The 52,710-nt window shown below is 42.9% G+C and overlaps 2 protein-coding genes across 2 annotated transcripts; both read left to right on the top strand.

The window, feature by feature from the left end:
* Positions 1-13,149: 13,149 nt before the first annotated feature.
* On the top strand, positions 13,150-24,534 carry napba (N-ethylmaleimide-sensitive factor attachment protein, beta a; the record flags this gene model as incomplete). Its single annotated transcript, XM_079512556.1, has 10 exons — positions 13,150-13,289; positions 19,049-19,128; positions 19,564-19,680; positions 19,847-19,893; positions 20,610-20,687; positions 20,986-21,041; positions 21,762-21,846; positions 22,630-22,734; positions 23,112-23,180; positions 24,382-24,534. Exons 1-10 carry the CDS (start codon positions 13,192-13,194, stop codon positions 24,532-24,534), a joined length of 888 nt encoding a protein of 295 aa, XP_079368682.1. The 5' UTR covers positions 13,150-13,191.
* A 3,722-nt stretch (positions 24,535-28,256) lies between these two features.
* Positions 28,257-43,659, top strand: cdc5l (CDC5 cell division cycle 5-like (S. pombe)). The gene is made up of 19 exons (XM_079512205.1): positions 28,257-28,506; positions 30,011-30,114; positions 30,219-30,380; positions 30,507-30,634; positions 31,089-31,188; positions 31,927-32,053; positions 32,639-32,730; positions 33,009-33,153; positions 34,064-34,255; positions 35,132-35,280; positions 35,776-35,953; positions 36,503-36,667; positions 36,962-37,042; positions 38,534-38,785; positions 38,997-39,104; positions 39,944-40,033; positions 40,174-40,305; positions 41,000-41,080; positions 41,507-43,659. Exons 1-19 carry the CDS (start codon positions 28,462-28,464, stop codon positions 41,624-41,626), a joined length of 2,451 nt encoding a protein of 816 aa, XP_079368331.1. The 5' UTR covers positions 28,257-28,461; the 3' UTR covers positions 41,627-43,659.
* Positions 43,660-52,710: the final 9,051 nt, after the last annotated feature.

Raw genomic sequence — 52,710 nt, 5'->3', positions numbered from 1 at the left:
ATGTTTTGATCGGATCGAATCGTTAGCTGCAGCTCGTTAGCATAACAGTGTAAGTGGGACAGTGGCCGCGGCCATTTTGAAGATGCGCACGCATCCACTTGCACTCTATGTGCTGCTTTCAATGGCCTGTATCTCCAAATCGGCGCAATGAATGTCGTTTCTGGTGAAAACAAGGTTTTTCAACGCCCGACAGCAGGCGCTGTGATACTCGCGGTCGGCTTTTTTCTGCACCGAGCGTGAGAACAACGACCGGTCAAGACACCACACACAGCATTATGTCATCGTAACACCCGGTTAGGGATATTTGGCTCTTCAAAATAAGGGTTGCAAGCGGAAAACCTTGGCAATGCGTGATAAAAAGATTAATAGATCCTGGCGGCAATTGTGTTTTAAGTTGTATGCAGGGTTCAACTCGTACCCCCGAGTTATAGTCCACCCCGCCACCCACCCCTAAAAAAAACCCTGAAAGTTGAAATGATGTTGGATGCTATTTGCAACTGCATGACTGAACATGATTGTTCTGATGTGAACGCCATGGTGGCATCATTACAATTCAAAATATGTTATTTATATATTTAAATGTTAATTTATGATAATAATAATTAATAATGTCCAAGAGAGTTTATATAATGTTTGAATGTGCAAAGTCTACTTTTAGTAAAAAAAGAAAATATATATAATATGTACATACATTGTTAGCGACGTTGTTGTATAGGCTCTGCCTGAGCGTGCATTGTGCAGATGATGTTCATAGACCCTCCAGAAAAATGTGATTTGTTGTGATATTTCACAACTTTTCGCTCATTTTGCAACTTTTCGCATTTTTGTGCATGTTTCGCAACTTCCTGCATATTTCACCGCATAAAATCACATAAAACCGTGCGTATTTCGCATATTTCAGATATTCCGCAACTTTCCACATATTTCGTGACATCCCACAATTTCACTGGATAAAATCACATTAACCCCGCGCATATTTCATCACAAAATCAAGGATTTTAGCCCGCAAATTCAAGGATCTTTGTCCGCGGAGGGTCTAATTGGAGCATTTGTAATTGATCTGCTCGGGGGTCCCTCCTGCATTGGTTCCTACTTCCTACCTCCCATGACCGGCCAATCATAGCTCCCCCTTGCCAGTATAATACATAGAAATGATATACGTAGACAGCGCATTGGCTGTCTGGTGGATCATACATCAACATCACTGCCATGTTGCAGGGGCCCCTGGCCATGTTCCCACTGCAGGAAATATGCCTGAGTTAAGTAGCAAGCAAGCAGATCTGCTACTTTGTGTGACGCTGTAGTATGACCAAGTACAGTATTAACCCATTTTGGGTGGGAACCCCTTTTGGTGTTTTAAACATTATGTTGTAATTTAGCTATTGAAAAATAGCAGATCTACAAGCTCATAGCTACGAGCTTGTAGGTCTGCTATTTTTGAAAAATCGTGAAAATATTTATTTCAGTAAACTGGAGGATTTATTAGATTTTTTTTTTAATTTCGACGTCAGGCCTAAATGGGTTAAAACTAACCGACAGCAACGATATCTTCCAGAATGGATAGTGTCGCTCTCCGTATGAAAGGCCCTTTAGGAGGCATGGCTTACCACAGCCTTTAGGAGGCATGGCTTGCCCCTGCCTTTAGGAGGCATGGCTTGCCCCTGCCTTTAGGAGGCATGGCTTGCCCCTGCCTTTAGGAGGCATGGCTTGCCCCTGCCTTTAGGAGGCATGGCTTGCCCCTGCCTCCTGGCAACCACGTTGATGCATCACTCCAATGAACAGCTGCCCAAAATTATCATATTTGAACTACTGCATTTGGGGACCTCCCCTGGGTCCCGACATAGAGGTTGAGAAGCGCTGGTATATATAGCACGACGGTAGTTGCCAGTGTTTGTAGGCTATGGTGTTGTTATAGTTTATAGTAGAGCTTTAGTTATATTATGTTCTGTCCATTAGATGGACAAATTCAGGGTTTTATTTGGACTGATAGGGAGTCATATTGTTTTGGTTTCAACCCTTGTTTTGGCGCCACTCTCTGGTCCTGTTCATTTATGCACTTTTCATCACTGTAAATAGCTACACACTACACTAGCCTACTGTATATATTGCCTGCGTCATTTATTTTGTGTGTCGAGGTTTCTTTCTTCGCCTCAATAACCCTCACTTTTGCCTGACTCACTTGTAACATAATTATGTAAAATGAATGCAGCTTGTTGCTCTTTTTTACAATGCTCTTCCAGTTGATTGTGGTTCCAGTTGATTGAAGTTGTGGTTGACAGAATTTATTCCAAAGTGTTACGCCTGATTTATACTTTGTCGCCTGACAGCGCCCCCCTCTGGGTTTATGCAACATAACAAGGCGCGTGCTGCCGTGTGCAACAAGCCTTTAGCGAGGAACTCAATTTGCTTCCACTGAATGATAAGCCACTGAATGATCTTTAATACACACTGAATGCATCGATTTGTAGCTGACCTTTTAATGATGTGACTTTAAGACAATATTCTAAAATATAGCTAGTCGTCTATATTTATATTTGATGTCAAGTATTGGCATGTTGTTGTTTTTTTGGTTGTTTTTTTTTGTACATTTTATGTTGAAAATATCACTGTTACCATATAGAATATGCCACTTCCCTTCTCCTTTAGCGCAGTGATTCTCAACCACTGGTCCGGGGACCACCAGTGGACCTTGAGGGGGTTCCAGGTGGTCCCCGGCTAAATGATGGAGAGTTGGTAACCAAATGAACCCTTCTTTAACCCTTGAGAATGTAAAATGATTTAATTTGGTTCCATTTGGCGCTCGGCCTCTCAAGAGTTATATGATTGTTAAACATCTGCATTACTTAATTTACAAGAAAAGTCTACACAATTAGAGAACGTACAATAATTGTTATTTTGATCAACGTTTGCCTGTTATCTCTCCTAATGTTATCAACATCAATGCAGCATGGAATTGTGGACAACATTTTATCCAACGAGAACAAAACATTCTAAGTTTTGGGTCAAATGGTGGACCATGAAAATGGTTGAAAACCACTGCTTTAGCGAATGTTAGCATACAGTGGCATGTATTGTATTGACTTACGATCGTCCCCAACAAATTAACTTGTGAATCTGAGCATGATATGTTGTGGGTCTCTCCGCTACTTTAAGTAGATTACCCTTTGAAATGAATTGTTTTAATGAATGTCATTTTAAAACAATTAAACATTTCAACATTATTGGATAAACAATGTGATTAGTTGTCTTTCCTTGACCGTCTCAATAAGACAATGAGCATTCCTTTATTGCTGTGCACATATTTTCACACGTTTTCAAAGGTCCAAGGGGTCCCCAGAAAACAGAGTTAATAAAGAAAAGTCGGTTTAACCACTCTAACCCAGTAGTCCATGTTTGAGCTACAAGCTTACAATTAATTGCTTTGTGACGTGTTGTAAGCTTTAGTTTGGCTATTTTCAAAAGGATCTTGGAAAGATTGGTCAAAGTGTTGGAATATATTGTAAGAACTCAAATCTTGTATAAGCTTTAGGGGCTCCCTGGCCCAAAATATTGTCAGACAGTTGGCCAAATGAATACAGTACGATTTGGGGAATAAGTTTGAGAATCACTGATCTAAGTTATAGAGGTCCATTGACTGCCTGCTGCAGTTCAAAAGGTCCTTATACCAAGTACATTTACTCAAGTACTGTACTTACAATTTTGAGGTACTTTTACTTTACTGGAGTATTTCTAATTTTCAATACTTTTACTTCTACTCCACTACATATATTATATGTAAATTATTGTACTTTTGCAGTATTTTTTTCACTTTTGCAGTATTGATACTTTTACTTGAGTAAGTGTGTGAAGTGAGCGGCACCTCACCTCTTTAAACAAACATCGTACTCTAAACAGTCCATAGACTTGGCTACCACATGACGTCATGAGTGGTGCTGTTTTTCACATCATTAAAAGTCCATAGACTTGCGACGTAAGTAATTTTACTCTTTAAGTAGGCCTAAGTACTTGTACTCTTTAACCCATTAAGACCTGAGGGCCGTGAGCTTGTGTACATCTGCTATTTTTGAGAACCACTGTTCTAAACCATTGTTCTAAAAAACTTCTAAGATCTAAAATGACAACAGATGCTTTCCCATTTTGAATGGGTTAATCCTCCATGCCCGTGAGGATGTTTTGTGTTCATCCAAAATGCATAACTCTTGTCTGTTTTAGCAGTGGTAGGCCTACATTGGATGCAAGAAAAAAACGAAACAACATAGCGTGCTGTCCTTTCCCACAGGCTGTTGGCTGAGTGGGTTGTGTGTGTGTGAGTGGGTTGTGTGTGTGTGTGTGTGTGTGTGTGTGTGTGTGTGTGTGTGTGTGTGTGTGTGTGTGTGTGTGTGTGTGTGTGTGTGTGTGTGTGTGTGTGTGTGTGCGTGATTATGTAAGATACATTTGGATTAAAGAAATCTACTTATATGTGATGCACATCTTAAACCAGTGGTACTTAACTTCCCCAGCTAAATGATTCATAAGAAGGAACCGATTGGAATGAGTCCTTGTCCTTGACAGCCTAGATTGGAGATGGAGTCCCTGAGATTCAACAAATGGTATCATGGGGGTCCACGGCCTAATGCATATCTATCTCTAGGCTTGAATTATTAATCATCTGTAGCAGTCACCAATATTACCTCTTACACTGCCACTTGACCTTAAAAGGTGTTCTCTGGAACTATAGCGAAAGTAGCCTCGGAAACCACAGGTGTTTTGTTTTCAAAGGGCCAAGCAGGAAAAGTGGAATAGGAGTGGGAGTGAACCTTGTATTTTGCTAAACGAATAACTGCAGAGGGGCATCGCTCTAAATCTGGCAACATCAGTGTTCTCCACTGTATTCTACTGGGGAGGGGAGGGGAGCGGGGGGAGGGGAGGGGAGGCGTCAGGCGGCCTCATAGGTTGGTGAACCAATAGGAAGTCTGCGTCGGTTTCCAGCGCCAGTTTGTTCCGCCCCTCTATAGCGACCCACCCGCACAGGTCCATTTGGTTCCGCTGGTTCCATTAATCCATTAATTAATCACATATTCAACATATCGGTTAATATATCGGTTAATGTTCCCGTTGGAGTCTCTACAGCGGTGCCCGTTGGAACGATACAAGTTGGAAATGAATGCCCCACCCAGATATTATGTCTGTGCCCCTTTTATGCCCATATATGGAGTCAGAACAGGCCAGCTCCATACAGTATATGGACACTGGGCGTGGGTCTGACTGACTCGACACCGGGCACTGCACCCCCGAGGTGGGGAGGAATGTGTGTGTCGAAGTCGGTGGGGCGAACGGTCCTGGTAAGACGGTCCATCTTACTAAGCAGCTATATTCCGTGAATGTTCCCCCCGGAATAGGGATACTAGGGTTCAAGTGGTTACATGTCAAGATATTTTCAATCTGTCGTAATGGAAACTACTATTCTCTGAAGTTTTCTTCCTTCTTGTATCTTAGTGGGGAACATTTACATTTACGTATGTAGTTGCCTAATTTGACATAAATGTAAGGTTCTATAAAGTAACAAAGAAATTCAGGGTTGCCTTGGATGAAAAAGTTTGAGAACCGGTGCCTTAGACAGATAGAGTAGAGTTACCTATCAACCATTGTGCGTTTCATTTTCTCATCATCTCGTCTCCTGGACTCGGACAGGGTTTTGTGAGTTTCCGTGATGTCCTTCAGCTGCGCCTTCAGCTTCTCGATCTCTTCTTTGCACTGTTTTATCTGCTCATCCTTTAAATCCAGTTGTTGCCGGAGATCGTCCAAAACAGCGTTGTGCTCTTCCTTCATGGCTCTTTAATTGTTTGCCCAGAGCGTCTAAACTAGAGCACCAAATACGAATTACACATTTGTATTTTATCATCCAAATTACATGAGAAAATAGCTAATACTGTTTTAAATTCTGCCTAGGTTGTTTGATTATATATAGGCCTATGCCTTGAGCGTGATGTAAGCACAAACCATTGCCCATAATGGAACTTGCAATGAACTAACACTTCAAAAGTGTGACTGTGATTGTGAGTGGTTTTTTTGGAGGGGGTGTGGGGAGATGGGCCCTACATTTTGGTCACCCAGCAATCTACTTTAGTGCTCATCAATATGCCCGTACATGGACATAATGTATGTAATAATTGTCTGTGGGAAGTTTTTGATTTTCTTTTCTACATCATTATAATTTTCAGAATTATTACCCAATTAATGAATGTCAAGTCTTCAAGTATGACAATACTATGACACTATGGCATAATATGAGTCCACTAGTGCTAGCGGCTCTCTTTAATGTTTTATTTGCAAGGACCTTAAAGGTAGTGTAAGTGATTTGCTTTGGTTAAAATAAGTGTTAAAAAGCTCTATATTGTGATAGCGCTACACTGTTTGTTGACTTTGTTCAGTATATGTATTGTTCAGTATTCCATGTCTCCATAGCTTTTTATTAAACAGAAAATGCATTTTCATAAATTGAAACTGGGATACCGATTTTACGTATCCACAAAGGGAGTCTACCAACGCACCTCAAGCCTGGAACGGCTGGTCACAGGAACAAGGACATAAGTTGCAAAAGGAGGAGAGGACACTGGAGCAGCACAGACATTTAAAGCCTTTTATTAGGTGCTAGTATACATAACGACTAACGTTTCGACCTATATGTGGTCTTCATCAGAGTCATGACTCTGATGAAGACCACATAGGAGATGGAGAGAATAAATTCTTAGTTTTGTCTTTTTGCAGACAAAATCTTCTAGTCTTTCTAGCATAACAGACCGCTGCCGCTTGGATTGGAGCGGAACAAAAATGCTAGTCATAAAAAACAAGATGCTACTATAAATTACGCAGATCTTGTGTGGGGTTGTACCTGGACAACAGTATGCATGGAGCCAGTGTGGGGTTGTACCTGGACAACAGTATGCATGGAGCCAGTGTGGGGTTGTATCTGGACAACAGTATGCATGGAGCCAGTGTGGGGTTGTACCTGGACAACAGTATGCATGGAGCCAGTGTGGGGTTGTACCTGGACAACAGTATGCATGGAGCCAGTGTGGGGTTGTATCTGGACAACAGTATGCATGGAGCCAGTGTGGGGTTGTACCTGGACAACAGTATGCATGGAGCCAGTGTGGGGTTGTACCTGGACAACAGTATGCATGGAGCCAGTGTGGGGTTGTATCTGGACAACAGTATGCATGGAGCCAGTGTGGGGTTGTACCTGGACAACAGTATGCATGGAGCCAGTGTGGGGTTGTACCTGGACAACAGTATGCATGGAGCCAGTGTGGGGTTGTACCTGGACAACAGTATGCATGGAGCCAGTGTGGGGTTGTACCTGGACAACAGTATGCATGGAGCCAGTGTGGGGTTGTACCTGGACAACAGTATGCATGGAGCCAGTGTGGGGTTGTACCTGGACAACAGTATGCATGGAGCCAGTGTGGGGTTGTACCTGGACAACAGTATGCATGGAGCCAGTGTGGGGTTGTATCTGGACAACAGTATACATGGAGCCAGTGTGGGGTTGTACCTGGACAACAGTATGCATGGAGCCAGTGTGGGGTTGTACCTGGACAACAGTATGCATGGAGCCAGTGTGGGGTTGTACCTGGACAACAGTATGCATGGAGCCAGTGTGGGGTTGTATCTGGACAACAGTATGCATAGAGCCAGTGTGGGGTTGTACCTGGACAACAGTATGCATAGAGCCAGTGTGGGGTTGTACCTGGACAACAGTATGCATGGAGCCAGTGTGGGGTTGTATCTGGACAACAGTATGCATGGAGCCAGTGTGGGGTTGTACCTGGACGACAGTATGCATGGAGCCAGTGTGGGGTTGTACCTGGACGACAGTATGCATGGAGCCAGTGTGGGGTTGTACCTGGACGACAGTATGCATGGAGCCAGTGTGGGGTTGTACCTGGACAACAGTATGCATGGAGCCAGTGTGGGGTTGTACCTGGACAACAGTATGCATGGAGCCAGTGTGGGGTTGTACCTGGACAACAGTATGCATGGAGCCAGTGTGGGGTTGTACCTGGACAACAGTATGCATGGAGCCAGTGTGGGGTTGTATCTGGACAACAGTATGCATGGAGCCAGTGTGGGGTTGTACCTGGACAACAGTATGCATGGAGCCAGTGTGGGGTTGTACCTGGACAACAGTATGCATGGAGCCAGTGTGGGGTTGTATCTGGACAACAGTATGCATGGAGCCAGTGTGGGGTTGTACCTGGACAACAGTATGCATGGAGCCAGTGTGGGGTTGTACCTGGACAACAGTATGCATGGAGCCAGTGTGGGGTTGTACCTGGACAACAGTATGCATGGAGCCAGTGTGGGGTTGTACCTGGACAACAGTATGCATGGAGCCAGTGTGGGGTTGTACCTGGACAACAGTATGCATGGAGCCAGTGTGGGGTTGTACCTGGACAACAGTATGCATGGAGCCAGTGTGGGGTTGTATCTGGACAACAGTATACATGGAGCCAGTGTGGGGTTGTACCTGGACAACAGTATGCATGGAGCCAGTGTGGGGTTGTACCTGGACAACAGTATGCATGGAGCCAGTGTGGGGTTGTACCTGGACAACAGTATGCATGGAGCCAGTGTGGGGTTGTATCTGGACAACAGTATGCATAGAGCCAGTGTGGGGTTGTACCTGGACAACAGTATGCATAGAGCCAGTGTGGGGTTGTACCTGGACAACAGTATGCATGGAGCCAGTGTGGGGTTGTATCTGGACAACAGTATGCATGGAGCCAGTGTGGGGTTGTACCTGGACGACAGTATGCATGGAGCCAGTGTGGGGTTGTACCTGGACGACAGTATGCATGGAGCCAGTGTGGGGTTGTACCTGGACGACAGTATGCATGGAGCCAGTGTGGGGTTGTACCTGGACAACAGTATGCATGGAGCCAGTGTGGGGTTGTACCTGGACAACAGTATGCATGGAGCCAGTGTGGGGTTGTACCTGGACAACAGTATGCATGGAGCCAGTGTGGGGTTGTACCTGGACAACAGTATGCATGGAGCCAGTGTGGGGTTGTATCTGGACAACAGTATGCATGGAGCCAGTGTGGGGTTGTACCTGGACAACAGTATGCATGGAGCCAGTGTGGGGTTGTATCTGGACAACAGTATGCATAGAGCCAGTGTGGGGTTGTACCTGGACAACAGTATGCATGGAGCCAGTGTGGGGTGGTATCTGGACAACAGTATGCATGGAGCCAGTGTGGGGTTGTATCTGGACAACAGTATGCATGGAGCCAGTGTGGGGTTGTATCTGGACAACAGTATGCATGGAGCCAGTGTGGGGTTGTACCTGGACAACAGTATGCATGGAGCCAGTGTGGGGTTGTACCTGGACAACAGTATGCATGGAGCCAGTGTGGGGTTGTACCTGGACAACAGTATGCATGGAGCCAGTGTGGGGTTGTACCTGGACAACAGTATGCATGGAGCCAGTGTGGGGTTGTATCTGGACAACAGTATGCATGGAGCCAGTGTGGGGTTGTACCTGGACAACAGTATGCATGGAGCCAGTGTGGGGTTGTACCTGGACAACAGTATGCATGGAGCCAGTGTGGGGTTGTACCTGGACAACAGTATGCATGGAGCCAGTGTGGGGTTGTACCTGGACAACAGTATGCATGGAGCCAGTGTGGGGTTGTACCTGGACAACAGTATGCATGGAGCCAGTGTGGGGTTGTACCTGGACAACAGTATGCATGGAGCCAGTGTGGGGTTGTACCTGGACAACAGTATGCATGGAGCCAGTGTGGGGTTGTACCTGGACAACAGTATGCATGGAGCCAGTGTGGGGTTGTACCTGGACAACAGTATGGAGCCAGTGTGGGGTTGTACCTGGACAACAGTATGCATGGAGCCAGTGTGGGGTTGTACCTGGACAACAGTATACATGGAGCCAGTGTGGGGTTGTACCTGGACAACAGTATGCATGGAGCCAGTGTGGGGTTGTACCTGGACAACAGTATGCATGGAGCCAGTGTGGGGTTGTACCTGGACAACAAGTACAACGGGATGCCTATCAGTCTATAAATGTACTACAATTTTGTCTGTCCCCAGCATAACTCGAGACCCGTCCGACCAATCGATTTCAAACTTTCAAACAAAGATCCCGAAGGTGTGTTGTGTTGTGGGACTTTGGAGTCGAGAACCTAAAATCAAATTTCTGTCTGTATATTTAGATCTCTGTATCTTGTCAGTTTATGGAGATCCCTGTCATAGTACTGGCACTGGCCTCCAAGTACTGTGGGTACTGCAAGTATTCTGACATGGCATATCCGCCATGACAATAATTCACCTAATCTTCCTACACGAAACAGGCTCTAACAACCCCGCTGGCATTAATTGTGTTTGAAATTAAAGTAATACACCGATGCATATACAAATAATAATCTAGGATCACAGGTAAACCAAGAACCTATCATCAGTCCAAACAGTATAATCCCCAAAAAATCTATGATTTGTACATTGAAACTATAGGCCTACACACTACAGGATGGTTTACAAATGAACCTGGCATCTGTCTACATAACTATCTATCTATGCTATCAAAATACATTTATACATTACAATACATTTTAACCTTTGCATAAGCCTGCAAGGTCATCATGGGTAGAGCAAGTGCTACGTTCTAAGGTGGACTATGAAGAGGTGAGTCTGCAGCTGACTCCTAGCTATGGTGCAACGAGTAAAACTGGTATTTTATATGCAGAGGGTCATATACTATACGGCCTATACTGTAGTTGGATTTACATTCAGTTTCAATTCATAAAATTACAGCGGCGTCCCTATTTCGGTCTTGCTATTATTGTAAAAAGAAATCACACCCGTGTGAACTGAGTGGTGTAAGGTCTTATATAGACTGATCAACAGTGGTCTGACGTAATGTCTGACGTAATGAAATCACACCCGGGTGAACTGGGTGACCATAGCAACCATGCTCATTTTTCGGTACGAACAGACACGTAAACTAACAATGATGAAATCACACCCATGTGAACTGGATGACCATAGCAACCATGCTCATTTTTTTGGTACGGACAGACACGTAAACTAACAAAGCCAGTTGTAGGAGTGGTTTACACCACTCAAAAAAAAATATTCACAGATTTTCAAATGTGCTACTTTCGCTTTTGTTTCCTTTTAAACCAGGTGCAAATGGAGGGGGGGCAGCAGCCAGACGACACCGAGAACATGGCCCTCTGGATGTCCACGATCCGGAAGAGGTTGGGATTGTTAGAGTAGCGTATCATCTCCTGTACCTGGATGCGCAAGGCATTTGCTCATCCTCTAGTCTCCTGGACTTGGCCTGGGAAACGTGACATTCCTCCACGTCCCGCAGCTGTGACCTGAGGGTCTCGATCTCATCTTTGTACACCTCTATTAGATCGTCCTTTGTGACCATTTGTTTCTGGAGGTCTTCCACAGCACTTTGTAGGCCATGCTCTCTAGTGTCAGGTCCTCCATGGCTGTAGTCGTGCGATTCTTCTCCTCGTCCCCCATGGTTGTAAATTGTTATCTCAAAATACAGAACCTATAAACTGCTCTAACCTCTAAACTACCATAAGGCTGCACTAAAGGCTGCTGAGAATGTTGTGATTCTTGCTGTTGCAGGATTATGTCATGCCTTGGGGGCGTGAAGTAAGCACGTACGTATAGCACAAACCTTTGCCCAAATATGGATAGGTATCCATATTAAAAATCACGTACAACATTTTTTTTTGTACGTGTGATGTTTGTACGTGATTTTTGTACGTGATGTTCAATTGCTTCACAATGTAATTTATGACTTGGCTCACATTCAACACAAATGGCTTTTCCATGAAATATACTTGGGAAAATAAATAGACTTGAAAAATGTATCCTGTGGTCAGGTAGTCTGGTAGGACACCTACTGGTTGACAAGTGGTATTGCATGAAGGTCAAAGATTGATTAAAAACTTAATTAGACAGAAATGTAAACCAACATTTCCATTGTGATCCTGTGTATTCAATTAATCAGTATTTCATCAAAACAATTACACAATAGGCCTACAAACAAATCAACAAATACAAAACACTATAGGGCTCTATGTACAAAGGGCAAAGGCAAAACATTAAAAACAGTGGTAGTGAATGACATCAAGTCTTATAGTGCTTTTTGTGGTTTTATCCTCTTAGCAGATTTTGTATTGACCTGTAGCCTATAGGCTACTCTCATTGTATACCCATTCTTTTTTTTCTTCTACATTTTTATCCTATGATTTTGCAACCCATTTTTTCATCCATGCAGTGTCAATTATCTAATGTAATCCTGGGCGCTACACTTGCCAACCTGGGGGGGGCAGTGGACTGAACTCATGCTTCCTTCTATGCATGAGGAGTCCAAGCTGCTTCTTTTCACCTGACATGGGGGAGTGTCCACGCCCGGACGTATAGTGCGTGGAAGGAACGCGTTATTCCGACCAGTTCCTTTCCCCTCCATCAGGCGCCCCGGCTGGCCAGGGGTGGTAGTTTATAGAGACCAGGATTACTGCATGTTTTCTGTGAGGGTACCTACCCTAGGCCTAGGGCACACAGGGAGAACATGCAAACTCCACACAGAAAGGCCCTTTCGTCAACCCCGCCTCGGATATGGGCACTGATGATGCAGAGGAGAGAACACGCCCCCAGCGCCCACAGCGTCCCCAGCGGGAATCGTACCCATGAGGACCTTCTAGCTGTGAGGCGACAGCACTATACCGACTGTGCCACCGTGCCCCAACTGTATACCCATTCTAACTGTTAATAACATTTTCAATCAATCAATCAATCAATCAATCAATCAATCAATCAATCAATCAATTGATCAATCAATCGATCGAACACATTCTGGGATTCCTCTCCCGGCCACCCGGCGGCAGTAGTATTGAGTCAACAACAGAGGCAGCCACCAGGCAGGAAGAGGCGGTGCTCAGAGAGCATCACGCACTACTCTAAGATCACGCAGCATCAGCACCACAACCAGCAGCAGTCTCTCTCTCTCTCTCTCTCTCTCTCTCTCTCTCTCTCTCTCTCTCTCTCTCTCTCTCAGTCAGTCCTCTTCCATCCGTCCTTCCAGCCACTGCAGAGAAGCAACACTCATCGGCCTCCCGTTCTCTCCTCCCTCCCTCTGTCTGTCTGCATCATCCACACGCAAACATGGACAACTCCGGCAAGGAGAAGGAAGCCATCCAGCTGATGGCCGAGGCCGACAAGAAGGTCAAGACGTCCGGCTCCTTCCTAGGCAGCATGTTCGGGTAAAAAAAACAACAACAAATAAAACATAAAAAGCCTAATTTTATTTTATGTCGCGGGTCGAAAATCGCCGATCTGTAAGCTCACAACGCGTCGCGTCCGCGACGGGTCGTGAGTTTACAGATCGGATATTTTCGGGATTTTTTTCCTCCTCCGATTGTTGATGGTGGTGGTGTGCAGGGAGGACCGAGTCATTCCTTCTAATCAACGGGACTGTCACGCATGAATGAAGACACGTGAATTTATGTTTTGACAGACACGTTTGTTATGCAACTGGAAAGCGTCGTGGTGTTAATAGCCCCGTATAATTACATAAATAGCCTAAATGCAGAGAGGAATTAAGGCCGAGCTTGGGACGCTGCGTGTGTGTGTGTGGGTGTGTGTGTGTGTGTGTGTGTCTCTGTGTCTGTGTGTGTGTGTGTGTGTGTGTGTGTGTGTGTGTGTGTGTGTGTGTGTGTTGGGGGGGGGGGTTACTGGTGGTGAAAATGAAAGCCTGGCTATCGAGGCTGGTGGTGGCGCAGTCTGTCCTGCCGTGCGGGGGCAGAGTGCGTGTCGTGCGTGCGCGTGTGCGTGTGATAGAGCCTATAGGCCTATAGCCAGTGATTCTTTAACCTTTTGTGTCAAGAAGATCAAAGAACCTTCCATTTGATTTAATTAATATCAGCTGGGACCACAATCTGTAAGATAAACATTGATTATTGTTGGACATGATTGAATTGGTCTGATATGGTCTGTCATTTGGTCAATGAATGAACTGTTACTGAAATGAAATGAAATGAAATGAAATGAAACTAGGTAAAGATAACGTTGTCTGTCTGTCTGTCTGTCTGTCTGTCTGTCTGTCTGTCTGTCTGTCTGTCTGTCTGTCTGTCTGTCATATGTAGATAGAGAGATAACAGTGAAACTGAGCAAAATAGACATTCTTGTACGTTCTCTTCTATAGTTAATACATTTGGTTAATTAACTATCAATCATACAGCTGGGACCAAAGGGCCACGAGGGACCCCGAACCCCGTTGTTTGCTGTAGGCTATGCGGGATCGGTCCCATTGGAGCCAATACAACAAATCAATAACTTTATATGGACAAAAGGGTTGGGTTAACGGTTTATAGATTATGGTTATGAATCATTAACATTTTTAATGTAGGCAGACAGTGTTATTTGAACCAACTGAGGCCGTACAAATGAATGGACACACATGGGTCCATCTTTGGCACTGGTTATGTGCATATGAATGGGAAGGGGATTTTAGACGTGCAGAATGAGTGCGTGTAGCCTATGCCCAGGTTCCCAAAACCTTCTGGCCGCCCCACCCTGACAAGGATTTGGAATTGTAGGCATTACATTTGACTCTGTTCCACAGATAAACGTTGTGAAAATAAATTGTAACTTTAAAGATACCCTGCCTGTATACACTTAGTATACAGTATGTTGATTGATTGATTTATTAACAGTTTGCAGAATTACAGTACATTTCAAGTACAACTCAATACAATAACTAATTTGATTTGTGTACTGTTGAGTGAGAAAACAATGCTGCACATTTGTTTCCGGAAGGTTGTCGGTTCGATTCCCCCGACCCGCAGGAAGAATCTGGGTGGGGAAGGGAATGGTCACCTCTGCCCCAACACCGCTGAAGTGCCCTTGAGCAAAGCACTGAACCCCCAGCAACTGCTTCAGTGGAGAACAGCATCAGACTGTGGTTGTACTGGTCAGCTCCCAGTACAACAGAATCAGACTGTGGTTGTACTGGTCAGCTCCCAGTACAACAGCATCAGACTGTGGTTGTACTGGTCAGCTCCCAGTACAACAGAATCAGACTGTGGTTGTACTGGTCAGCTCCCAGTACAACAGCATCAGACTGTGGTTGTACTGGTCAGCTCCCAGTACAACAGCATCAGACTGTGGTTGTACTGGTCAGCTCCCAGTACAACAGCATCAGACTGTGGTTGTACTGGTCAGCTCCCAGTACAACAGCATCAGACTGTGGTTGTACTGGTCAGCTCCCAGTACAACAGAATCAGACTGTGGTTGTACTGGTAAGCTCCCAGTACAACAGCATCAGACTGTGGTTGTACTGGTCAGCTCCCAGTACAACAGCATCAGACTGTGGTTGTACTGGTCAGCTCCCAGTACAACAGCATCAGACTGTGGTTGTACTGGTCAGCTCCCAGTACAACAGCATCAGACTGTGGTTGTACTGGTCAGCTCCCAGTACAACAGCATCAGACTGTGGTTGTACTGGTCAGCTCCCAGTACAACAGTATCAGACTGTGGTTGTACTGGTCAGGTCCCAGTACAACAGTATCAGACTGTGGTTGACTGGTTGTACTATAGTAGTCAGCTCCCAGTACAACAGTATCAGACCAGTATCAGACTGGTATCAGACTCCCAGTACTGTTGTACTGGGAGCTTTTAATTTGTATGTCTGTCTGTCTGTGTGTTTCTATGAGAACGGCGTTGCTGAAAATGAGCGCTCGTGCTCAGCTATTACCCTGGGTAAATAAAGAAAGAAAATAATAAGAAGAAGAAGTAAAATAAGCTAATCATCTGGGGACTCCAGGTTTCACACATTGTTGTCATCTTCTCTTGTCACACATCGTTCAGTATCAGTTCAGCTTCATTTCACATCGTTCCAGTTAAAAATTTCTCTGCTCATTTATTCGGTGTCATCACTTCTGACTGAGTTCTCTATCTTGATTGGATAAAATTGGAATTCTGACCTGAAAATTCATTTTCTGTTTAATAAAGAGCTGGAGAGTAATGGAGATTCCTGTTATTGAACAAACGCAATATAGCAATGAGTACGAATATAGAGCTATTTAACACCTATTTTAACCAAAGAAGATCACTTACCCTACTTTTAACATGTTTCCATGTTGGGACAATAAGGGCACTCAGGTATACGTGGCACAAGCTATAGGTCAAGTACCACACAGAATCCAGGTCGTTTGTTCGAATCCACCGTGGTGCGTCGTCCCGCTTATACAAACTCAATAGGCATGCGTTCGGGATAGGGAACTAGAAAGCAATGGGTGACCTCACAGCTCCCCTCGTCCATATTGTTTTACAATGTGTGTGGGGACCATTGGCATAACAATAACTGATTTGGGAGAGCAAAGGGGTAAAAAGATTTATTGGGAGCTCTGAAGTCTCAAACCTTCAAATGGGTCTCCAATCCCTATCTGTGACACGTTGGGAATGGGATCCTTTAGGATTCTAACAATTCCGGTTCCCTTGCGATTCCCTCTTAGCGGTTTGATTACGTAACTGTTCCCTTTAACAATTCCTACAGGGCGACCCCTTGGGAGTCTGTACCTCTGAGACATACAGATCTGTAAACAAAATGGAATATGTATAATGTTCCTCAGTCTCAGGGGAAGAGATTTCAGTACCTCCGTTCTTCTGACCTCATGTTTTAATGAGTCTGGGTCCTAAGGTGAGAGACCATTCATTCAGCACCAAGACCAACCCAATCAATGTGTTTTAATGAGCCTGTCCCACCCTCCAGTTTCAATTAGAGTGAACTGGCCTGCTTTAATGTTTATGGCGCCCCTCCCTCTGCAGTCACTGCACTGGGATGTTTTTGATTTACAAATCATGTGGGGCCCCAAAGGTTGAGAATAGCTGATATAGCTACAACCTAGATGTAGATGTTCCTCATGTCCCTCACGCGAGGATATCACGCTTCACGTCCTGCCGACTATGCCAGATTGTAGCATTGCGCAGGAAGCGGGGATTGAACCCGGGCCTCCCACTCGCCAGACCAATGCGCAACCTGTCGTGCCAATAGGGCTGAGCCCGATTGGCAGGGGTGTTGCAGGCTGGGTCTTGGCTGGGGGCCACACTTGCACCACACCACAGAACAGATCACTGTCTGAAACACTGTCACACATCTTTAATGGATGTTATGCATACAAAGGAATGTACATAGGACGCCTTGATAGAATAGTGGAACTCATAGCAAAGGACATATCAAAATATCATGCATCTTCAGTGAGAATGTACAAACATTCCAGGGTTCCAGGATCCATGTTCCAACTCTGTGATAACTCAGATACCGTTACATCTCTAGCAGCTAATACACCAGATATTGTTGTGGTTGATGAAGAGTCCAGAGAAGTGCCTGTATTAGACATATGAAAAAGAGAGGGAACCCGCACACTCATATGCTCCAAAAGATAAATTTATTGACGACGTTTCGAGCCAAGGCTCTTCATCTGGTCAAAACTCAGTTTTGAGAGCATATGAGTGTGCGGGTTCCCTCTCTTTTTCATATGTCATTTTTCGAACCCAGCACCTCCACAAAGTGATGTGCGTATTTTACTATAGTTTCTGTATTAGACATAGCCTGCACCTTTGACCACAGCCTAGAGGAAGCCTAAGGCTTCACTCACACCTACACAACAATGTTGCATGGAAGATGTAAGCAAGTTGCAAGTGGCATGGCCGTCCCCTCCCTAGATGCCTCCATTTCCCACAAGGCTTTGCGGGAAGTGGGCGGTGCGAGTGGGCGGTGCGAGAGGAATGCGGAAACAACAGACCCACGTTTCTCTGCGTGTAGTCTTTTTGTGGAGTTGTGCTCAATGTGCTGGTAGATTCAACGAAACTCCGCCCATTGGGATCAAAAACAGCTCTTCTCTCCTATTGGTTGGTGGTTAAACCCCACCCTCTGTGTTGTGTGGATGTTGTGTGGATGTTGTGTGGATGTTGCGCCTACAAGCTGTTGTACGGCTTTCGGCTGTGTTTCGACTGCCCCCTCCCTCTCACACGTTTGTCTCTTCAACCCACGTGACTCCCATTGGAAATTAATTGCGAGCTTGCAACACGCACAAGACTCATGCACCAGCTATACAACATTCTGTTGTATAGGTGTGAGTGAAGCCTTATTGACCAAGGTCTTAAAATACCAACCACTTCTACACAACATCTCAGAGCTGGGCTGGTGCAGACTATTTGTCTTTATATTTGGCAGCCTAGGGCATACACACAGACTGGTTGTTAGACGGTTCCAACAACTTGGGATGCCCAAAAAGGAGGCAAAAAGGCTGGAAAAGTATTGTGGTGTCTCTGCTATATTTGGCAGCCGTCATATATGGTGGAGACGCTGTTACTTATGACTTTCAACTGCCCCCCTCCCCCTCATACAACACGTTTGTCTCTTCAACCCACGTGACTCCCATTGGAAATGAATTGCGAGCTTGCAACACTCACAAGACTCATGCATCAGCTATACAACATTCTGTTGTGTAGGTGTGAGTGAAGCTTTATCGACCAAGGTCATAAAATACCAACCACTTTTACACAACATCTCAGAGCTGGGCTGGTGCAGACTATTTGTCTTTATATTTGGCAGCCTAGGGCATACGCACAGATGCCCAAAAAGGAGGCTGGAAAAGTATTGTGGTGTCTCTGCTATAATTGGCAGCCGTCATATCGGGTGGAGACGCTGTTACTTATACCCATAGAGTACTGAGTGACATGCCTGTTGTATCATGAAAACACATGCCATGACTTTGCCAGTAACTTTAATGCACCTATAATATTTGTGTCCTTGTATGCATATCCTTTGTGTGGACATAAATAAATGGTTAAAATGTGTGTGTGTGTGTGTGTGTGTGTGTGTGTGTGTGTGTGTGTGTGTGTGTGTGTGTGTGTGTGTGTGTGTGTGTGTGTGTGTGTGCGCGCGCGTGCGTGCGTGCGTGCGTGCGTGCGTGCGTGCGTGCGTGCGTGCGCGTGTGCGTGCGTGCGTGCGTGTTAGGGGGAACCACAAGGTGGAGGATGCCTGTGAGATGTACGCCAGAGCTGCCAACATGTTCAAGATGGCCAAGAACTGGAGTGGTAGGTCACACATGCATCGTTTACCTGCTATCCTAATAATTCAATGTACAGTATAGATTATTATTTTGATAGTATATTGTTTAGTTTAGAGTCTAAACAAGCATCCGTCTAAACTTTAGACTGATGCTAGGGTGATTGCTTACCTGGTGATTGCTTACAGTTCAATGTACAGATTATATTTTTCATAAAGGACCCCTGACATTTTTTAAATGTTCAAAAATAGCAAATGTACGCTGCAAGCTATGGATAAAGTTGTTCAAACGATGTGATGCTGTATATTAACACATTTTGCTGGGGACCCCTTGAAACACCCCTCACGGGCCCCTGGAGGTCCCCAGACCCCACTTTGAGAACCAATGGCCTAAATTGTGTGTGTGTGTGTGTGTGTGTGTGTGTGTGTGTGTGTGTGTGTGTGTGTGTGTGTGTGTGTGTGAGCTGCAGGGAGTGCGTTCTGTCAGGCGGCAAGGCTCCACATGCAGCTGCAGAACAAACTGGACTCTGCCACCAGCTTCGTAGACGCAGGAAACGCTTACAAGAAGGCTGACCCACAGGGTGAGACACACATGCACACACACAGGCACGCGCACACGCACAACAGTGAGTACCCCAAATTAATATGTATTTGTCCCTCCCCCATATTCCGCATACAAAACAAACACAAATCAAAAATCTGGCAACACTGTTTTCAACATGTTTTCTCTTGAATCTCTCTCTGCAGAGGCCATCAACTGTCTCAACCAGGCCATCGACATCTACACTGACATGGTGAGATATATACTATGTATTGTATTTTAATGTAACATGCTATCTACAACAGTGGTTCTCAAACTTTTTCATGTTAAGGACCCCCAAATTGACCCGCATTTGAAAAGATATGCCCAGGAGGACCCCCATAAGAGATTTTAAGAGATACAAGATTTGTACGGCTCTAGCAGTGATTTTCAACCATTTTAATTTTCAAAGACCCCCAGTTTGACATGCATTAGGCTACGGACCCCTATTTAATGGCATTTCTATCACTGGGACCCCAATTTATATTGTAAAAGCAATGTTAATTTAACTCTAAGAGTGTACAAAATGGAAACAAATGGACCGATTAGGGACCATTTGGTCCATAAGGGTCCATAAGGGTCAGACCCATAAGGGTTAATTTGGTTCCTAACTATCTATCATTTAGCTGGGGAGTGGGGACCACGTGGAACTCCCTCAAGGACCCCTGGGGGTCCCCGGACCCCACTTTGAGATCCACTGCTGTATGTAACATGGTATCTCTACCTGGTGAGACCTTCAACGACTTCAATGAAAAACTCACTCTACTAACTATACTGGACTTCATATACTGTACCTGTAGTCCTGTACGTAACATGTGTTCACTAACACTGTGTGTGTGTGTGTGTGTGTGCGTGCGTGTGTGCGTGCGTGCGTGCGTGCGTGCGTGCGTGCGTGCGTGCGTGCGTGCGTGCGCATGTGTGTGTTCACAGGGTCGGTTTACCATTGCAGCCAAGCACCACATCACCATAGCAGAGGTGTACGAGGCTGAGCTGGTCGACATTGAGAAGGTAAAGAGGGAGAGCATTCAACTTTTTCGTGTGATCCCAACAATTGCATATTTTGATGCTGTGCTCTATACGTTTAGATTAGAATTTTGTAATTTGCGTTTTAATTTCATGCCACAGCTGTTCACTGTGTGTGTGTGTGTGTGTGTGACTGTGTGTGTGTGTGTGTGTGTGTGTGTGTGTGTGTGTGTGTGTGTGTGTGTGTGTGTGTGTGTGTGTGTGTGTGTGTGTGTGCGTGTGTACGTGCGTGCGTGCGTGCGTGCGTGCGTGCGTGCGTGCGTGCGTGCGTGTGTGCGTGCAGGCCATTGCCCACTATGAGCAAGCAGCAGACTACTATAAGGGAGAAGAATCCAACAGGTGAGTTTTCTTTCTGGATCAATAGTAAGTGTTGTTATTTGTAAAATTATCCTAATCCCATTTTTTTTGTTGCAATCCTAAAACAATGATTTAAGAGAGTCTCCACAAATCGGAGACGCTGAACCAAAGCATCCATATTCTGGGGGGAACATTAGCCAATGCGCTGTGAGCTTGCAGATCTGCTATGTTTGGCAAAGACATTTGGTGTGAAAACAGAAATAATCGGTCCAATCCATCTCAATCCAGTTTACCAAGTCTAGAAGGTCCATTATTTATTCAGTATTTAAGCCACGGACCATTTTGATGAGATTTAGCCTCTCAGACCCCAGACTTAGAATATTTTGTTATCGTTGGATACGATTTTGTCCACAATTCCATGCTGTATTGGGGAGAGATAACAGGCGTGGTCCCCAGACCATGGTTAAAAAACCAATGTATTATAGTATTTTATGAGCTGTATGCATTTTGAAGATGTGTGTCATTGATTGATTGCCAGAAATCAGGAACAAAGTGTGTCCATTATCAGTTCAATAAGGGACGCGTCTTTTTGTGACAATTCTGTATCTCAAGCTCACAAGGCGTTGCATTTAAATGCAGTGTGAGCTTGTAGCGTGTTCAATGTTTTGGAAAGTCTGGGAAACTTCTGGAAAAGTGATTTAATTTCATAAGTAGGGCCTAGTGCAAGCTTCACAAGCTTCACAAGCTTTGTTTGCGTTTCAGCTCAGCTAACAAGTGTCTTCTGAAAGTGGGCCACTACAGTGCCCAGTTAGAACAGTACCCGAAAGCTATCGAGATCTACGAACAGGTAACATCTGGGTGTGCGCTCGTTGCGCCTGTGTGTGTGTGTGTGTGTGTGTGTGTGTGTGTGTGTGTGTGTGTGTGTGTGTGTGTGTGTGTGTGTGTGTGTGTGTGTGTGTGTGTGTGTGTGTGTGTGTGTGTGTGTGTGTACACTGTATTTCGTCTCTGTCGGGTGGAAACCTCATACTGTATGTCCTAAACTGTTACTGTACCTTTCAGGATTCAAATTCAAAAACGTCAAAAGTAGCAGATCTACAAGCTAGAAATGTTTTCTACAAGCTAGAAAGTCGACACGTTTTGAGTTTGTGTATCTGCTACTTTTGATGCTTTTGTGTGACGCTGTAGTATGATCAAGTAGGACACCCACTTTTTACTATGTCATTAATATACCTTAGAGCTGTTGTGTGGAAATAATAAAAAAGTCCTCCCATGCTGTGTTGCCTAGAACTGGAGGTCTGAAAAAAATCATTAACATGGTGAAGTACATCTTGATGATGTCATCAAGATGCCTATTTTGATAGATGTTAGTTATATTATTCACATTGGTTAATTGTTCACATAATATGTTAAGTAGCCATACTTTTCACTTTTTCACTAGGTTTGATGTTTACATGGTGGCCATAACGCTAATTGTTTCTTCTTCTCTACTTATGTGATTTATCCTTGTTGACTCGGGATTCAAGCCATTTAGTCTGATCTTGCACTTCGTAAGATACTGGACGAGAGCGTCTACTAAATATAATAACTAAATTGTAATTGTGACAGCCCTATGTGCTTGCTCTCACAACAGGTGGCTACCAACACAATGGACAATCCTCTGTTGAAGTACAACGCTAAAGAATATTTCTTCAAAGCGTCGCTGTGCCACTTCATCGTGGATGACCTCAATGCAAAGGTATTACTTACTTCAATTATTAGCGACAAAAGAATTGGTGACAATTAGCTAATCTAGTTCTACGCACGCTCACTCACATTGCATCATCTGCAATGCATTGTGATGTGTAGATCTGCTATTTTTCACTATTCTGACACTAACCCAGTGTGAGCTGGGGAACTCTAATAAATGACTAGACGAAGATTTTTTTACAACAAATAATGTGTGTGTGTGTGTGTGTGTGTGTGTGTGTGTGTGTGTGTGTGTGTGTGTGTGTGTGTGTGTGTGTGTGTGTGTGTGTGTGTGTGTGTGTGTGTGTGTGTGTGTGTGTGTGTGTGTGTGTGTGTGTGTGTGTGTGTGTGTGTGTGTGTGTGTGTGTGTGTACACGTCCACTCCAGCTGGCCATTGAGAAGTATGAAGAGATGTTCCCAGCATTTTCAGATTCCAGAGAACTTAAACTGTTAAAGGTAATGGTCTTTCTGTCTCTCTCTCTCTCTCTCTCTCTCTCTCTCTCTCTCTCTCTCTCTCTCTGTCTCTCTCTCTCTCTCTCTCTCTCTCTCTCTCTCTCTGTCTCTCTCCTGCTGTCTGTCTGTCTGTGTGAGACAAAGACAGATTATTGATAAAATGCACAAATGAACATGCTGTATATTTGTACGTAACTTGCAAAAGGATAAAACACAAACACTCGTATTTCTATTGTGGATGTTTTGAATGCAAATGTATGCGTGTAAAGAGCTTCTGATATCATTTTAGGCAGAACATTGGCCATGTATTTACCATCAGTAACCAGTAAATCATCATTGTCAGTAGTCGTATTTGTTTTCTGTGGCTCCGCTGTATCTGTGTTTGTCAATGCCTCTGTCTGTAGCGGTACCACTGCATGGCGAAAACATGTGTTGTCCCATGCCCTTCAGAGCAGGTGTAGTGTTGTGTCCCGTCTCCCTCAAAAGGTCAAAGGTAAATACAGAAAAAGGAGTTAAAGATATTAAAGAGACACAATTAGACTACTAGAGCATACCCGTGTAATGTCAAAGGTACCTAAAAGTCCAATCTTAATTACTTCCTGTCAAACGTGAATATGAATCATGATTTCATTCACCTTTGTGATAGCTCATGTCAAGTGTTGAGAAAAAACGTTTGCACACCTAGAATAAAAGCATAAAGTGCAGGTGTGTAGGCAAACAAGTGCACATTAATAATAAAAGAATACGGTCACACACTGCCAAACTGCACGGTACAAGAGTGCATTTGTTGAAGGAGAGGCACTAATGACCTTCATCAGGCATAATTCAGCAGTCTGACAGTTACTTATATACAAACCATATAGCTCATCTAGCTCAACGTTTTTTATAATAATATATTTAATAATAAAATAATAATACATTTATATAGCGCTTTTCTAGGTACTCAAAGTCACTTTACAGGACAAAAGAATAAAACCAACTGTATTAGAAAATACTAGTTAAAATGGTTAAAAACTAAAATAAAGAAAAAAATGTAAACAAAAAAGGGCGTTGGGATTTATGTAGGGAATGCAATTATGAAAAGGTGGGTTTTGAGTGTGCTTTTGGATGTGGTGAGGGTGGGGGTGTCCCAACTCTGATGTGAGTTGGGAGTGGCTTATTTTAAAGACAAAGTAAAATAAGTTCACGTTTTTTGTTGATGCAGAAACTTCTGGACGCACACGAGGAGCAGAACGCAGAGGCGTTCACGGAGGCGGTGAAAGATTTCGACTCAGTGTCTCGCCTGGACCAGTGGCTCACCACCATGCTGCTGCGCATCAAGAAGACCATCGCAGGGGACGCCGGCGACCTGAAATAGAGGGAGACGGGCGGAGAGAGGGGGGGAGGGAGGGAGGGATGGAGGCGGGGGAAGAGAGAGGGGGACAAAGGAAGCGGCATGCCTATAGTCATGCTCACACCGCTGTACAACAAAGTATAATAGCTGCTGCGTTCACACTGGCATATACGAAAGACGCAAAGATACGAAGCAAAGCAGCATAATCTGTCGCGGGGCTGCTGCTTATCTGTCGCACAACGAGCTTGTTGACTTCGTCTGGTGTGCGTCGAACACGCAAGAATATTGTGTGGCGAGCAAATGGTCGAACAACAGTTTGTCGTTTTGTAAATTAGCTTTGTAGCTGAAGTTGTTCAAGCCAGCACAACTTGGATTTGTAGCTTTGGTATTTGTTGTCGCTTTTTTGTAGCAGCTACAAACGTCGGGCGCACTGTGGCTTTGTATCTTCATGATGTCGCTGGCTTCCATCGAAAAGGAATGGTAGACTGTATAGCTTTGTACCTACCAGTGTGAACTCAGCATGAGAGATGAAAAGAATAAGAGAGGGAGGGAGGGAAGGAGGGGGATGTGGGTGGATGAAGGGGAGGGGGAATAAAACGGTGTACATATCAATCTGCATGTGACCCCCCCCCCCCCCCCCCAAACCTCCCCAGACCTTGACATGACCTTCAACTAACCCTGCTGTGACCCTACTGTGTCCAGAAGTATTACTTCTTTGTTGACCGAAAATAAAACTGTACAAAGGTGTAGAGAGAGTGCAAGATTGAGAGAGAGAGAGAGAGAGAGAGAGAGAGAGAGAGAGAGAGAGAGAGAGAGAGAGAGAGATAGAGTGAGTGTGAGAGTGAGTGTGTGTGTGTGTGTGTGTGTGTGTGTGTGTGTGTGTGTGTGTGTGTGTGTGTGTGTGTGTGTGTGTGTGTGTGTGTGTGTGTGTGTGTGTGTGTGTACATGCGTGCGTGCGTGTGTGTGTGTGGGGGGGGTATGGAAAATTATAAAACAATATTATATGGGATGATGTGCAACTTCTATCAGAGTTAAATATCTATATGTAATTGAAGACACATTATTTATGAGGAACGTATTTGTTATGGTGCTCAGTGTTTATAATTTGTGTTAATATGTTAGGTATTACCTCTCTCCTCTCCATCTCTCCCTGATCCTAATCACTTGGACATGGTCAATCTGTGACATCGCTCATCGTGATAACGTGATTGGTTACTTCTTTGTGTTCTGGCCAGTCAGTGACGGTGTACAGTAGTTAGCTAACCCTCACCCTCTCCTCAGACTCCGGGGCCTTTGTTTGTGCATGTCTCTTGTCATGTTGATCTAAGTGTGTCTGTGTTGTGGTAAATGTGTTTTGAACATACTGTACATGTAGCCTGGTATCATTTTGTGCAAATGTCAGTAATCATGATGTATCTCGGTATACAAAAAATAAAAAAATGATCGCACTCCTGACAACCAGCTGTTGTTTCTGTCAGTTCAGAACCAGATGTCTTACTATGATTGATCCTACCCCTGTTTTAGACTTAGAGCACTGTGTGCTTCCATATGTTGACAAACTTTATGGAGATGCTGATTTCCTTTTCCAGCAGGACTTGACACTACCCACATTGCCAAAACTACTAGTAACTGGTATTACTGTGCTTAACTGACCAGCCAACTGGCCTGGCCTGAACCCCACAGAGAATCTATGTTATATTGTCAAGAGGAAGGTATGAGACACTGACTAGACTCAGACTCAACAATACAAATGAGTTTATGGCTGCTATCAAAGCAAAGCTTTCATACCACTTGGCCATAACACTGAAAGGACCACTCCCCCACTTTTCTACCTATCTTCATGTAATAGGTCCTCACTAATAATCAGGAAAAAATGGCGCAATTCTTTTCTACTTGGTCTGTGTCTCATAGGAGGGCTGTGAGCAGTTCAGAAACCGTCCTCCAGTGACATCATCGATGGGGAATACAAGCTAATAGAAACTGCAGGCTTTCTAGTCCTGAAAAGTTTTTAATGCGGAAATGGAAGCCTAATGAAAATCTAAACATTTTTTTCTTGTTTAAAAATAAATCTGCCTAATGATGATGTCACTGGAAGACAGTTTCTAAACTGCCCACAGCCCTCCTATGAGACACAGACTGAGTAGAAAAAAATCGTGCAATTTTTCATGATTATTAGTGAGGACCTATTATATGAAGATAGGTTGAAAAGTGGTGAAGTGGTCCTTTAACTGTGCCAGTGCCACACGCTGACCACCTCCATGCCACGCCCCATTGATGAAATAATTAGTTCAAGAGTAGCCCAGACATGCACTCAACTCAAGAATTGAGTGCATCAATTTACATACTTTTCAGAAGGTTGACATTTCAATATATGTTTTAATGCATGCGGTCTCATGTAACATTCTATTATTTTGAAATATTGATTTACATTTTCATGAGCTGTAGGCCTATGCCATATAAGCTATCTATTCTAGATTAAAACATTTTTTTTTTTAAATATTTCACTTTATGCTCAATGAATCTAAAATATACGAAGGTTTCACTTTTTGAATTATATTACGGAAGAAAACAAACTTTTCCACGATATATATTTTTTGAGAAGGGTGAAAATAAGCGATCTACAAGCTCACAACGTCATGTTGCTTTGCGACTTGTTGTGAGCTTGTAGATCTGCGATTTTCAAAGAATTTTAATACATTGTATACATTTATTGAAAACGTGTGAAATGGGACCTTCTGCATAATGATTACTTTTACTTTAAAGTATTGAATATCAAACTTTACTTGTCACAGACTATTTCTATAATAGGGTAGCCTATTGATACTTTTACTTAAGTATAAAAAAAACGTTTGTACTTCTCCATCTCTGATTAAATATAGTTTTAGCATAAAACTCTTGATGACCATCATGCAATACCACTTGTCAACCAGTAGATGTCCTACCTTTCCACATGATAGGCTACATTTCTGAAGATAATGATGAAATAATAATAATAATGAATAATAAACAATAAATAGGCTACGTAGGCCTACTATAACGAAATAAATAAACACGACAACGAAATCATTATCTTTCTTTTATTAATTGTATTTCATTATGCCTTTTCTTCATTTCATTTCCATTCTCATTTATTTAATTGTGGCATTTATTATTACTTTAAAAAAAATAAACGAACTTTCACACAAGTCACCCCTCACAAAAAATATAAAAAGGAAAAAGAAGAATACATAAATAACAAAATAAAATAAATAAACTTTAGAGTTTGTAACCATGGTGCATTAACCAGGCAAAGACTGTAAAAGCGGTGCTTAATTTCATGTCAGCAACACGGACTGAAAGGAGGTATACTCCCCCGACCTGATGTGTGATGATGTTGCTTTGCCTTATTATTGACTCTGAGTTTTGAAAGTAAAGAAGAGTTGTGTTTAAGCTGTCATGGTCCACTGATTCACAATAGTAGCCGAAAGATTCCACGTAAATTGCACGCTGCCTTCATGATTTGAGTCATTTTTAAAAATCCACCTGTCTCCACGGCTCGGGGCGAGCCGTCATCACTTTTCGAAATTCTGTGGCGAGCCGTCTTCACTTTTCGAAATTCTGTGGCGAGCCGTCTTCACTTTTCGCGGGGGCGAGTTTGAAAATGGGCGAGACGACCTGGTACCCTCCCGAATAGTGGGAGGCAGCAATGTGACGGAAGGCATCTAGTCTGCCGGAAATCACAAGAAGAAGAAAAACCGGATGCATTGCGTTAGAAATTGTTCCTGTTTCCGGTGTGGTGATACACGCTCGAGTGCAGCGCTGCTGGTCTCTTTATTCATTTCATGTAGTTTTGGGTTTGTTTGTCTACCCGGTCGTTTTGTCAACGTCTTTACATTAAATATCTGGATTAACTGAGGTCCAGTGTTTATTTATTTTTGTGTTACTGGAGGAGAGGAACAAACCGCCGCCAGAATGCCGCGAATTATGATTAAAGGAGGCGTTTGGCGCAACACGGAGGTACGTGTTTACATGGTTAGCAGCTAACACAGGTTAGCTGCGAAGCTAACCAGCAGCAACTAAAGTCAACGGGGTTTAATTAGCATGTAGCCGCTACTTCCAGAATAATAGCCCACTTGGCTAACAGCGGTTGGCTGCTATTGAATGACGCATTAACAGTTTTGTTTACTTTTACACATTGTATTGACATGCTTTATTATAATAAATTATATTATTGCAAAAAATACCACAGAAAACCATGCAGTAAAGCTAATACGTTAGCTACTGGAGCCTGTATGCATCTCGTACATTAGCTCTGGTCCATAGCTCTACTCGTACATTAGCTCTGGTCCATAGCTCTAATGCGTTGCATAGCGCTATGGACCAGAGCTACTCGTACATCATGTCAGTCAGTGGTACTTTGACTTTGACACATTGCAAGCAGCATTGCACTATGTGCTAATGCAGTGGTATTGATTGATTGAATACTTTATTTACAGTTTGCAGAAAAAAGCACAAGAAAGTAGAGTTTAATAAGAGGTCTGCTAAGAGGATTTAAACGCAAGAAAGCCTATCATGGCTTGTTTCCATTGAGGTGGAGTTAAGTGTCCTTAGCCTTTTTGATGAATTGAACAAGGTGGACCCTCTTGTAAACAAGTGTAATGCTTAATTGGGTCGTCCACTCACAGTTAACAGTCTTTGTATTGAGTTTGTGCTTGAAATGTACTGTAATTCTGCAAACTGTTAATACATATTTCAATCAATCAACCAAAAGCCTATTAGCCTGAGATTTAGACTCTCGTAGATGCATTTATCGATTCTGACATAGTGAAGATGTCAAAATAGATAAATACATCTACAAGAGTCTAAATCTTAGGCTAGAGTGTCCTTAATATTCAATTCATCGAAACACATTGGTGGTTCTCAACATGCGGCCCTGGGTGACCCCCCCAGAGGTGTCAGCTGAATGACTGATGGCTAATTTTAATTATTACTATACCTGTACAAAAAAAGTGTTTTGTATTTGTTGTTGATGAAATGTATTGTGTAATTTGTATGCTATATTGGACCACAATGGAAACAAGTCCCCAGGACCTTTTTTGTGTTATCTTTTGCCTGATAACGAGATTTGGTGTAGATTGAAAAATAATGTGCAACACAGGTCCGTTTTACTGAGTATTCATGGTTAAACTTAAGTGATATTGATGGATTCCAAATATTATCAAAGTATTCTTTCTAAGGCACCCCTGGACTTGCGCCAAGGCACCCTACGGTGCCACAGCACCCACTTTGAGAACCACTGCTTTAGTGTGCATCATGTCAGTAAAGGAATCGTGGACCCAATGACGGACCAAATCACGTCTAACAATACACTTGTTATTATATTGTGGTCCTAGGGTTAAAAACCTTATAAAAAGGAGCAAGTTTAAAAGGCTCAGTTGTGAATCACTGTCCTAATATAAGATACCATGACACTGACCGGCGTGTGACTGACTAACTTCAAAATTCTGTCTTCTTTATCCAGGATGAGATCTTGAAGGCGGCTGTGATGAAATATGGCAAAAACCAATGGTCTCGTATTGCCTCTCTGCTGCATCGCAAGTCTGCCAAACAATGTAAAGCCAGATGGTAAGTCGTAAGATTTTTATTGTACTTGAATCCATAAATACTGTGAGTCAGAGTGGAAGGTTGGTACAGCGCTCTTATGTTGTGTGTGTGTGTGTACTGTGCAGGTATGAATGGCTGGACCCCAGCATCAAGAAGACTGAGTGGTCCAGGGAGGAGGAGGAGAAGCTGCTGCACCTGGCCAAGCTGATGCCCACCCAGTGGAGGACCATTGCTCCCATCATAGGACGCACGGCCGCACAGTGCCTGGAGCACTACGAGTTCCTGCTGTACGGAACATTTAATGCTGTGAAAGCATATATATATTGTCAAAGATTTGCGCCACATTTTCACGGCACTCGCACTACGAGCATTTTTATTTCAGTTGACTAAAAGGTGTGTATCCGTGTGTCCAGAGACAAGGCTGCTCAGAAGGACAACGAGGAGGAAGCTGGAGATGACCCCAGAAAGTTAAAGCCAGGAGAGATTGACCCCAACCCTGAAACCAAGCCTGCCAGACCTGACCCTGTTGACATGGACGAAGGTACCTGAGCATAAGGACAGGGCCACAACACTTAAATCAACATGACGATAATTTAAAACCTTTAATAACTGGACCCTCCCCCTCACTGGTCTATTTGGTTACACTCCCAGAGTTAAATTAACACCGGAAAATAAGATGGGAGGGGTCCCTATGTACAATTTTATAGCTATCAAATCAAGCCCCTGAATTGGTATTTGAGTCAACAAATGGAAAAACATTAAAGTTCTCAGTAAGATGACCATTGGCATTTATTCTGAAATGGACATGGAGCCAATGCAGCTAAGACAGGAGTTATCTATTGAACACTCACACGTTAACACTTTTGTCCCGTCACAATAGCCAGCGACCGGACCAACGTGAAGTGATTCAAGCGTCCAGAAATATATTTTATCTGGCGGTGGGAATGTAGCTGAATAATGGTCTCCGTGTGTGCGCGTGCGTGTACGTACTACAGATGAGCTGGAGATGCTGTCAGAGGCCAGGGCCAGACTGGCCAACACACAGGGAAAGAAGGCAAAGAGGAAGGCCAGAGAGAAACAGCTGGAGGAAGCCAGGTACTGTTGTCTCTACTTCACCAGTTCTTTGCAAACTTTTTAATGTTTTTATGGTATCGCACACAACTCACACACTCACAGGTTTGTACATTTTTATGGCAGCACTTTAGGCAGTTTTGCAATTATTGTAAGCTTAAGCAGAGAATTGGCTGATCTACAAGCTGTGCAATTCTTCTGTGCACGATGCCACAAAATAAGTATAAATCGAGCATTTAATCCAAACCAAAACCCTAAACCTAACTTTATGCCTAATCCTGACCCTAAACCCAACCTGAATGAATCTTTGTCCAATTATTGTCATCTTTTTTTGAGTGGTGTAAACCACTCCTACAACTGGCTTTTGTGTGCAGAAAAAAATGAGCATGGTTGCTATGTCCAAAATAATTTCTGACGTAATTAAATCACACCCGGGTGAACTGGATGACCGTAGCAACCATGCTTATTTTTTCTGCACAAAAAAAGCCAGTTGTGAAATCACATCCGGGTGTGATTTCATTACGTCAGATCAGAGCTGATCATGCTATATAAAACCTTACACCACTCAGTTCACACGGGTGTGATTTTAATGATACAACCATTGTTTTTGTGAGGACCAGGAATATAATCCTTAGTCTATTTCTCAAATTCTTCTATACTTGTGGGGAAGTATAGTCTCTCACACACACACACACACACACACACACAGTGTCACACACACACTCGATAAGACACTCCTCTCATGCTCTCTCTCTCTACCAGGCGTTTGGCAGCGCTGCAGAAGCGTCGGGAGTTGCGAGCGGCAGGTATAGACATCCAGAAGAAGAGGAAGAAGAAGCGAGGTGTCGATTACAACGCCGAAATCCCCTTCGAGAAGAAACCATCTCAGGTAACGAGCAGGTCCTACGGTACAGAGTTCCCACCGCTAACGACTAACGGTTAAATCAAACTAATCAATTTAATTGATTATTATAATAAAATTCAGTTAGGGGTTGTCTTTTTATCATGATGATGTCACAGACTTCATTTGACTTTGATGTACGGAAGAAGTTATCATCATACAAAGTCCATAGACTTGACCACACGCATGACGTCACGGGCGGAACACAAAAGCCAGGTGTGCTTTTGACACCAGGCGTCAAAACATTCCCTTCCCTGGGGTATCAGTGGTTCCAAAACGTTTTCATGGACCCCCATGAAATATGACATTTATTTCACCGCAGACCCCCGTCTGAAATTTAAAAAATCCAATACTTTCAAGATTTAAAAAAGAAAATATTCATAAATAGCAGATGTACAAGCTCGCAGCTCTGCACAAGGTGGCACACTGTGAGCTTGTACATCTGCTTATTTTTGAATAGCAAATGTATAAATGGATAAAGTTGTTAAAATGATTGTGATGCTATGTTAACTGCTTTTGCTGGGTCTCCACTTTGAGAACAAATCTATATATGCACCATTTGTGTTTCTGCAGGGATTCTATGACACCAGCATGGAGCAGTACAACCCTCTGGAGCCAAACTTCAAACGCCTCCGACAGCAGCACCTAGATGGAGAGCTGCGCAAGTGAGTGTCGCGCACACGCACACACACAATGAGTGAGAAGATGAAAAAGCGAGAAAACGGGTTAAATGGAACAAATAATGATCTATACATTTAGATTGTATGTCGTGAAAGCAGTTGTGGGCATGTATGTTATTTTGAAACCGTAGCATCATATGAAGGTGGAGGTACATTGTTTCTTAAGGTGCTGTTTAAAAGATCAGTTTGTGCAGCATGAAAAGGAAAAAAATAAAACACATTTCACATGGTTAAAATGTGTGTGTGTGTGTGTGTGTGTCCAGTGAGCGTGAGGAGAGGGACAGGAAGAAAGACAAGGCGAAGATCAAGAAGAAGAAGGAGAGTGACCTGCCGTCGGCCATCCTGCAGACCAGCGGCGTGGCTGAGTTCACCAAGAAGAGATCCAAGCTGGTGCTGCCCGCTCCTCAGGTTAGTGCTGCTCAGACCTGCTCATTGCCCATTATGTTCTGGGACCAGATTCTACAATATGTCTTCTAAATCATGACAGTTTTCTGAAAAAAACCCACGTTACTATATCAGTGGTACTCAAGCCTTTTCATGCCAAGAACTCCTATAGAATTATCTGTATTTGGCCGCTGACATTCATCTCAAAATATTTAGTTCCAGGGACCTCCCAGAAGCAAGGTTGTTCGCTGGGAAAGAATATAATTATATTCAAAGATTTGCACAGTGGTTAAAAACTAGATGCGTTCCAGGTCTTAATGGGTTAAAGATTGCGTGCCATAGTTTTGTACTTTTTCTGTTTTGTATGTGTCATGGAGTTAACATTACTCTTAATAGACCCCCGGGTATGGTTATAATATTAAAATATGTCTTCCCTGTGTATTTTTGGTTTCTTCCTGAAAGCTGAAAGCCTTCGAGTCAAAATGCCCAATCGAAATACAGACCTGTTGTAACCTATACGTTGTTATACCTTTCAATCCAGGAGCTACCTCTGTCTCATTAGCTTTGCTATACATGTAGCAAAACACTAAGAATTTGAAGGTTTTCAGAAAACATAGTTTTAGAAGGACATATGAGGTTTCCACCCGACAAGAGACGAACCGTCTCTTGTCGGGTGGAAACCTCATATGTCCAAAATGGTTACTAGATCTTCAAGCTTGCGAGCCTCTGGATGTGCTACTTTATACTATTGTGTGTGTGTGTGTGTGTGTGTGATGCTGTAGTATGATCAAGTAGTTCATTTACAAAAAGCAAAAAAAACGTAGAATATGGAAATAAGAGGTTTCTGCCAAACAACAACACTAATAATTGTGAGTGTGACACCAGCGGGTGTTTTGACTACGTTTTCATTCATTTTAAATCGTTTCTTGGGTAGATCAGCGACGCGGAGCTGGAGGAAGTGGTGAAACTGGGCGTGGCTAGCGAGGTGGCCCGCCAGGCAGCAGAGGAGAACGACCTGACTGACTCCGCCTCCTCCACGCTGCTGTCAGAGTACAGCGTCTCCAACGCCATGGGAACGGGCCTGCGCACGCCTCGGACCCCTGCTGCCCAGGACAAGATACTGCAGGTGACCACACAAACACGCACACGTTAGAGTTCTCAACGGGCCTGAAAATTAAGGTCTAATTAGCATGGATTTTAGGCCCGACCCGGCGCTAAAGCGTCAGGCCGGTTCGGGCAGAATTTGAGAACTCTACACAGAGTAAAAGTGAAACGCCAGTCAGCACCATCTTCATAATAGATAAATACACAAGACTGAACAGAACTATTTTTTTATTATTATAAAAAAAAATGCAATATATATTCGTCGTAATTCTTGATTTTACACTTGGTTGCATGCTGAAAATAGCCGACCTTCAAGCTTGCGGCATGTTGTGAGCTTGTAGATCTATCACCCAACCTTAGTAGAAATTGATTGATTGAATAGTTTATTAGAAATGTAAAAACAGCAACAGAGTACAGTCAAACACTTAGTCCAAAAGGAATAGCACCAAAAAAAAGGTCCATCATTACTTTTACACTCGGTCTAAAAGCTGTTATTGGACACGCTGCCATTCTCTCTACTGGTTCTCTAAACCAACGGTTTGGCTGCCAAGTTTTCATAAAATGTATTTAAACGTAAAACCCTAAAAAAACGCACAACCTTAAGTAAGAGAAAGATTCGAGACTTCTCTTATCTCACAAGACCAGCTGCCGCTAAAAGGTTTTTTAATATTCCAATATGGAATATTCGTCTACAGCCTTAATCAGTTTTTCAGAAATGAGATGCCACGCTTTATGCTGTCGAGCATCCGGTTGTGAAAAGCATAGAGTCAACAGACCATAGACTTTGCCTCGTAACTCAATGGTTATGCAGAGCGTAACAATGTTGTGACGCTGCTGCTGTTAATTCAGCATTATGAAGAGTTTAACCATGTGTGTGTCTGTGTGTGTGTGTGTGCAGGAAGCTCAGAACCTAATGGCTCTGACCAACATCGACACACCCCTGAAAGGTGGTCTCAACACCCCTCTGCACCAGAGTGACTTCAGTGGAGTCACACCGACACGGCAGCAGGTCCAAACACCCAACACAGTCCTCACCACTCCGTTCAGGTGGGTGCAAACCAAAGGGTCAAGGTTCACAGCTAACAGTGGAACCCTGTTTCTCCCAAGTGTTTGTTGTTATCGTCTGTACTTTGTTATTGTCTGTCCATGAAATCCAAAGTGTAATCTTTGCAGAAATAAATGATTTGCTTTGAAATAACGTGCTGTGTTACATGTTCTTTTTAATAAAGTTTGGCTGTTGGTCAGCCAAACATTTCACTTTTCATTTAATTCCTGTGGGGTTTGGATTAATACGGCTCTACTGTATACAACTCTTGCATGGATTTTTATTGATGTGATTTATGGGACAAATTGACATGAGCTCCAGTGATAGACATTTTTGGAAACTGTTCATATGCTTACAGAGAGCTGAAATATTTTCAACTAGCTATATTTTAACTTTGGTGGGCACACAGTCTTTGATCTGTGTGTGCCCCTGTTTTGTCTAAATACTTTATTATAATGGATTTATCGTTTTGTGTCTTGACTTGTCATTTCCTGTAGGACCCCCACAGCAGGTCAGGGGGCAGAGGGCAGCTTGACCCCTCAAGCCCCAGGAGGCGCGATGACCCCGCGTGGCGCCGTGACCCCCGGGTTGACCCCCGTGCGCACGCCACTGCGGGACAAGCTGAATATCAACACAGAGGAGCAACTAGCGGACCCGGCATACGCCAAACACCTGGTAACATTACGCATGGATTCATGGATTAAAGTTCTCAGAAGCCAGCGTGTCCGTGCACCGAATATAACAACACATTGCAGCGTGACAAACGGTGACATGTTGTGAGCTTGTAGACTGCTAATTATCTGTTATTTTAAGATGAAAGTGATCAAACTAGCAATAGAAATACAAGTCTTAGAAGCATCTTCCAGAGACCATGAATGGTCTCATAAATGTCATGATTTCTTCAGCTGGTCAGTCTGTTTTGAGATTTTTATTTTTCTTTATTCCTTGACAATGCACACATCTGCTGCCCTACATTTGAGTTGCCTCTGTACTTGGTGTGCTCTTTTTGTCCCCCCCCCCCCACTGCACTAAATATTTTCTTCAAAAATAGCTGATCTACAAGCTCACAATGCGTCCCGTTGCGATGTGATATAGGCTTGTAGAAGAAATTATAGAAGTACTGGTGTTTGAGTACTTTGTCTGCCACTGCACCTACTAATAAACACTTCTTTAGTTTCTGAGTTGGTCAAATTATTCCCTCTGGTCTGTCTGTCCCCCCCGCAGCAAAGAGAGAGCCTGCAGCAGCTCAAACAGGGCCTTCTGTCGCTGCCACTCCCCAAGAACGACTTTGAGATCGTGCTTCCCGAAAACTCAGAGAGTGAGATGGAGGAGACTGACATGGAGTCGGGCTTCATAGAGGACGCCTCTGAGATCGAGTGCCGCAAGCAGGTAGACGAAGAAGAGCGCACTTAAAAAACACCTTTCACACATACTTGTACGCATGTTGTGCTACATAATAACCTGTCTGGTGTCGGAGTATCGAAAGGAAATTAACTGTGTGTGTGTGTGTGTGTGTGTGTGTGTGTGTGTGTGTGTGTGTGTGTGTGTGTGTGTGTGTGTGTGTGTGTGTGTGTGTGTGTGTGTGTGTGTGTGTGTGTGTGTGTGTGTGTGTGTGTGTGTGTGTGTGTGTGTGTGTGTGTGTGTGTGTGTGTGTGTGTGTGTGTGTGTGTGTGTGTGTTACAGGCTGTTCGTGACCTAGAAAAAGAGAAGGAACTGAGGCTGAGGCACACTGCTGTTCAGAGGAGTCTACCAAGACCTACTGAGGTGAGCTAAGTCACTTTTCCCATTCAGGACGGGAACCCCTTTGGGGTTCTTGTTGCAGTATATGGCAGCATACCATTTTTGAAAAGTTTGTATACATTTTTCAGTATTTAGAAGGCGTTTTTAGAATCGGCCTAGTCCTAATTGGGTACACACTCACACACACACACACACACACACACACACACACACACACACACACACTCTTCAACATGATGCCTTGCCCCATTGTGCCAGCGACCTGTTAAAATAGGACATAGGATACAAATGCTATTTTTGGAGGCAACACACACACTCATCCCAGCATAATGTCTTATTTCTACTGAATCTCTTCTCCACTAGTTCCTCCCTGACATTTTAGTCTAGTTTGTATTTGTTTGTATTTGTTTGTATTTGTTGTATTTGTTTATTTATTTATTTATTTGAGGAAATTGTCTATATATTTTGTCATAGTTTTAGTCATCACAGCGAACACACTTCTATGGAAGAGTGTTCCATAGTGAAAGTAGCCGATCTACAAGCTCTCAATGCGTCTGAGACACATTGAGTGTGTAGATGGGCTATTTTCAGTTTATTTTAACCTCAGAGCATTTGAAGTGGTCAAACTAGCAATATGATCAGAAACCTCTTCCATACAACCGTAATGGTGTCGGATATTTCATAATAGCAAAAGTTAAAGCTTCAATGATTGATGATTTCTTCATTGGCAGTATGTAGAACAGCAGGAACAATCTATCTATAAATGCACCATGTCTCTGCGTGTGTGTACGTCTGTAATCCACATACTGTAACTCGAGAACCGTTCGCCTCACAACTTCAAATTCAACACCACCACGGGGAGCCTTGAGTCGTTCGGACCCTTGATTGTCCAGAACCAGCACAAAAGCCTCTGCCCAAGGCCCCTGGACAGGGCCCTAATTTTCCGATTGATCACCCCTAGATCTCCATATATGGAGCTGGCCTGTTCTGATGTTCTGACATGCGCATAGACTCCATATGTTTGGGCATGCCTGACAAAGAACATAATAACTGGGTGGGGCATTCATTTCCAACTTGCCCAACGGGCACTGTTCTAGTATTACTAAAGCATAATTTTACATATTGTGTTAATTGTTTAGGAAACAGTGCTAGTGTTTTGGAGGTTCCTTAAACACTGTTAGGACTTGTTGGCCGCACAAACATTTTCAATCGTTCATTTTGCTTTAATCGTGAATGTGTTTTAGTGTTGAGTTCGTCAACGATAAATGTTCGACGACTACCTTTTTTTCGATGACAAACAGAATAAAAACGTACTATATTTAGTCTTTAAGTTTTGATCATCATCATAGCTTAGTTTTTATTAACAATTATGTCCACAAATAAAAACTAGACTAGTGGAGAAGAGATCCAGTAGAACTAAAAGAAGTCTTGGTAGCAATGAGATTGTAGATCTGCTTTTTTCAGCATACAACAAAGTTTAAAATAATTTCCGTGTGTGTGTGTGTGTGTGTCTAGGTGAATGAGTCCATCCTTCGCCCCGCCTCCTTGGAGCCTCTCTCTGACCTCCAATTGGCCGAGGAGATGATCAAACAGGAGATGATCACCATGCTGCACCATGACTGCCTGCATCACCCGTCACTCAACGCCGCCTGCCAATTGCAGCGTGGCAAGGCCCGGGGTCCCGCCTCCACGTCCAACAACGCTTCTCACATAGCCTACCTGGACTCGCACTCCTACCAGCCAATCAGCACGGAGGAGATGGAACAGGTGACACACTGATGTTATTTATTTATTAGTCTGGTCAACCAGACTATAGTAATTGCCTAGCCTGGGTAAACCCCTCCCCCCTCGCCATGTTGATGGTGGGTGATGGTGTACACTGTGTACACTATGTGTAGATGCAGTTATGAATATGATACATTAACGGTGGTGTACTGTACATGCACATTGAGCAAGCGTCTACAATTTGACTGTGCAGGCCTCGGCGCTGTTGACGGCGGAGATGGACGTGGTCAAGGCTGGAATGGGACACGGTGACCTCAGCATGGAGGCCTACTGCCAAGTCTGGGAAGAATGCTACGGACAGGTAAACTTCTCAGTCGCCATGGCTGATTTCACTCATTTGGATTCCATTATATTAATGTATTTGATGGAATCATGTCACGCACCGAAAAGTTTGTAGATAGCCTATTTTTTGTTGGCCCTGGACTATTTAAGATTGAAACGGTATTTGAAGTGATCAAAGTAGCGATAGAATACACATTCAATCTCCCAGAAGACCCTTCCAGAAAAACTGGTTCGCTACCAAAACATCATCATTTATTGTATTTTTTTGCCAATGTTTTATTGTGACACAGCGCTAGTGTGTGTGTGTGTGTGTGTGTGTGTGTGGGGGGGTTTTCTTTTCACAACGTTTCACAAGGATGTATTAGCCTAACAACATTCAGACATTGGAGAGGAGAGGAGGAGAGGGGAGATGGGACGAGAGGGGAAATGGGACGAGAGGAGAGCGGAGAGGAGGCAAAGAATTGGTTGTGTCTGTGGCAAATTTTGTTACACCATTAACAAAACCATTACAATGTTCTTATTTTGATCATAGACCCAATTACTGAATGTCAAGTCTCTAGGCTTTACTTCAGAATATGTATGACACTGGTTTACTATGACACTAATATGGCAGTCCAACTGGTACTAGTGTTTCTCAATTGTTTTATTTGCAAGGATCCCCTTAACTCTGAGTGTACAAATGGGGCCATAAGGGTCCATTTGTACACTCAGGGTTACAGACCTGTCGTGGTCATTCAGGGTTAGCTCGTTGTGTTTTTGGTCATATTATTTGTCCACTCAGTTTAAATTTGGACCAAAATGTCCGCCACAAGCCAGCACGGTGATGACCCCCCCTCTCTCCCCATGTCATGTGTGTAGGTGCTGTATCTAGCAGGTCAGGCCAGGTACACCAGAGCGAACTTGGCCTCCAAGAAAGACCGCATTGAAAGCCTGGAGAAAAAGCTAGAGGTGAGAGAGTACACACCATCATTATTCCAACATTTTGTGTTTTTCTGTAAATTATGCCCTTCTTGGATTCAAATTCAAAAGCCTGAGTTGTGGAACTGTCCTAAAACTATTAACATTCTTGCGTGTGCTCGTCCTTGCAGGTGAACCGTGGTCACATGACAGCAGAAGCTCGTAGAGCCGCTAAGCTGGAGAAGAAACTCAAGGTCCTCCTGGGAGGTTTCCAGTCCAGAGCGCTGGGCCTTCTGAAGCAGCACAGCGAGCTGTGGGAGCAGGTTGGTAGAACACACACTGTACCTGTACTACTGCTTCTCAAGGAGGAGTGGTTTAGGACACGTCAGATAAAATGCAAGCATCCCAATAGTCGTGGGTTCAGAACTGTATGTTACATTATGTTATAGTGTGATATACCTGCGCAGGCGTTGACACCAAGCGGTGCCCACCTGCCCCTGGCACTGCAGGTAAATAAAACTTTCGGGCAGGTGGAGTTTGTTTTCAGTTTGCCCGACCGGGCAAGTGCTCGTTTGAGAGGGGACGCAACAGTCTATAATCACAACACGAGATATGTCTAAACAGCTGAAAGTGGCCAGAGCGCTCTTCTGGTCTGTGGAATGTAAAATCAAAGCACTGTTTACCTATTTGCTGTTTTCACTGTTGCTACATTTAAAAATAGGAAATAAGTGTGAAAGATGTAGGTGTAGGTATCACATGTTATCGCACAGCCCCAGAAAGTAAAAAACTAAAACAAAAGTGTTCAATTACTTATAACACTATAAGTAATTGATATAATTGTTAAAACACTAATTAAAAATGTAACTATCATTTTATAATGGACAATTAACCTTTCGGGCAAGTGGGCATGATTTTTTAGCAAGTAGAGTGCCTCTGAGACCTTAGTGTCAACCCCTGCTGCTGCTCTACAGAAGAAATACAGCTGTTATTTAGAAGCTTCTCCCTTTGTCTCAATAGGTTGAACAAGCAGCGACTGAACTCCAGACCTTCAGTCAGCTGAAGAAACAAGAAGATACCGCTATACCCAGGAGAAAGGAGGTATGACCTCATACTATATACATTACGCTATACCCAGGAGACAAGAGCTATGACATCGTAGGGGCGGAAATCTGTAGGTACCTGATGATTCGATTCAGGCCACTGTTACACGAGAGCGGTCGCCAGAGAAAACAGTAAAGTCCCCTTGCGTTCTCATTTTTTTATTCACCTTTTACATGGGAACCCAACATTGATGAACACGCTGTAGTGTTCATCAACATGCCACGTCGCTAGGTGGTGGTGACGGACTGCCAGATAGACCAGTCACCCATGTACAAGAAGAACAGCACCGTGTCGTTCACTTCCTATCATACTGTTTGTTTAACATTCACCATCGCTAGTCGCTCCTATTTGTATAGGATGAGCGGGGCGAGGGAGTGCTTGTTATGTTAAGCATCAACGTGTGTGTGTGTGTCTCTCTCACAGGCTCTGCGTGAGGACGTGGAGAGACAGAGCCAGCGAGAGAAAGAGCTACAGCAGAGATTCGGAGAGCTTCTGCTGGATAAAGAGACTCTTCTCAACGCCACTCCCACAGAGAAACTGTGACGATGAGAAACATAACGATGATGCACACGCGTCAACTACATCCATATAAATATAGCGTCGCTGTCGGGCGGAAATCTTGTATGTCCAAAAAAACGTTACTTTCCGGAAGAAAGATCCTGTGTTCCAATGGATCCAATGTAGTTATTATTTAGTCACAATCTGGTGTTAATACTTTGAATACATTGGTCCGATAAATGTTTCATTTTCACATTAAAGTTTCTAAGACAAAGTTGTGATGTGACGACGTGTACCGTTCATTTGCAAAGATTTGAAATATGGAGGTAAAAGGTTTCTGCTCGACAGCAACAACGGCAAACATACAAACTCACTCATGACAGTGATATGATAGATAATTCAACTGTTTATTTGGGTTTTTATTTTATGTACAAACTGATCACACAAGACGGAACACATCAGAGTATCAGTGAAAGTCACTTTCAGAAGCCTATGGCGGTGGTTCTCAAAGTGGGGTCTGGAGGACCCCCAGGGGCCCTTGAAGGGATCCAGGGGGTCCCCAGTGAAACGATTGATGGGTAGGAATCAAATGGACACTTCCAGTTTTGTAATTCCAGAGTGTGCAAATGGAACGGGGTACATTTGGTACCATTTGCAAACTGTTATGGGGCTACACCGTGGCCTAATGCATACCAAATTGACGGTCTTCTAAGTTAAAACGTTTGAGAACCACTGGGATAAGGTGTGTCCCCCCCACACACACACACACGTTAAAGCTTTTCGGCCGTCCGGCTCGTTCGACATGTGCGCGAAGTTGGCTCCCCCAAGATTTTAAACATATAAAATTGTATTATTTTTCCTTGCAAACATCTTATATCGTCACTGTTGGCTAGCCAACTTGTTGTGTTCCAATCTATCCATTGTAGTTATTATTTAGTCAAGCAAATCTTTGCTTCTGGGGGTTCCCTGGAACAACATATTTTCTGATGGGGGTCCGCAGCTAAATACAGATAATTATGGGGGCATGAAAAAGGTTGAGCACCACTGACATGGAAACAGGTTTTTCAGAAAACTGTCCAGATTTTGAAGACTTTTTTTAAAATTAAAATCGTTTCATATAAGCATTGTTTCTAGCGAAAATGTAACTAATTCAGTAGCAACAATAGTGTTTTCTCTCAGTCAGTTGATTCTTCATATCCATATGAGTAACGGCTGGGATGACATGGTTATTTTTCAAACAGTTCTTATGAGGCGGTCTAAAATCCCCATATGAGCCGGGATTACAATGTGAATAAAAAGTACATGAAACCGCGGATTTGCGCCCTCGATATTGACGTGAGCCTCCGGTGCTCTATTGTGTAGTAAATTGAGCAGTAATGCAGATGTTTAACAATAATTTAACTCTTGAGAGCTTAAAAATAGTTTGATTTTACACGCAAGAGTTAAAGATCTATTAAGGGTCCATTTGTTTACCAACTCTTCATAATTTTTCTGGGGTCCACCTGGAACCCCTTCACGTACTGGTTGAAAACCACTGTTCTAAATTGTTCACAATTCTTAAAATGCCAAAACGGCTAATCTACAAGCTTTCAATTCATGAAAAGTGTTCTATATATCCGCATACACATTTTCAGATAATGTATTCACAACGCTCTTGGTGTGTAACGGCCTTTATTCTGATTGTTGTTCATTTCCATGTTGAGGTGAGATCCGATGAGATTATAAATTCTATGCCCAAAAAAACGTACTGGCACTAATTATGATTTTTAAAAACATGTCCAGACAAACAAGAGTATTAAAAAAATAAAATAAAGTGTTCAAGCCAAGAACAGTGGCTTTCCTCTGGCCTTTTGCTTAAACTATTATGAATTGCACAGCACAAATTAATAGAAATACAAGTTAGCCTTGGGGTGCCAACTTGGGGTGCACATTCCAGCCCCCCCCCCCCCCCCCTGTTCTCTTTCTCCTCTGTGTACTGATGATGATATTGTAATGTCACCGGCTGAGTTGTGAGCATGCTCAGTAGAAGTTCTTGTGTTTTATGTCTTAGTGACCAATAAAGTATCTTTTGAACAGTAGCCTGGCACCTAATCTGTATATTTTAACCTCTGCACCACCATGGTTTCATGGTGAAAGATTAGATAAACGTACTTTGTATAGGAGAGACAGAGTTTAATTGCCAGTCAAAGCAAAGACTGGCACATCATTGCCGGACATGCTTGCAGAGACTTGGGGTAATGAAGTTGGCTGCCATGTTATTTGTGTCCAAAGTGGCCACTGACACCCCAAACTACATACAGTAGTGTTGCTTTTATGCCACAGGGAAAGCTCCATTTTCAGCTTCACTTTACTTCCCACAGAAAAGCAGTTAAGGGTTTGACACATTTACGAACCTGGGACCTTTTCTGCTTGCCAGGCAGCCTCTACCCATTTTATACCCACCCAAATTATATATATTAGGTGGGTATTTGGCCACAGACCCCCATCTATGATTCAGATAGATTTTAACCCACAACCTGGCTGAGGATCATATACACAGTGTTTTAACAGAGGGATAGCCACCATGTTCTCTGTAACATACTGTACAACAGTTTCAGGGTGTTCTTCTGGATGTCACTCTTTAAAACATGTGTTGAGCAGAAGGACATGAACCCACAACCTGTGGCTCACATAAACAGCAGCTTATCACAGAAAGCCACCATGCTTGCTGATAATCTCTGATAAAACTATTAAACATTTCAAAGATTCCTTTTCAGGCAAACATGTCCACTGTAAGATGAACCTAAGTAGGTTTGAATGGGGTTTCTAGGTGTAAGTATGTAGGACTAGTAGCGTGACGACGAGTATAATAAACTGGAAGAAAAGTAACGAGTGTGTGTTCTGGTCCTGTTGATTGAGCTGAGAAGGACCTATAAACCTTCAAAGTTTATAGTTCTAATAATCAGCTTAGCAAGGCTGCTCACTATGGGAGTTTGCGCCTCCTGGCGTGAACACAGAAGCATTTATTTATAAGCTCACAGACAAATAGATGGCTGGGACTTTAAGACGCAATGAAGTTGACCCCGCCCGCCGGTGCACTGGTATAACAGTCAGTCAACGCCCTGCGGCCTCATTCGATAACAATTGTTCTCTTCTCAAGCAAACAAGAAGGGAATCTTGGTGAGCAGCCTTGCTCGCTGTTATAGAACTTTGGTTACATTCGTAACCCCCAGTTCTAATAATCAGCTTAGCAAGGCTGCTCACTATGGGAGACTTCATTAACTCCCTTATTGTCATCGCGAAGTCTGGACCCCTACTGTCGTAACGCCCCGGAGAAAACCAACGTCCCCCGTGGGGTTTCATCTTTTTTTCAAATCCTCGTTTTTGACCATGGGCTATAGCCCATCTCAGACGGCATACTATAGCATGCCGTTTTTCATCATTTTTTCAAATCCTCAAAAACGATGAAAAACGGCATGCTATAGTATGCTGCCTGAGATGGGCTATAGCCCATGGTCAAAAATGATGAATAACGAGGATTTGAAAAAAAGACGAAAATCACTCCGAGACCATGGGCTATAGTCCATTGTCTCGAGTGATTTTCGTCTTTTTTTCAAATCCTCAAAAACGATGAAAAACGGCATGCTATAGTTGCTGCCTGAGATGGGCTATAGCCCATGGTCAAAAATGATGAATAACGAGGATTTGAAAAAAAGACAAAATCACTCCGAGACCATGGGCTATAGTCCATTGTCTCGAGTGATTTTCGTCTTTTTTTCAAATCCTCAAAAATGATGAAAAACGGCATGCTATAGTATGCTGCCTGAGATGGGCTATAGCCCATGGGCTGTAAATGATGAAAAACGAGGATTTGAAAAAAAGACAAAATCACTCCGAGACCATGGGCTATAGTCCATTGTCTCGAGTGATTTTCGTCTTTTTTTCAAATCCTCAAAAACGATGAAAAACGGCATGCTATAGTATGCTGTCTGAGATGGGCTATAGCCCATGGTCAAAAATGATGAATAACGAGGATTTGAAAAAAAGACGAAAATCACTCCGAGACCATGGGCTATATATAGTCCATTGTCTCGAGTGATTTTCGTCTTTTTTTCAAATCCTCAAAAACGATGAAAAACGGCATGCTATAGTTGCTGCCTGAGATGGGCTATAGCCCATGGTCAAAAATGATGAATAACGAGGATTTGAAAAAAAGACGAAAATCACTCCGAGACCATGGGCTATAGTCCATTGTCTCGAGTGATTTTCGTCATTTTTTCAAATCCTCAAAAACGATGAAAAACGGCATGCTATAGTATGCTGCCTGAGATGGGCTATAGCCCATGGTCAAAAATGATGAATAACGAGGATTTGAAAAAAAGACGAAAATCACTCCGAGACCAAGGGCTATAGTCCATTGTCTCGAGTGATTTTCGTCTTTTTTTCAAATCCTCAAAAACGATGAAAAACGGCATGCTATAGTTGCTGCCTGAGATGGGCTATAGCCCATGGTCAAAAATGATGAATAACGAGGATTTGAAAAAAAAGACGAAAATCACTCCGAGACCATGGGCTATAGTCCATTGTCTCGAGTGATTTTCGTCTTTTTTTCAAATCCTCAAAAATGATGAAAAACGGCATGCTATAGTATGCTGCCTGAGATGGGCTATAGCCCATGGGCTGTAAATGATGAAAAACGAGGATTTGAAAAAAAGACAAAATCACTCCGAGACCATGGGCTATAGTCCATTGTCTCGAGTGATTTTCGTCTTTTTTTCAAATCCTCAAAAACGATGAAAAACGGCATGCTATAGTATGCTGCCTGAGATGGGCTATAGCCCATGGTCAAAAATGATGAATAACGAGGATTTGAAAAAAAGACGAAAATCACTCCGAGACCATGGGCTATAGTCCATTGTCTCGAGTGATTTTCGTCTTTTTTTCAAATCCTCAAAAATGATGAAAAACGACATGCTATAGTATGCTGCCTGAGATGGGCTATAGCCCATGGGCTGTAAATGATGAAAAACGAGGATTTGAAAAAAAGACAAAATCACTCCGAGACCATGGGCTATAGTCCATTGTCTCGAGTGATTTTCGTCTTTTTTTCAAATCCTCAAAAACGATGAAAAACGGCATGCTATAGTATGCTGCCTGAGATGGGCTATAGCCCATGGTCAAAAATGATGAATAACGAGGATTTGAAAAAAAAGACGAAAATCACTCCGAGACCATGGGCTATAGTCCATTGTCTCGAGTGATTTTCGTCTTTTTTTCAAATCCTCAAAAATGATGAAAAACGGCATGCTATAGTATGCTGCCTGAGATGGGCTATAGCCCATGGGCTGTAAATGATGAAAAACGAGGATTTGAAAAAAAGACAAAATCACTCCGAGACCATGGGCTATAGTCCATTGTCTCGAGTGATTTTCGTCTTTTTTTCAAATCCTCAAAAACGATGAAAAACGGCATGCTATAGTATGCTGCCTGAGATGGGCTATAGCCCATGGTCAAAAATGATGAATAACGAGGATTTGAAAAAAAGACGAAAATCACTCCGAGACCATGGGCTATAGTCCATTGTCTCGAGTGATTTTCGTCTTTTTTTCAAATCCTCAAAAATGATGAAAAACGACATGCTATAGTATGCTGCCTGAGATGGGCTATAGCCCATGGGCTGTAAATGATGAAAAACGAGGATTTGAAAAAAAGACAAAATCACTCCGAGACCATGGGCTATAGTCCATTGTCTCGAGTGATTTTCGTCTTTTTTTCAAATCCTCAAAAACGATGAAAAACGGCATGCTATAGTATGCTGCCTGAGATGGGCTATAGCCCATGGTCAAAAATGATGAATAACGAGGATTTGAAAAAAAGACGAAAATCACTCCGAGACCATGGGCTATATATAGTCCATTGTCTCGAGTGATTTTCGTCTTTTTTTCAAATCCTCAAAAACGATGAAAAACGGCATGCTATAGTTGCTGCCTGAGATGGGCTATAGCCCATGGTAAAAAATGATGAATAACGAGGATTTGAAAAAAAGACGAAAATCACTCCGAGACCATGGGCTATAGTCCATTGTCTCGAGTGATTTTCGTCATTTTTTCAAATCCTCAAAAACGATGAAAAACGGCATGCTATAGTATGCTGCCTGAGATGGGCTATAGCCCATGGTCAAAAATGATGAATAACGAGGATTTGAAAAAAAGACGAAAATCACTGCGAGACCATGGGCTATAGTCCATTGTCTCGAGTGATTTTCGTCTTTTTTTCAAATCCTCAAAAACGATGAAAAACGGGATGCTATAGTTGCTGCCTGAGATGGGCTATAGCCCATGGTCAAAAATGATGAATAACGAGGATTTGAAAAAAAAGACGAAAATCACTCCGAGACCATGGGCTATAGTCCATTGTCTCGAGTGATTTTCGTCTTTTTTTCAAATCCTCAAAAATGATGAAAAACGGCATGCTATAGTATGCTGCCTGAGATGGGCTATAGCCCATGGGCTGTAAATGATGAAAAACGAGGATTTGAAAAAAAGACAAAATCACTCCGAGACCATGGGCTATAGTCCATTGTCTCGAGTGATTTTCGTCTTTTTTTCAAATCCTCAAAAACGATGAAAAACGGCATGCTATAGTATGCTGCCTGAGATGGGCTATAGCCCATGGTCAAAAATGATGAATAACGAGGATTTGAAAAAAAGACGAAAATCACTCCGAGACCATGGGCTATAGTCCATTGTCTCGAGTGATTTTCGTCTTTTTTTCAAATCCTCAAAAATGATGAAAAACGGCATGCTATAGTATGCTGCCTGAGATGGGCTATAGCCCATGGGCTGTAAATGATGAAAAACGAGGATTTGAAAAAAAGACAAAATCACTCCGAGACCATGGGCTTTAGTCCATTGTCTCGAGTGATTTTCGTCTTTTTTTCAAATCCTCAAAAACGATGAAAAACGGCATGCTATAGTATGCTGCCTGAGATGGGCTATAGCCCATGGTCAAAAATGATGAATAACGAGGATTTGAAAAAAAGACGAAAATCACTCCGAGACCATGGGCTATATATAGTCCATTGTCTCGAGTGATTTTCGTCTTTTTTTCAAATCCTCAAAAACGATGAAAAACGGCATGCTATAGTTGCTGCCTGAGATGGGCTATAGCCCATGGTCAAAAATGATGAATAACGAGGATTTGAAAAAAAGACGAAAATCACTCCGAGACCATGGGCTATAGTCCATTGTCTCGAGTGATTTTCGTCATTTTTTCAAATCCTCAAAAACTATGAAAAACGGCATGCTATAGTATGCTGCCTGAGATGGGCTATAGCCCATGGTCAAAAATGATGATTAACGAGGATTTGAAAAAAAGACGAAAATCACTCCGAGACCATGGGCTATAGTCCATTGTCTCGAGTGATTTTCGTCTTTTTTTCAAATCCTCAAAAACGATGAAAAACGGCATGCTATAGTTGCTGCCTGAGATGGGTTATAGCCCATGGTCAAAAATGATGAATAACGAGGATTTGAAAAAAAAGACGAAAATCACTCCGAGACCATGGGCTATAGTCCATTGTCTCGAGTGATTTTCGTCTTTTTTTCAAATCCTCAAAAACGATGAAAAACGGCATGCTATAGTATGCTGCCTGAGATGGGCTATAGCCCATGGTCAAAAATGATGAATAACGAGGATTTGAAAAAAAGACGAAAATCACTCCGAGACCATGGGCTATAGTCCATTGTCTCGAGTGATTTTCGTCTTTTTTTCAAATCCTCAAAAACGATGAAAAACGGCATGCTATAGTATGCTGCCTGAGATGGGCTATAGCCCATGGTCAAAAATGATGAATAACGAGGATTTGAAAAAAAGACGAAAATCACTCCGAGACCATGGGCTATATATAGTCCATTGTCTCGAGTGATTTTCGTCTTATTTTCAAATCCTCAAAAACGATGAAAAACGGCATGCTATAGTTGCTGCCTGAGATGGGCTATAGCCCATGGTCAAAAATGATGAATAACGAGGATTTGAAAAAAAGACGAAAATCACTCCGAGACCATGGGCTATAGTCCATTGTCTCGAGTGATTTTCGTCATTTTTTCAAATCCTCAAAAACGATGAAAAACGGCATGCTATAGTATGCTGCCTGAGATGGGCTATAGCCCATGGTCAAAAATGATGATTAACGAGGATTTGAAAAAAAGACGAAAATCACTCCGAGACCATGGGCTATAGTCCATTGTCTCGAGTGATTTTCGTCTTTTTTTCAAATCCTCAAAAACGATGAAAAACGGCATGCTATAGTTGCTGCCTGAGATGGGTTATAGCCCATGGTCAAAAATGATGAATAACGAGGATTTGAAAAAAAAGACGAAAATCACTCCGAGACCATGGGCTATAGTCCATTGTCTCGAGTGATTTTCGTCTTTTTTTCAAATCCTCAAAAATGATGAAAAACGGCATGCTATAGTATGCTGCCTGAGATGGGCTATAGCCCATGGGCTGTAAATGATGAAAAACGAGGATTTGAAAAAAAGACAAAATCACTCCGAGACCATGGGCTATAGTCCATTGTCTCGAGTGATTTTCGTCTTTTTTTCAAATCCTCAAAAACGATGAAAAACGGCATGCTATAGTATGCTGCCTGAGATGGGCTATAGCCCATGGTCAAAAATGATGAATAACGAGGATTTGAAAAAAAGACGAAAATCACTCCGAGACCATGGGCTATAGTCCATTGTCTCGAGTGATTTTCGTCTTTTTTTCAAATCCTCAAAAATGATGAAAAACGGCATGCTATAGTATGCTGCCTGAGATGGGCTATAGCCCATGGGCTGTAAATGATGAAAAACGAGGATTTGAAAAAAAGACAAAATCACTCCGAGACCATGGGCTATAGTCCATTGTCTCGAGTGATTTTCGTCTTTTTTTCAAATCCTCAAAAACGATGAAAAACGGCATGCTATAGTATGCTGCCTGAGATGGGCTATAGCCCATGGTCAAAAATGATGAATAACGAGGATTTGAAAAAAAGACGAAAATCACTCCGAGACCATGGGCTATATATAGTCCATTGTCTCGAGTGATTTTCGTCTTTTTTTCAAATCCTCAAAAACGATGAAAAACGGCATGCTATAGTTGCTGCCTGAGATGGGCTATAGCCCATGGTCAAAAATGATGAATAACGAGGATTTGAAAAAAAGACGAAAATCACTCCGAGACCATGGGCTATAGTCCATTGTCTCGAGTGATTTTCGTCATTTTTTCAAATCCTCAAAAACGATGAAAAACGGCATGCTATAGTATGCTGCCTGAGATGGGCTATAGCCCATGGTCAAAAATGATGATTAACGAGGATTTGAAAAAAAGACGAAAATCACTCCGAGACCATGGGCTATAGTCCATTGTCTCGAGTGATTTTCGTCTTTTTTTCAAATCCTCAAAAACGATGAAAAACGGCATGCTATAGTTGCTGCCTGAGATGGGTTATAGCCCATGGTCAAAAATGATGAATAACGAGGATTTGAAAAAAAAGACGAAAATCACTCCGAGACCATGGGCTATAGTCCATTGTCTCGAGTGATTTTCGTCTTTTTTTCAAATCCTCAAAAACGATGAAAAACGGCATGCTATAGTATGCTGCCTGAGATGGGCTATAGCCCATGGTCAAAAATGATGAATAACGAGGATTTGAAAAAAAGACGAAAATCACTCCGAGACCATGGGCTATAGTCCATTGTCTCGAGTGATTTTCGTCTTTTTTTCAAATCCTCAAAAACGATGAAAAACGGCATGCTATAGTATGCTGCCTGAGATGGGCTATAGCCCATGGTCAAAAATGATGAATAACGAGGATTTGAAAAAAAGACGAAAATCACTCCGAGACCATGGGCTATATATAGTCCATTGTCTCGAGTGATTTTCGTCTTATTTTCAAATCCTCAAAAACGATGAAAAACGGCATGCTATAGTTGCTGCCTGAGATGGGCTATAGCCCATGGTCAAAAATGATGAATAACGAGGATTTGAAAAAAAGACGAAAATCACTCCGAGACCATGGGCTATAGTCCATTGTCTCGAGTGATTTTCGTCATTTTTTCAAATCCTCAAAAACGATGAAAAACGGCATGCTATAGTATGCTGCCTGAGATGGGCTATAGCCCATGGTCAAAAATGATGATTAACGAGGATTTGAAAAAAAGACGAAAATCACTCCGAGACCATGGGCTATAGTCCATTGTCTCGAGTGATTTTCGTCTTTTTTTCAAATCCTCAAAAACGATGAAAAACGGCATGCTATAGTTGCTGCCTGAGATGGGTTATAGCCCATGGTCAAAAATGATGAATCACGAGGATTTGAAAAAAAAGACGAAAATCACTCCGAGACCATGGGCTATAGTCCATTGTCTCGAGTGATTTTCGTCTTTTTTTCAAATCCTCAAAAACGATGAAAAACGGCATGCTATAGTATGCTGCCTGAGATGGGCTATAGCCCATGGTCAAAAATGATGAATAACGAGGATTTGAAAAAAAGACGAAAATCACTCCGAGACCATGGGCTATAGTCCATTGTCTCGAGTGATTTTCGTCTTTTTTTCAAATCCTCAAAAATGATGAAAAACGGCATGCTATAGTATGCTGCCTGAGATGGGCTATAGCCCATGGGCTGTAAATGATGAAAAACGAGGATTTGAAAAAAAGACAAAATCACTCCGAGACCATGGGCTATAGTCCATTGTCTCGAGGGATTTTCGTCTTTTTTCAAATCCTCAAAAATGTAGAAAAACGGCATGCTATAGTATGCCGTCTGAGATGGGCTATAGCCCATGGTCAAAAACGAGGATTTGAAAAAAAGATGAAAATCACTCCGAGACCATGGGCTATAGTCCATTGTCTCGAGTGATTTTCGTCTTTTTTTCAAATCCTCAAAAATGATGAAAAACGGCATGCTATAGTATGCTGCCTGAGATGGGCTATAGCCCATGGGCTGTAAATGATGAAAAACGAGGATTTGAAAAAAAGACGAAAATCACTCCGAGACCATGGGCTATAGTCCATTGTCTCGAGTGATTTTCGTCTTTTTTTCAAATCCTCAAAAATGATGAAAAACGGCATGCTATAGTATGCTGCCTGAGATGGGCTAT

Source organism: Electrona antarctica (assembly GCF_951216825.1).
Source record: "Electrona antarctica genome assembly, chromosome: 10".
Taxonomy (NCBI): Eukaryota; Metazoa; Chordata; class Actinopteri; order Myctophiformes; family Myctophidae; genus Electrona; species Electrona antarctica.
The sequence above is the reverse complement of the archived record's forward strand: the minus strand, read 5'-3'. Positions and strand labels throughout refer to the sequence as shown.

What these genes read in the sequence shown, in the direction of transcription:
- cdc5l (XM_079512205.1), top strand. Translation starts at nt 28,462, where the DNA reads ATGCCGCGAATTATGATTAAAGGAGGCGTTTGGCGCAACACGGAG. An exon ending in AAACAATGTAAAGCCAGATG is followed by an intron (nt 30,115 to 30,218) that starts GTAAGTCGTAAG and finishes TGTACTGTGCAG; the next exon opens with GTATGAATGGCTGGACCCCA. An exon ending in GAGCACTACGAGTTCCTGCT is followed by an intron (nt 30,381 to 30,506) that starts GTACGGAACATT and finishes CCGTGTGTCCAG; the next exon opens with AGACAAGGCTGCTCAGAAGG.